Source organism: Rutidosis leptorrhynchoides, chromosome 11 (genome assembly GCF_046630445.1).
Source record: "Rutidosis leptorrhynchoides isolate AG116_Rl617_1_P2 chromosome 11, CSIRO_AGI_Rlap_v1, whole genome shotgun sequence".
Taxonomy (NCBI): domain Eukaryota; kingdom Viridiplantae; phylum Streptophyta; class Magnoliopsida; order Asterales; family Asteraceae; genus Rutidosis; species Rutidosis leptorrhynchoides.
The window spans coordinates 400316079-400388167 of record NC_092343.1 but is presented as its reverse complement, the minus strand read 5'-3'; positions in this window follow the sequence as shown (position 1 = coordinate 400388167).

Here is a 72089-nt window from a genome sequence, read left to right as displayed (position 1 = left end):
AACTGAAATGTTAGCTACACTTATGGCTAATGGATATGAACCAACAACAGAAGAAATTCAAATGCTAAAAGAAGAAGACAGATATCGATATAAATCATCGATAGAAGAACCACCGAAATTAGAGTTAAAACCACTTCCAAACCATTTGGAATATGCTTATTTACATGGTGAATCTGAATTACCTGTAATAATATCGTCTTCTTTTACTGAAAATGAAAAATCTCAACTCATTTATGTGCTAAAAGCTCATAAACCAGCTACTGCATGGAAGATTCATGATATTAAAGGAATAAGTCCTTCATATTGCACACATAAAATCCTTATGGAAGAAGGTCATAAAACGTATGTGCAACGCCAACGAAGACTAAATCCTAATATGCAAGATGTTGTTAAGAAAGAAATTATTAAACTGCTTGATGCAGGTTTAATTTATCTAATCTCTGATAGTCCATGGGTAAGCCCAGTTCAATACATACCTAAGAAGGGTGGCATGACTGTCATCACAAATGAGAAAAATGAGCTTATTCCTACTAGGACTGTAACAGGATGGCGTGTTTGTATTGATTATAGAAAATTAAATGACGCCACCAGAAAAGATCACTTTCCCTTACCTTTCATTGATCAAATGTTGAAAAGATTAGCCGAAAATAGTTACTATTGTTTTCTTAATGGTTTTTCCGGATATTTTCAAATCCTGATAGCATCCGAAGATCAAGAGAAAACCACGTTCACGTGCCCTTATGGTACTTTTGCTTACAAACTCATGCCATTTGGACTTTGCAACGCCCCTGCAACCTTTCAAAGGTGCATGATGGCAATTTTTCACGACATGATAGAAGAATGTATGGAAGTTTTCATGGATGACTTTTCAATCTTCGGTGATACATTTGAATCATGTCTAGTTAATCTTGAACGAATGCTTATTAGATGCAAATAATCAAATCTAGTACTTAATTGGGAGAAATGCCATTTCATGGTTAAAGAAGGCATCGTTCTTGGTCATAAAATTTCAAAGGAAGGAATTGAAGTGGATAGAGCTAAAGTAGATGTAATTGCTAAACTTCCACATCCTACCAATGTTAGAGGAGTTAGGAGTTTTCTAGGGCATGCCAGTTTTTACCAACGTTTCATAAAAGATTTTTCTAAAATTGCAACTCCTATGAATAAACTCCTAGAAAAGGATGCTCCATTCATCTTTTCAGATGAATGCATCAAATCTTTTAATATTCTTAAAGAAAAACTCACTAATGCGCTGATCATGATAACTCCAAATTGGAATCTACCGTTTGAACTAATGTGCGATGCAAGTGATTTTGCAATGGGAGCCGTTTTTGGACAAAGGATTGAAAAACGATTTCAACCTATTTATTATGCTAGTAAGACGTTACAAGGAGCACAAATGAGTTACACAACTACTGAAAAAGAACTCCTTGCTATTGTCTTTGCTTTTGACAAATTTCGTTCATATCTCGTTCTAGCTAAAACGGTGGTCTATACCGACCATTCTGCTCTAAGATACCTATTTTCGAAACAAGATGCCAAACCACGATTAATTCATTGGATCTTACTCTTACAAGAGTTCGATATTGAAATCCGAGACAAAAAGGGAGCAAAAAATCTCGCCGCTGATCATCTTTCTCGTCTTGAAAATCCCGAATTAGAAGTTCTAAATGAATCGGCCATACAAGATAACTTTCCTGATGAATATCTATTGAAGATAGATTATAATGAAATTCCATGGTTTGCAGACTTTGCAAACTACTTAGTATGTGGATTCCTTGAAAAAGGATTGTCGTACCAAAAACGAAAGAAATTCTTTAGTGATATAAAACACTATTTCTGGAAAGATCCACATTTGTTTAAAAGTTGTCCCGATGAAATAATACGCCGATGTGTATTCAGAGATGAAGCTAGTTAAATCTTAAACCATTGTCACATAGGACCAACAGGAGGGCATTATGGACCTCAACTCACAGCAAGAAAAGTTTACGATGCTGGATTCTATTGGCCTACAATTTTCAAAGACGCAGACCTTCTTTGCAAATCCTGTGATGCTTGTCAAAGGGCCAGAAAAATAAGTCAACGTGATGAAATGAAACAAAATGTCATTCAAGTATGTGAAGTATTTGACATTTGGGGTATTGACTTTATGGGTCCATTTCCAAAATCTCATAATAATCTCTACATTCTCGTTGCCATTGATTATGTATCTAAATGGGCGGAAGCACAAGCTCTCCCAACTAACGATGCACGAGTTGTAGTCAACTTTTTAAAACGTCTTTTTGCTAGGTTTGGAACACCGAAAGCTTTAATAAGTGATCGGGGTACTCATTTTTGTAATAATCAACTTAAGAAAGTTCTCAAAAGATATGGAGTAACTCATAAAATCTCAACCGCTTATTATCCACAAACAAGTGGACAAGTAAAAAATACCAACCGAGCTTTAAAATGTATTCTAGAAAAAACCGTAGGATCAAATCCGAAAGAATGGTCCATGAAATTGGAGGATGCACTCTGGGCTTTTAGAACAGCCTACAAAACTCCAATTGGAACCACACCTTTTAGACTCGTTTATGAAAAAGCATGTCATCTTCTAGTAGAAATTGAGCATAAAGTATTTTGGGCTTTGAAGACATGTATTCTTGATTTACATGAAGCCGGACATCTACGGTTAAGTCAATTAAATGTATTAGAAGAATTAAGACATGAAGCATATGAAAATTCGTTAATTTATAAAGAAAGAATGAAGAAATGGCATGATAAAAGAATCAGAAGTTCAAAAGAATTTAAAGAATGAGACAGAGTTCTTCTTTTCAATTCACGATTCAAGCTATTTTCTGGGAAATTGAAATCAAGATGGTCTGGACCATTCATAGTCAAAAGAGTTTTCCCATATGGAACAGTAGAGTTAATAAATTCAAATGGGATTGAATTTAAAGTTAATGGTCACAGAGTTAAACATTACATAGATAATCTAATGGAAGTTGAAGATGAAGTTAATCACAATTTCGACACCACAGCTAAGTAAGTGTGGGAAGGATCGAATCTTTTTAGGGTAATATATATTTCTGTTAGAGTTAGATATTCTGTTTTCGTGTAGTTTCCGAGAATGGAATCCGAATGGTCTTTCCCTAGCAGACCCTAAAGAACTAGTCTTCTCCCCCCATTCTGAATTTTTATTTTTTTTAGGTTTTACGAGATGAAGAATTCCTTTGATCTGAACCATGGTCTAATGCTACATGCTATGATTACTAAACGTAATAATGACACACTTCCGAGTGAACTGGTATCATTCATAAGAGGCAAAATGGACGGAGTAAGAAAAGAACTCAGAAAAGATCATCATAAGATACATTTTGGTAAAGGAAAATCAAAATCCACAACAAAAAGAAGAGCACGACACCTTGAAAGATGTTATAAATGCAGAAAATGGTCACACAAAGGTAAATGTTCAAATAATCAAACATATTCAAATACCGAATTTGTTACTCTATGCAGAGAAGGACCGTTTATATGTTTAGAAGAAAAGATATTGAAGATTCGAGGTTACGCTTACGTAGCTATGGAGAACCAAATCACACGACTCTCCTATGAGTCGGCTAAAGCAGGACTCTGAGAATTCTATCTCACAGGTAAGTATGTACAGTTTTTACTTTTTTATTGCCTTTAACCTTTTGATAATAAACGCTGAATTGTTCGCTATATAGTATTAAATTGATATTCAATAAAATTAGGTATGCGTAACCGAAATTATTGATATCATACAAAAATTTATTACATCACTGCGAAATTTACCGTTTATTCTTAAGGTATAAATATCTTTAATCAATCAACCCAAAATATTTCAGAAATTCATCAGGAGTAAAACTAGGTCGTTGAACTGAAATTACTTTACCGAAAAGAGGGGCGTATATTTTTGATAATATTTGATTGATTAAAGTGGGATAAAAGACCAAAAAGATTTTTTTTATTTTAATTTTTTACCTTGTTTTTAAAATTAATATATAAATATTAAATTAATATTGTAAACTTTTTAAAATCAATATATTTAAGTTTGTAAATATTTGAAAAATTAATATTTTTAATATAAGTTTGTATGTTTAAAAACAAAAATATAATATGAATTTTTAATTTTATGCATTTTAAATTAAAGTTTGGTGTGAATTTAAAAACAAAAATTTACTTTATTTCATTAAGTTAAAAATGTGATTTCTAAAAATTCGTCGTGAGTTGAAAACTAGGTCATTGAACCGAAATTGCTTTACCCGAGGGCGGGACGAGAACTTTTATTATCATTATTTTTACTCTTATTGAATTAAAGTATGTCAAAAACATTAAAAAATCCAAAAATCTTTACTTTTAAAACTGCGCTTAAAACGTAACAAATTTTAAAATTTTGTCGAGAGACGGACTAGGACAACGATCCGAAACGCCTCATCCTAAAAAATTAAAAAAAATAAAAAAACAAAATTTTAATTTTTAATTAATTATATGTTTTAAAAAGTGTAAGGTTTTTATAAATAAATAAAAAAAAAGACCCCATGCGATCGCATGGGATTCCTTCACAATATCCATGCGGTCGCATGGAAAGGAATATCAGCTCAGAAACAAAAAGGGCAGCGAGCTGCTGCTGCTCCTCACTTTCAACACACACATACACGAACCATCTCACAAAATCACCCCTAAAATCGTCATTTTTTCACCAAAATCAACCAAATTTCTTGCTATAATCCGCTCTAATCATGAATTTGATACGAAGTTTATCAAGAAGGGTAACAATTACACCCCTAAACCTCTTTAAATTTGATTTTTAGTGTTCTTGAGCTATATTTTACCTAATTTGATTTTGTTAATTTCTAGTGTAATTAGTGTTAAATTGTTAGTATATTATGCATGTATAACCTAAATTGATGCTATTTAACATGATTTGAAACCAAAAACTTCAAAAATTTTAGGAATCTAGGGTTTGTGTTCTTGAGCAATTTGGGGCTTTTTGATATAAACAGGTTATGGCCGATTTTTGTCATGAATTATTGCTAATTTAAGTAGTGTAACATATTTAGGTAGCTAAATGATCCAAACTATGATCCTAAACATGATTTTTGAGAATTAAATTGGACTTTTTAGGTATAAAATTCATGAACTTGATTAAATTGATGTAAATGCCATTTGAAACTTGTTTAATTGCTAGTAATGGTTATTTTAACATGTTATTTGAGTTGAATGCTTATGAACTTTGTAAACATTTTCATATATGCATATTTGAAAAAGTGTAGAATTGTTAAAATTGTGAAAATGTGTATAAGTTTAATTTTGATTAAACATGTTATTGTAATTGTTTCAAGTTGTTATTTTGCTAACACTAATTCATATTTGGATGCACAAAATTTGTGTTTACTGTGTTTTGCAGAGATTTACTAATACTGATAGTGCATCATCATCATCTAGACAACCTGCTCCAGAACCTGAACCAGAAATGCAATATGAACCTGAACAGGAGCAACAACAGGAACAACAACAACAACCTGATCAACACGTACCTTTTTATGATCCGCAACAAGAATATATTGATACCTACGTAGTATTTTCGATGCATCCGATAGTACAACACCCAACGATTCATGAAGAACAATTGCATCCCAATTTGAGATTTGATCGGAGTTGGAGAGATTACCCGACATATCAAAGTAACAAATTCAAATTGGTGACGAAAAATGTAGAAGTTCCAAGGGTAATCGATTGGGAGCCTTTGGAAAGGGTCCAACTAGTAAACTCAGTTAGACAGCATTTGATCCAAAGGTATGGCAGCTCTTCTTTTCCCGATTGGGAACGTTTATTCACCATTCGTAGGCCTGTATATAAGGAATGGTGCGTTGAGCTTATGAGTACTATTTCACTTAATGTGGATGTAGTTAGATTAGATGATAGAAGTTTTCTTAGATTTACACTTGGTCGTAGGATGTATAGGATGTCCATGCTGGACATGGCCAGGGCGTTACAGATATATACGCCCGCTGAATTACTACTACCCGATTGTATGAATTTGATTTATCATGGTGAAAGGGTAGATAGGAATTTTGATGCTAACACCGTCTGGAGGCGTATGTCAGATTATAATGTTTTTGGGCGGGCAGGAACACACTCCTACTTACATATTCACAGAGCCGTGCTTCGTATAATTCATAGATTTATGGCTAACTCGATTACACAGAGAGGTCACAACAAGGAGAAAATGAGCTTACATGATTTATTCTACCTTAAGTGTATTCGAGACCCAAGTGGCTTTGTTAATATCCCATACTGTGTTAGTTTTTATTTGTCTAAGATAGTGGAAGGAATACAGGAAGGGGGAATAATAGGAAGAGGTATTTTTGTTACTCTCATTGGAGAGTATTTGGGTGTAGATAGGGATCAAGGGGGTCCACTTATGGTATGTAGGGAACAGGATGATACCTTAGGATTAAAGGTCTATCAGGGTGCTAAGGTATTGAAAAGCAGACGCAATCAGGCAGTACCATATGTTGGTCGTCATCCACAGGTAGAGAGAGGTTCAGATGAGGAAATGGAGGAAGCGGATGACATTAGGGATGTCATTAGGGTGGCTATGACTGACGTCTACCAGCGTATAGATGAGGTAGAAATGAAAAACCAGGATAGACATAATCGATACGAGCAGTGGCAAGCCCGGAATGAGTACGAGCATTCTAGGCAACGACAGCAAGATAGATGGGACTATCATCAGCGTCAGATCATGAGTCGGTTATCACCTCAGGATCACTACGTACCGACCCGACCCGCTTACTATCCTCCACACCAGCCCGAGATGAGACCACCATTTACTCTCTATGACCCTAACCAGGCCTATCAGTTCACCTATCACCAACCATGGAACCCGACCGACGACATGAACTGGAACCCCTATCCAGATTGATATAGTTCCCGTTGGTGATTTCTTTGATTTTTATATTTTTATTATTTTTATTTATTTATGTTTAAAGATATTATATTGTGATACTTTTATATAAGTTTTAACATTTTTATTATGTTGTACTAATATTTCATATTTGATTTGAAAGTGGGATTTTAAGTCCCATTTCAAATTACCATGCATTTTATTATTTGTATGTATGTATATTGTCAATTGTATACAATAGGGTAAAACAGCGCATTTTCAAAGACTGACATTAAGTTCAGCAAAAGCTACTAATTTTGACGACAAAACGAAAAACAAATGTGATGTAACAACAAGACGGAATGAACAAATGATGTGCACCATTTATCATTCAGCAAACAAACTCCAATATGTTTGGAAACTTTGGTAAAATTTAATCATTTTTCTACTCTAATCACCCTCCATAATTTAAATTGTTACTGATTTCTTACAAATGAGGGCATTGCAAGATCTTAAGTGTGGGAAGGGGTTAAATTCTTTCGGATTTTTAAAAAAAAATTTAACTTATACACTTGGTTAACATTAAAAAAATACTAGTAACGCAGTAGTTGTATTAGAATCTAGTGCTCTCTGATAATAAAGAACAGCCCTAGTCTTATATACTGACTACCCAATTCTAGTAAAATTTTTCAAAATTTTCAAATAAATGAATTCAAAATCATGTTTATACATATTTATGAATGATAAAACTAGGTGTTAACACCGAAATTATTGTTACCTCGGAAAGGACATAAATTGAGAAACAACCCAAAACGTTAGAATTCATTTAAAATGGAATAGAGGACAATAAAAAGGCAAAGAAAGGAAAATAAAAGCCAAGTGTGGGAAAAATTTACCAAGTTATTTAAAACATATATCACATATTTTTGTACAAATAACTGAAGATACTTTTGTTTTGGACAATTTTATCAGTTTTACCCAATTTCTTATAATATATTTGAAAGAAAGATGGATCTACACGATGAATCAATTTCATCATTAAAAGGAAGTAAATTCTTCCAAAAAAGACACGCGCTTCTTGATTTAGGTCATGAAGTTGTCGTCCAGACCAGCTGTAGGTTGACGAAAAATCTAGAAAAGTCATCTCTAAAATCAGCAGGAAAGCCACGGACCTCAGCATCAAACAGGGTCGCCAAGTGGTCAGACTTATCCTAACCATGAGAGGATCTGTCTCGTAAAATGGGGAGGCCGCCGTGCAAATTAGCTTGATAAGACTAATGAATCAGATCCCCAGAAAGGATAATCTCCTTAAAGATCAAAAATCAGCTTTTAAGCCTGATATTACTCAATCCTTGAGATTGACCTTAAAGATTGAGAATAACAAACTCATGAAATTTGATGATATCTAAACTCGAGCTTGAACAAGAAAATATTTTGATCAAATTACAAACCGATTTGTTTTCTGAAAACCCATTTTCAATGCGTTCATTACCATTGAATGTAAAATCCTAGGAATTCACCTGGAATTCATTAGGTCACCTGAACCAAATCGGGTGTCAACCGTAAGAACGGTGGTTGCATAGCATGGTCAAAGACAGGACCTTGTGCCAGACCGAAAAACTATAGGGTGATCTTTATTATTGCTCCTACAAAGGATAGTAATTGCTTCTGACACGATATAGACCGTAATTAAAAGCATGTCACGGAACATTGCCTTAACGGTTGCTTGTTCAACGCTTTCCTTTACAACCGGACGGTAGTTTACCGAAAGGTAATATACGGAGCAAGTATACTGGACGTGTTGCTTTCCTAATACAAGGTTAGCAAGTGGGTGACACAAAACCATAAGTTTTGAGCTAAAATTTTCAAATCTGAAACCCACCAAACCCACAAAAACATTTTGCAAACACCGGTGAAGGGTTATTCCGGAAAACTTATCTAAGGTAAAAGGTACATTGAATTTACAAAAGATCAAATGTTTTCATAAAGATCCAATTTCCTTAAGGATCTAAATTTTCATAGTCATGTGGGACTGTAAACCACATCGTTACTACCATTGTTCATACCGCCGTATAGAAATCACTAATGTATAAAGTGTGAAGAATAAAGAAGTGATTCATGTATGTTTTTATTTCAAGACTATATTGCTTGAGGACAAGCAATGCTCAAGTGTGGGAATATTTGATAATGCTAAAAATGAACATATATTTCATAGCATTATCCCTCAAAAAAGACAAGCTTTTAGTTGCAATTGTTCTATTTACAAGTGATATTCGTTTAAATAATAAAAGGTGAAGACAAAAGATAGATTCGACAAATTGAAGACGCAAACGACCAAAAAGCTCAAAAGTACAAAGTACAATCAAAGTGATTCAAATTATTGATGAGAAACGTCTCATAATTACAAGAGTACAAGATGCAAAACACAAAATACAAGATATTAAATTGTACGAAAGGACGTTCGAAAATCCGGAACCGGGACCAGAGTCAACTCTCAACGCTCGACGCAACGGACCTAAAATTACAAGTCAACTATGCGCATAAATATAATATAATATATATATAATTACTTAAAATTATATATATATTATATATATATTAATAAAAGTGTCGGCAAACTATTGAACCTGTGAATGTTAGCTGAGAATTACGGTCATGCGATCGCATGGATTCGAAGAGGAAAACTCATGCGATCGCATGAGCTCCTGTAGCATGCCACACTTCTATAAATTGCAGTTTTCTGGCCGAACCTCAACACATCTTTTTCTTTCCTTTCTCTCAACGTGTGTATATATATATATATATATATATATATATATATATATATATATATATATATATATATATATATATATATATATATTATAATTTTAATTTTAATTTTAATTTTAATAATAATAAGGGTATGTTAGCGAATGTTGTAAGGGTGTAAGTCGAAATTATGTCCGTGTAACGCTACGCTATTATTAATCATTATAAGTTATGTTCAACCTTTTTAAATTAATGTCTCATAGCTAAGTTATTATTATGCTTATTTAAGCCGAAGTAATCGTGATGTTGGGCTAAATATTAAAATTGGGTAATTGGGCTTTGTACCATAATTGGGGTTTGGACAAAAGAACGACACTTGTTTAAATTAGACTATGGGCTATTAATGGGCTTTATATTTATTTTATTAAATGATAGTTTGTTAATTTAATATAAAGATTTACAATTGGACGTACCTATAAATAACCATATACACTCGATCGGATACGATGGGCGGGATATTTATAAGTACTAATAATCGTTCATTTAACCAGACACGGGTATGGATTAATAATCAATGGACTTATTAAAACAGGGGTGAATTATATACAAGGACACTTGATGTAATTATAGTTTAAGTCCCCAATTAGTTGGAATATTTGACTTCGGATATAAGGATAATTTGACGAGGACACTCACACTTTATATTTATGACTGATGGACTATTATGGATAAAAACCAGACGGACATATTGAATAATCCAGGACAAAGGACAATTAACCCATGGTAATAAACTAAAATCAACACGTCAAACATCATGATTACGAAAGTTTAAATAAGCATAATTCCTTTATTTCATATTTAATTGCACTTTTAATTATCGCACTTTTATTTACTGTCATTTTATTTAAATGCACTTTTAATTATCGTACTTTTTAATTATCGCAATTTTATTTATCATCATTTTATTTATCGCATTTTTATTTATCGCAATTTCATTATCGTTATTTACTTTACGCTTAAAATTAAGTTATATTTATTTTTAATATTTTACATTAGGTTTTAACTGCGACTTAAGTTTTAAAATCGACAAACCGGTCATTAAACGGTAAAAACCCCCTTTTATAATGATAATACTACTTTTATATATATTTATTTACGAATATAGTTTTAAAAATATAGCGTTAAACTTGGCTAGTTCCCTGTGGATGAACCGGACTTACTAAAAACTACACTACTGTATGATTAGGTACATTGCCTATAAGTATTATAGCAAGGTTTAGGTATATCCACTCTATAAATAAATAAATAACTTGTGTAAAATTGTATCGTATTTAATAGTATTTTGTAGTAAAAATATAACTATTTTTTATACACCTCGCAAAAACATCAAAGACCTTGTTGTACTGAGTGTTTGACATGTAGGAAGTAAGTTAATAAATGTGACTTACTGGTTTGCCCTACATATTGTAGAGTCGGCACACCAACAAAATTGTCTTTTATTTAAAGTTCAAGCATACCCAGCTTAGAGATGAGATGGTTAAAACGTTTCTCATCTAAGGGCTTTGTGAATAGATCTTCTAACTACTGGTCTGTTGAAATAAAATGTAGCTCCACATCTCCTTTTTGAACATGTTCCCTTATGAAATGATATCGAACGTCAATGTGCTTCATCCTTGAATGCATCACAGGATTGTTGGTGATAGCAATTGCACTTGTGTTGTCACAGTAGATAGGAGTCTTTGTAACATGAACACCATAGTCCTTCAGCTGGCTTTGCATCCATAGTACTTGAGTAGTACAACTACCAGCAGAAATGTATTATGCCTCAGCAGTAGATGTGGACACAGTATTTTGCTTTTTGCTCATCCAGCTGACTAGCCTACCACCCAGTAACTGGAAACCACCAGTAGTACTTTTCCTGTCTATTTTACACCCTGCAAAGTCAGCATCTGAATACCCAATTAACTCAAAATCCTGGTCTTTGGGATAACAAAGACCACGTTTAATAGTAGCTTTCAGATACCTAAATATCTTTTTAACTGCTAGCAAGTGTGACTCTTTAGGATCAACTTGATATCTGGCACAGAGACATGTGGCAAACATAATATCTGGTCTGCTGGCTGTTAGATAAAGTAGGGATCCAATCATACCTCTATATTCAGTGATATTGACTAGTTCACCATTGGGATCAGCATCTATTTTAATAGATGTTGCCATTGGGATCCCTATATCTTTTAAACAGGTCAGACCAAATTTCTTTAACATATCTTTGATATATTTATCCTGACTTATAAAAATTCCATCAAGTTGTTTAATTTGCAATCCCAAAAAGTATTGCAAATCTCTTTGTAAGCTCATTTCATATGTCTTTGACATAAGTTTTGAAAAATCTTGACAATGTTTCTCATTTTTAGATCCATAAATAATATCATCCTCATATATCTGTACCAGCAAGAGATCACCATCTGTCTCTTTTGAGAACAGTATGGTATCAATTGTTCCAACTTTAAAACCTATACCAGTGAGATACACATGAAGTGTCTCATACCATGCTCTTGGTGCCTGTTTGAGGCCATAAAGAGCTTTGTCTAGCTTGTAGACATGGTCTGGATATTTACTGCTTACAAAACCAGGAGGCTGTTTGACATAAACTTCTTCTTGCAGCTTCCCATTTAGAAATGCAGATTTAACATCCATCTGGAATACCCTAAAGTTCATCTTAGCAGCATATGCCAAGAATAATCTGATAGCTTCCATCCTAGCCACTGGAGCATATGTCTCTCCATAATCTAATCCTTCTTCCTATTTGAATCCTTTAGCTACCAATCTAGCTTTGTTTCTGATCACAATCTCATCTTCATCTATCTTGTTCTTGAAAACCCACTTGGTACCAATGATCTTCTTAGTTTCATCATCAGGTTTAGGTACCAATGTCCAAACCTTATTCCTATCAAACTGGGAGATCTCTTCTTGCATAGCTCCTGTCCAGCTTGGATCTTTGATTGCTTCATCAGGACATGTAGGTTCAATGGTAGACACAAAATTTACATGCATACAAAAATTGCTGGTTGCAAGTCTTCTTGTTTTAACACCACTAGCCAAATTACCAATAACTTGCTCAATTGGATGCTCTTTTGTCCATCTAGTGTTATGAACAGGTGAGCTTGTCATGGAACACATAGCATCTTGATCATCAGCTGGTTCAAAGGTATGAGCAGCAGTTGGAGACAGCTGTTCATTATTAATGTAACCAGTACCAGCTTGTGATCCTTCAGAATCAGTAGACCTATGCTCAAGTTGTATGTAACACCCCGTTTTTCTAAACATGACGCTCGGGGCGTCATTTGAAGTCCAAGAATGATTAATTAATAGTTTGGATGTAATGAGTTGACCACGTTGGACTTTGGGATGTTTTAAAAGTGAAATTGGAGTAAATCAGCTAATCTGTCGAGTTCGGAGGTGTTTTATCGCGTTCTGGTGCGTCGTGATCCGTGAAAAACATGCTTGAAACGCGATAACTTCTGATGCATGGTTTATGTCTTTTTGTCGCGTTTAAGTGTTGTGTGTCGCGTCCTGGTGTCGCGAAACGCGACAAAGTGTAGCGAAACGCGACAAATTTCGCTGTAATGACATTTTTAACCCATTTTAATGGAATCTTTTCGGGGTGTTTTGGTAATTTCACTTATGGCCGGTTCTAGAGCCTTAAGACTGATTCAAGGCTCATTTTATCTTCATCTTCACTCAAAAACACTCTCAACTTCAAACCCTAGAGAGAGAGAGGAGGGACTTAGAGAGAGAGAGCTCCAATTGGAGAAGAAGAAGGGTGTTTCGGGTTAAACCTCAAGTATTAAAGTTGTTCCACTCGTCAACGGCATCAGTTTGGCGGTATTGGTACTTTCCATTGGCGATTGCGGATTTTATTTTGGAATCCATCAAGACTTCAAGGTGAGTGTTAATATCCTATGTGTATATGTATGTGTAGGATGGGTGCGGGTCGGTGAAGTAATTCTCGGCTATAGAGCTCACTTCACATATAGGTGGATTTGATGGACTTGTGTATAGGTCCAAATGGCACGGTTGTGCATTTTGGTTGACTACCTTTGGCGAGGTGCACATTTTATGTGTACGATATCACATGGTATTGTGATGTGGATAATCCCGATGGCATGAGATTTGGTATTTGAGATGCGGTTGTGTAACCCCGACGACGTGGGTTTGATGTGGAAGTGAGTCACGTGTGGATGCGGATTCACGATGACGCGTGTAGTTCGGTCATCTTATTGAGGTAGTGATCTCGTGTGGTTGTGGATTACTAAGGCTCGTGTAGTTCGGCCAACCTCGATGTTGTTGTGTTAATGAAGATAGTAGTCTCGTGCGGATACGGATTTACTAAGGCTCGTGTAGTTCGGTCAATCTTCATGTTGGTAATTGGTGGTTAGTTTCGGTATTGGGTTAAGGGGTTAACCTTGGGCATTTATATATTGTATATGTATATTAATGTATTGTTGTGATGTAGCTAACCCTCCGGGTGTAGCTCATTGACGTTGTTCACGTCGTCGTTGGTGAACTTACTTTATTGTTGTTAGCTTGTTGCTTAGTGATTGTACGGTATGCTTAGCTTAGCTTGCCTTTATGCTTAGATGCTCCGGTATGCGTTATTTGATTATTTGTGTGGCGTGTCCATTTTATACATATATATGTATGTAGTATATTCTCACTCACTAAGCATTAGCTTACCCTCTCGTTGTTGATATTTTTATAGGTTCGCGTGATGGCGGCTCGGGTAAGCATGGGGATTAGAGATCTTGGCTAGGTTGCTTTAGAAGATCTTGCTTTTGTACTAGATTAGGATTTGGGTAGCGTAGTCCCAAATCACCATGATCGGTTTTGTGTAAACGTAACTAGTCAGGTCATAATGATTATAACCGGTTAATGATTTAACTAACGTATTATTGTATTAAGAAGTTTCAATTATTTTTGTACGTCTTTAAGTTCGTTGAACTTACCTTGATAAAAATACATTTTAAAAATTGTGTAATGGGACCTAAAGTATTATTTAACGCGTATTAAAAGGAAAAAATTTTATGGGCCGATTTTAATACGGGTTGGGTTGTTACAAGTGGTTTCAGAGCATGGTCTAAGGGATTTAGGTGACTTGAGATAGGAGCCTAGACTTAGACTTTTGTGTGTGCTTAATGGGTTGCGGGACTTGTAGGATTACGGGTCTGAATGGGTTATAGTTAGTGCCTTGCTTGTAGGTGGACTAACGTTTATATTAATATGTGGTTATTATTAATATGTGATTGCGTTGTGTTTTGTTCATGTTTGAGTGTGCATATATCATCGAGCGAGACGGTCGTTGTACTAACGAGCCGATACGGTGTGTATGCGTAATAAGGACTTGCAAACCTTATTACGGTTGCAAATCATGTCTAGCAAGTGATGTACAACGAGTGTTTAGCAAGATGGGGTGGTATTGTGTGTGTGCTTTATACGTTCATGATCTAATCGCTTTGCATTCCTTAGAATGGCGACGGGAAACGGGATCGAGACGAACGATTTGAAGTTTAACGCTAGAGTCGCGGCCGCCGTTGCGGAGCAAATGAGTGCGTTTCGTGAAGAAATAGATAGGAAGTATTCCGATTCTCGGAGTAGTGGTGAAATGGAGCGTTGTCTTAAGAGCTTCATGAGGACTAAACCCCCGATGTACGATGGGAAACCGGATCCTTTGGTTAGCACCACATGGATTTCGGATGTTGAAGGGTGTTTTCGCACTATTGATTGCCCTTCCGAGAAAAAGACAAGACTCGCTACTAGTTTGTTGTGGGGTAGGGCGAGGGATTGGTTGGATGGTAAGATTGATCTTGTCGGTGGCGAAACATTTATGGCTTTATCGTGGGATGAATTTAAGGAGGAATTCTTCGAGGAGCTCCGGACTTCCGCCGATTTGTGGGAATTTCGTAATGAGTTGCGAAATTTGCAACAGGGTTCTATGGATTTGAATACTCTCAAGACGACCTTTATGGCAAAGGCTCGTTTTTGCCTGGAGTATTTGAGGAATGATCGGTTATTGATGGGGGATTTCTATCGGACCTTGAATGATGACTTGAAGACTAAAATTAGCCGGGGTCAGGCAAAATCGTTTGCGGAATTATTCGACTTGGCTAGAGGTTTCGAGTCGTATTCACGATCCAAGAAAGGTGAGCCTTCAAGTGGGAGAAGGATTGTTTCGTATGGTGCTCCAAGTAAGAGGACTAAGGGTCCGAGTGTGAGCACGGGTGGTACACGAACGAGTATATCGGATTCTAGTGCGTCTAGATGTTAAAATTGTGGCGTGAGGGGTCACAAGTCATGGGAATGTTCGGTGCCAAAGGGTGAGGGCACGGTGTGTTTCATTTGCCAAGAGGAAGGACATCGTAAGTCAGAATGTCCCAAGTTAGCGGGGACGGGTGCGGCAAGGAGACGTTAAGGTACGTTTCGTTTTAATAGATATTTCCTTTGATTATTTATTATGTGCCATTTGATTTCGGGTTTGTTAAATGCATTGTGTTGTGCATGTTATTGTTAGGAGCGGCGTTCCTAATGGAAGTACCCTATGGTGACGTCTTGATTGTTGGGCGAAGGGCGTAAGACTTGGTGCAACCAAGCATTCCTTAGTATTTGGGAATTGTTTCTACCAAGCCATGTGTATGGGCTTTGGTGTTCGGATGTTACAGCGTGTTCGCTTTCGTGTTGAAGTTGATGAACCATGAGGTTCAACGGGTGGATTGGAACCCGAAAGAGATTGAGTGTTTGATCTCGATGTACGTTGGTAAAGGAGTCTACGTGACACGACATTAGGTGCCTCTTTTATACCTACCAGAGTGGTGTTCGACTCCGATTGTGTTGCGGTTACATTGTACTTAGGGTACCGAAGTGAAACCCTTAGGTACATGAGTGACTAGGTGGAAGTTGACAAACTATAGCAATTGGATGATTGCGAGAGTAAAGTTCGTGTAATTTGCGGTGCACTTTTTGTTCGAAGTGTTTAAGGATTGCTTAAAATCCTTCGTGTGCTCAAGGTCGGAGCAAGATGTGGTGATGGGTCGTGTGAACCCAATTGTTAGTAAAGTCTACCTTTGGTAGCATTGTACGGGTTCACAAGACGCGGTTATGGAACGTAGTTCCAAGTGGGGGAGTTGCACTCCCGCACGAGGAGGTTTTAGTGTGAGATTTCGGATGATGCTTTTGATAGATCCGAAATTAGTGTCGGGACCTAGTTTTGGTCGATTTGTGGTGGAGTACAATTTTGGTTAAATTGTACTTATGATTTGGATTTGAAATTATCACCGAGGTGGTAATGTGGTAAATCTCGTTGAGAGATAATGGACGTGTGTGGCGAGCAAGGTGAAATCCCTCGCTAAGGGATGTGCGTATCGGATTCTCTTCTAGAGAATTATTGTTTTGTGCCTATGTTTGATGTAGGTGGTTCTTGCTCGATTGTGTGGACGGTTAGTGGTATTCGTTAGGGTTCACTATAGTGTAGCAGAGCGCGATGTTGCACTACTCGTTGTTCGAGGACAAAAGTGCGTATGTGATTGGTGAAGCATGACCTTCGGGGTCCGCTGACTTCATCATGGGAGTAGAACTATATTGGTGAAGCATGACCTTCGGGGTCCGCTGACTTCATCATGAGGTAGTGTTATATTGGTGAAGCATGACCTTCGAGGTCCGCTGACTTCATCATGGGATTGGTGTTATATCGGTGAAGCATGACCGTTGACGGGGTCCGCTGACTTCATCCGGTGTTGAGATTTGAAAGTGGATCGCGTGTGTTTACGGATTCACGATGACGCGTGTAGTTTCGGTCATCTTATTGTGGAAGTGAGTCGCGTGTAGTTCGGATTCACAAATGACTCGTGTGGTTTCGGTCATTGTATTGAGGAGTGAGTCGCGTGTGGTTCGGATTCACAAGTGACGCATGTGGTTGCGGTCATTCTTTTGGGATAGTGACTCTCGTGTAGTTCGGATTCACTAGGGCGCGTGTAGTTCGGCCAATTCCGATTGTTGTTGAGGTGAAGGTAGTGAGTCGCGTGTGCTTATGGATTCACTAAGGTGCGTGTAGTTTTCGGCCAGCCTTCATGTTGTGTGATCTATCGGTTGTTTTATACACCGATGGTGGGGTCGTAAGGACCGTGTTGTGTGATCTATTGGTTGTTTTATACACCAATGGTGGGGTCGTAAGGACCATGTTGTGGGAACTATCGGTTGTTTTATACGCCGATGGTGGGGTCGTGAGGACCATGTTGTGGGATTAGTGATGCGATAGCCGTGTTTCGCTCACATGTTGTTACGGGTGTGACAATAGTTGATTTTGTATACCTTGGGTTTTGCGTTACCATAGTCGTTTGGGACGCTATCGGTTTTAGCCGATGCTTATGATTTTATGATAGTTGCGTATTGGTCGAATTGCGCACTACAAGGGATGTTAAGTGGTAAGTGTTATCCGTAAGGATTCACTTCTTTTCGGTCTTCGTCGGTTTAGATGGTTGACTATATTTTGATGTGCGGATGTTACTAGCGTTGTACTTGGTATGGTATGCTAGGGGTTGATATCTTGGTTCGAGATTGGTTGAGTCTTTCCCCGATGTGAGGGATTGAGCATGGTTTTAGTGCTCGGATTGGTGGACTTGATAAATCGCGGGTGATGATTTAGTTGTTAAGGGTAACTCTTTGAGAAGAATTGCCTAGAGGAGTTGGAAGAATACGTGGTGATTTCGCGTATTCTAAGTGATTGTTATAGACTTCGGTTGTTGCGTGTATTGCACGGCTCGGAATGCGTGCAAGTGTGTATCCTAGTTAATGGTTTGGTCCTTGGGTTAATGAGTGATGTAATGGAAGTCGGATTGACACGTTGTTTGAGAACCATAATGTGTAGGTTCGGATTGGTTAAGTGACTAGGATCACGAGGACGTGATCGAATTTAAGTGGGGGAGAGTTGTAACACCCCGTTTTTCTAAACATGACGCTCGGGGCATAATTTGAAGTCCAATAATGATTAATTAATAGTTTGGATGTAATGAGTTGACCACGTTGGACTTTGGGATGTTTTAAAAGTGAAATTGGAGTAAATTAGCTAATCTGTCGAGTTCGGAGGTGTTTTATCGCGTTCTGGTGCGTCGTGATCCGTGACAAACATGCTTGAAACGCGACAACTTCTGATGCATGGTTTCTGTCTTTTTGTCGCGATTAAGTGTTGTTTGTCTTGTCCTGGTGTCGCGAAACGCGACAAAGTGTCGCGAAACGCGACAAAGTGTCGCGAAATGCGACAAATGTCGCTGTAATGACATTTTTAACCCATTTTAATGGAATCTTTTGGGGGTGTTTTGGTAATTTCACTTATGGCCGGTTCTAGAGCCTTAAGACTGATTCAAGGCTCATTTTATCTTCATCTTCACTCAAAAACACTCTCAACTTCAAACCCTAGAGAGAGAGGAGGGACTTAGAGAGAGAGAGAGCTCCAATTGGAGAAGAATAAGGGTGTTTCGGGTCAAACCTCAACTATTAAAGTTGTTCCACTCGTCAACGGCATCATTTTGGCGGTATTGGTACTTTCCATTGGCGATTGCGGATTTTATTTTGGAATTCATCAAGACTTCAAGGTGAGTGTTTATATCATATGTGCATATGTATGTGTAGGATGGGTGCGGGTCGGTGAAGTGATTCTCGGCTATAGAGCTCACTTCACATATAGGTGGATTTGATGGACTTGTGTATAGGTTCAAATGGCACGGTTGTGCGTTTTGGTTGACTACCTTTGGCGAGGTGCACATTTTATGTGTACGATATCACATGGTATTGTGATGTGGATAATCCCGATGGCATGGGATTTGGTATTTGAGATGCGGTTGTGTAACCCCGACGACGTGGGTTTGATGTGGAAGTGAGTCACGTGTGGATGCGGATTCACGATGACGCGTGTAGTTCGGTCATCTTATTGAGGTAGTGATCTCGTGTGGTTGTGGATTACTAAGGCTCGTGTAGTTCGGCCAACCTCGATGTTGTTGTGTTAATGAAGATAGTAGTCTCGTGCGGATACAGATTTACTAAGGCTCGTGTAGTTCGGTCAATCTTCATGTTGGTAATTGGTGGTTAGTTTCGGTATTGGGTTAAGGGGTTAACCTTGGGCGTTTATATATTGTATATGTATATTAATGTATTGTTGTGATGTAGCTAACCCTCCGGGTGTAGCTCATTGACGTTGTTCACGTCGTCGTTGGTGAACTTACTTTATTGTTGTTAGCTTGTTGCTTAGTGATTGTACGGTATGCTTAGCTTAGCTTGCCTTTATGCTTGGATGCTCCGGTATGCGTTATTTGATTATTTGTGTGGCGTGTCCATTTTATACATATATATGTATGTAGTATATTCTCACTCACTAATCATTAGCTTACCCTCTCGTTGTTGATATTTTTATAGGTTCGCGTGATGGCGGCTCGGGTAAGCATGGGGAATAGAGATCTTGGCTAGGTTGCTTTAGAAGATCTTGCTTTTGTACTCGATTAGGATTTGGGTAGCGTAGTCCCAAATCACCATGATCGGTTTTGTGTAAACGTAACTAGTAGGGTCATAATGATTATAACCGGTTAATGATTTAACTAACGTATTATTGTATTAAGAAGTTTCAATTATTTTTGTACGTTTTTAAGTTCATTGAACTTACCTTGATAAAAATACGTTTTAGAAATTGTGTAATGGGACCTAAAGTATTATTTAACGCGTATTAAAAGGAAAAAATTTTATGGGATGATTTTAATACGGGTTGGGTTGTTACATTGTAGGACTTTAGTAGAGCCAGTGGGTCTACTTAGTTTAGATACAGATGGAACAGAGTGTTCTATCTCATCATCAGAGAACCCAGCAACATGGATTGGTGAAGGATTTGCAGCTGGTTCTTCTTCATCATCAAGAGCTTGCTGAGTAGGCTCTTCAAACAATAACTCTTCATCTTCTTGACTGGGAGATGAAGCTGAGGCAGTTTCATCAAATGTAACATTAATTGATTCTTCAAAACAATCCCTTCTTTTATTGAAAACCCTATATGCCTTTGACATGTTGGAATATCCCAAGAATATACCTTCATCAGCCTTAGCATCAAACTTACCTAGCTGATCCCTATTGTTTAGAATGAAACAGGGAGTGCCAAATACATGAAGAAATGAAATTGAGGGTCTTCTTCCTTTGAGAACTTCATAAGCAGTTTTCAGATGTCTTTTCACTATTAAAGATCTATTCTGGGTAAAACATGCAGTGTTCACAGCTTCTGCCCAATATGAATTTTTTAGCCCAGACTCAGCTAACATAGATCTTGCTGCTTCAATAAGAGTTCTGTTTCTTCTTTCTGCAACACCATTCTGTTGAGGTGTTCTTACATCAGAAAAGTTCTGTGAAATACCTTTGTCAACACAAAATTCTTCTAATGTAGGATTTCTGAATTCTGTACCATGATCACTTCTTAGCTGTTTCACCAGTTGCCCATTTAAAAGCTCCATTCTTTTGATAAAATTGATAATTTCATCAGCAGCTTCACTCTTTTGCTTCAAAAAGAATACCCAGGTGTATCTGGAATATTCATCAACAATAACCAGTGTATACTTCTTCCTACTACAGCTGGCCACATTAATAGGACCAAATAGATCCATATGAAGTAAATGAAATGGTTTCTCAACAGATGAGATTTGCTTTGATTTGAATGAGGCATGGTGATGTTTTCCCTTTTCACAGCCAGGACACAATTTGTCCTTTACATAAGACATAGGGGGTAGCCCAGACACCAAACTTCTATTGGATAATTTGTGAATGTCTTTGAAGTTGAGATGTGAGAGTCTCTTGTGCCATAACCACTTCAGGTTGTCTGCTACCTTTGAATAGAAACAAGTATCAGTTGTTGTGACTGCTGTGTTCATATCAATTTGATACATGTTTTCATGACGTTTTGCAGTCAGCAGTGGCTTCCCTGTCTTATAAAAAATAGTGCCAATTTTCCTTCTGAATTGGACTATCTTATTCTTACTTGTCAGTTGGCTTATGCTGAGTAAATTATGTTTAAGCCCAACGACATATGCAACATTTGAGAACGTGACATTCCCATTTGTCAAAGTACCAAAACCTTTTATGTAACCCAACGAATTATCTCCATACGAAACAACTGGACCATCCTTTTCTTGATAGTCCATCAGCAGGGACTTACATCCGGTCATATGTCTCGAACAACCACTATCGAGATACCAGATTTGCTTGTTTTGAATGCCCTGCACAGTAGCTAAGAGATTAGTTCTTTTTGGGAACCCATCCGGAAGGGTCATCTTTGATGATCTCTTCCTGTCTGCTAGTTTGCTTGAGGAGGTAGCAGTAGATGGGGTTAGGGTTAGAGTACACCGATTGGCTAAGTGAAACTTGCTGCCACATTTGTAGCATTTTTTCACATTTGGTATCGGTGACTGGTCATACACTGAGTAAATGGGTGCAGTAAGATCGGGTCGAATTTTGGTTACTGCCTCAATTAGCTGGTCAAGCTTGACTGTCATAATCTCAGTGATAGACAGCTCATCATTCGAGTCCACTTTTGCTTTTCCCTTAAGGGCAACTTTCCTCTTAGAACCAGTACCATAGTCATGGCGTATTGCTTTGCCTTTATCACTTGACGAGCCAGCGTGGGACGTTACTGGCTTGTCTACTGAAGCTGATGAGCTAGAAGAAGTTTTACCTGCTGCCTTGGACTTGCCAGTATTACATTTGACTGGCTTGTCTACAGCTACTGGTTGACCAGTAAGCTTGTCATCAGCTGGCTCAGCATAATTGGAACTCGAACACGAAGGGGAATCAGTTGGTTTAATTTTTCTTAGATTGTTTTTCAGTGATTTCCCTTTTAATGCGTCTTTCTTTTGGAGTCATGTAGTAGATGCTTGAGGGGTCAGTAGTCTCATTAATTAAGGTACTGGATTCTCTTGCTCTAACTTCATCCTCCAAAATCTCTTTCATGGCAAGTGGTGGGGACACAGCAGGTCTAACAAACTTATTTGTCAAGACCTTTTTACCCTTAACTATCTTGGCAAAGGTATTTGGCAAGACAGCTTCAGGATCAGTTTCAAGAATTGAGTCCATGAAAGTAACTTCTGCAATAGCAGCAGCAGCATAGTCACCAGCAAAGAAAGCTTCAACTTGGGCAGGCACCTGCTCGTTGACACACTTTGCTGTGCGTTGAGCAGATGTACACCACGAACCGACAACCTTTTTAAGATTATCCAGCTGGTTCTTGACTTCTGCTGCCTCAACGTGAAGAGACTTTAAAGCAAAGTTTTGTTTTTCAAGTTTGGAAATATCATCTTTCAAGATTTTAATTTCATCATTTTTGCTTTTAAGTTTCTCATTTAAAGATTTGTTGTCAGTTTTTAAAACTTCTTCACGTTTGCTGCCTCTACATAAGTCAACTCTTGGGTAGTCAAACATTTCGGCTTTTTCATCATCAGTATAAGTTCGAAAATTATCAACCTTATACATCAATTCAGTTTTCCATTGAGGTGAATCTCTTTTCTGATCAGCTTCCCTCATATCAGCCAAAAACTTACTACCACTATCATCCTCATCAGACTCCTTGACCTCCTTGGCCATTAAACACAACTTTTTATCAGAAGCATAACCAGCACCATCATCATCAGTATCACTATCAGAGGATGACGACGAGCTGGTTTCATCCCAATCATGATGCTCAGCAACTATAACCTTTTCTGGCTTTTTACCCTTCTTATCAGTCTTAGCACTTTCCTTCATCTGAGCTTTCATAGCTTTATACTTGTTCTTGTACTTGTCATCTTTTGAGAAAGAGTTAGCATGTGAAGTTGAAGGCTTCCTGGACATGCATTCAGCAGCAAAATGTCCAACCTTCCCACAATTATAACACTCAGATTTAGGACCCTTGACTGACTTGCTGCTATACCTAGTACTCGGTTTCTTACTCCCTTTGTATGACTTGCTGGTTCTATTACGATTGAACCTTTTGAACTGCCTAGCCAGCAAAGCCATACCTTCAGCAAACCCTTCTACATCACTTTCATCATCACTACTTTCTTCAGACCCAGTACCACTATCCACATCACTCTCAGCTGTCTCTTCTTCTGCCAACAACTTTTGAACCAGTAAAGCCTTTTGAGCTTTTTTTTTGCAGCAGTAATAAGAGCAGTATCATCTGTCTTAGAAGATTTTGAAGTGGTGGGGGCAGACCTAAAGTTTTCTTTCAAGTTAAGTTCAAATTTAGCCTCTGCTTTCTCATCGTTCCAAAGTGAACTGTAGAGAGAAGACATGTTAAAGTTCTTTAAGGTCTGAGTGGTTCTTAAAAGGTCAGTAACAGATTTCCATTTAGTAGAAAATGAATCAATGAATTTGTTTACTTGTTCAAATTCAGTATAGGGGACATTCAAAGTGATCAGGTCTGTAATCAAGGAGTTAAACCTAATAAAGGTTTGCTTAAGGGTTTCATTCTTGTAGGCAAAGAACATTTCTTATTCTCTTTTCCAAGCAATTATTCTGTTCTGCCTTACTTCTCCCATACCCTCATAGGTGACATCTAGATAGTCCAACATAAGCTTGGCATTTGATTTTCCCTTAATCAGTTTGAACAGTGGGTTAGGCAAAGTTATAGCTAACAGGGTTCTGATTTTAGGGTCAAGTCCAACACGACGTTTATCCTCAGCATCCCATCTAGAAGGAGTGAGAATAACCTCTCTACCAGGAACAGCAGGAGAGTCAGCTATAGCTGGAGCACTACCAATAGTCTCAGTGGGAATAAATGGACCATCTGTGGCAATACCAGGCATGAGTGGGTCAATAGACTCAAGGTGAAGCATGAATCTTGCCTTCCAAGTTTCATACTCATCTTCATCAAATTTGGGTGGTCTATTGGATGAGCCATTTTCAAGGTAAGCTGTATTTGAATATGCAGCCATGAGAGAATTCAGATCCAAGATATTAATTATCAAGATTGAAGCTCGGATAACAGTTGTTGGTCCCTTGATAACAACAGGAGTATTGTAGAGGGGGGGGGGGGGGGTGAATACAATTTCTTTTAATTAACTTAACAGTTAAACACGATTAGTATTCAAACATGTAAATTAAATAGAGTCACAGGTAATTTTCAACGGTTATTCTTTATTGATTGAATTAGAAAGAATCACAACTATCCTTGGCAGAATGATAGTTGGTTGATACAGATTACCTAGAATATAGCTAAGAGGTAAACTAAAAGCTATTACACATTTTTTACTGTAAATAAATAAACCCACACCACTAGTTGTTACAATAGTGAATACAACAGTTTATAGTAGTCCTATTAACCGTGTAATAGTTCTATTGTCCACTGGTACATAGGATGTCTGTACTTATGGGGACAACTGCATCAGAGAGCATGTTCTCCTCTTTCCTCTTTGGTAGCTATTTGCAGGAACACCCCAATTTGGTTTGGCACCACTATTTGATTAAACAAATAGAATGTTGTGTTCCCTAGGTGTTGACAAAGTATAACCCATGTCTGCACATGCGTCAAACTTCTGCATTCCCACGTGGTCTTGTAAGGTCACTTGTTAGCCGCCGACGCGTGTCCTTTTCTGTTCAACTTTGTCTTTGACTTCTGTTGAATAGTACAATTGATGTAGACCACTCGGGAAACTAATATGCTTATAATGGAGCATAGATGTCTTGTGTAGTAAGCTGCATTCCAGCAGTGCTGGTTCTTCGTTGCTGAGATACTTGATATTCTTGAACTGCTGAGTACACATCATGTGCTGATTGAAGAACACTGTCTACCTTGTGCTGGTAGACTGAGCAGCAAACTAAACACTCGACACAGCAATATCTGCTGTTTATACATAAACAAACTTGTGCTGGCTGCACATAATATTTTAGTGCAAATAAATTACAGTTTTATCATAATTAAATCCTTAATTATTTTGGGAACTCAACTGGATGTTTGACATTGAGCGTAGGAGAATTCTAGCTAGTAATCATCGCATTCTAGTGGAACGGAAGGTCATTGCGACTCGACTGACCTATGCTCCTTGGGAACAAATTGAGTGTCAGGCATTCCTAGATATTGGAGATTACTTTTGTCCAGTATTGGTGCGTGAATTCTATGCCAATGTGGCATTAGAAGATGGTAAGAGGAAGTTTATTCATTCCACACTGTTTGAGCAACAGTACAAATGGACCTTGGAGGAATTTTCAACTTTGTTGAATGTTCCTCACACTGGTGTCAAGATACTGTATCCTAGCAAGAACATGAGAAATATTCCCAACAAGTTCAACCTGTCTGAGCTAATTGCAAAGATTTGTAAGCCCGGGAAAGAAGTTAGTTCTGGTAGGATTGAGATTAGTGATGACGAGGTGTTACCTCAACTTGAAATTCACCTAAGGATAATCAAGCAAAATGTCACTTTTAGGAATTATGAAGACAATCTGTTGAGCTGTACTGAAGCACTGCTATTGTATTGCTTACTAGAGGTTATTCAGGTGAATATGGGTCACTTTCTTATTAATGTGATGAAATATTTTCTTGAGATGGAAGAACCATTTCCCTATGCAGCCTTATTACATAACTTTTTTGACAAACTTGGCGTGGTGCAATATGTCACAAGGCTGGTGCTAGAGAATCCCATTGTGGGATAAGTGATTATGAGTTTCAGTTTTTATGCTTAGCTTGGTATATTGTGTAATTTGATAAGGCTAGTCTGTTAGCCTTGGAACTATGGCTTGTAATAAATGATAACTTCTGAACGATGTATTTGTGCGTTTCTTAGTTAATGTGCTTATTATGTTTGTTTATCAACGGTTTCATGAAATTAACTTGATACCCCATGATTCATGGTGGTAAACGCTTAATATTCGTATTGTTTTGAGTTTCGTACAGATTATTTAAGATGTCTCAAGAGCAACAACATATGGAAGAGGAAGTAGAAGAACAACAGATCCCACTGTCATCTGAACTTCCTGGTCTAATTGGACGAGAAGATACTAATGTGCTTGCTTGTGTTGATGACACCGGAACAGAAGCTCAAAGAGGAGGTTTTGGTCCAATTATCGCATTTCTGAAGCGATCTAGAATTTTTAAGGCTATCACGGCTGAGTGCACTCCATATTACTCACATCAGAGAAAGTTTTGGGAACTTGCTAGCATTGTTATTGAGAACAATCGGCAGGTGATTCTAAGCTCAGTCAACAATACCATTGTTCGGATCTCTGCTCAAACTATCAGGGAAGATTTGGGGTTCCCGGATAATGATGATATGCCAACTTCTTTACCAGTTCTGAAGGTAAGAAGGTGTTTAAAGAGATGTGGTTATGTTGGTGATATAACCAAGGCAGTGAAACGTACTAAGCTCCTAAGACAGTACAGATACTTTACATTCTTCTGAGGTGTTTGAGCCCGATGCAGGGTGGTTTTGATGAGATGACTGCAAAATATAGTTCTATGTTTGTTGCGTTGGTCTTGAATGCTGATTTTAACTTTTCTCAAGTTATATTTGATGGAATGGTTCTGAATGTTAAATGGAAGGTACATCTGGTGTTTCCGAGGTTTCTTCAGATTATGCTAGAGAAGCAAGTTCAAGGGTTAGTGAAAATTCCTCAGGATGAACTGAAGCAGAATCATTTGAATGATCAGTCCTTCAATAGGATTTTGCAGAACAGGGTTGAGGTTCCGGAGAAGAGGTTGATCAGTCATCTGGCTGATGAAAAGTACGTGTGTCCAGAAGGTTTAAGCTGCCGACATGAAAATAGTACTTCTGGAGATGAGACCGATATTACTATCGAAGGTGAGGAAGAGGTAAATCAGCCTCCACCGAAGCACACTGATCCTCGATTAGTTGATGAAGAGGATGTGATTGCGCTTGATGACAGTCAAGTTGATTTAGTTAAAAGAAAGTTAGCTGAAGCTCCTAAGGTGTCAACCAGACAGAGACAGAAGCGTTTGAAGATCTTGGTAAAGGACGAAAGTTCATCTTCTACAACAAAATCACAACCGAAGGTTGCTTCGACTGTTCAAGCTACTGGTGATGCTGGTGGTTCTACTAAAGTGCCACCCATTCAACAACAACAAACTCCATCGACTCAACAAGTCCAAACTACTCAGCGTCCTGAAGGAGTTACAGGTGATCTGACAGGAATAGTTAATCGGAGATTGATTCTGTTGACTGTTGATTTTGCTAAATTTCAAAAGGCTGCCGATGAAGTTAAGCAAAGAAGGGAAACTGAAATGTCGGCGTTGAGGGAGTTAGTTGATCGACAACAGTTGAAAATTGAGGAACTTGAGAAAAATGTTGGAAGTCAGGCTGGAGAAATTTTGACTCTTCAGACTCAAAATCAAGAATTGACTGAGAGGTTAAATGAATGGGAGAAGAAAATAGTGATTGAAGAAGAGGAGGAGGGTCCAGATCCTTTTGGTACCCTATGTAATAAGGAGGACATGGCAGTTGAGATTGCTAAAGGTTACACTAAGGATCACCCACTGTACGTAACTCCACTTCAAGTAATAACAGTTTCTGAATTTTTAGTTATGAAGGATCGTCTTAATCACACTACTGTTTACACTGATTTAGAAGAAGGGGAGATCCCTCCGGATCTCACCGAGACTGAACAAGAATTGATGGAGCGTCTAGAGCGACAAGCTAAGGAATCTGCTGAAGCTGCATCAAAGGCCTCGACTGAAGCTTCGACTTCAGGGGCTCATAATTTTGATGATGAGTTGAGTGATACAGAAGTTGTTGATGAAAGTGATAATAGTTTCGATGAGGTGATTATTGAGGATGAGCCGACAGAGCCGTATCCACATTATGAAGGTTTTGCTGATAATGATCTTCCAACTTTTGCTGATTACTTTCAAATGAATGATGAACTTTTGGATATAAAGTGCAAGGAAAAAGGACAGAAAGAACAAGAAAGTGTGTTGCCGGAAGTGTTTTTGCCGGTGAAAATCAACAAAGAAAATGTTGAAGTTTTGGAAGAAGAATGGAAGTTTTTGATGCGAATTAGGCAGTATGTTATGAAGCCTAAGGTGGAGCGGCAGTTTTTAAAGTTTATCGAGCACTGTGAAAGTTTACGTGCTAAGGGAAAAATAATAGCCTGGGCTTACATAAAAGAGTTTGATATATATGCAATCAAGAAAGAACACGGAGTGGATTATATCAAGTATGCATACGAGTTCAAATCGTTACCATATTTTGAGTTTATACAGGTGGCCAGGCTTAAGATGTTGTATCAGGATTATTGTGGAATTCCTGATATTTTGGTTCGTAAGATAAGAAGATCATTTCGATCACCTAATTTTCTAGGCTTTTGACCATAATTTCCAAAGATCTCTTACAGGACGAACAGGAAAACAGGGGTAAGGAGGAAGATAGTAAAATATCAACCTGTGAAGTATATGCGAAAGGTTCCTTTGCGAAAGATGCCGCAGCACTTCAGTCCTCGTTTTCGTTGGTGGTATTATGATGAACGCTCGGAGGAAGCGGTTATTGTGTTAGACAAAGATGGAGGAGATGAAAATGATATTATAAGGGTTTTGGATCCAGTTTGGTTGAGGAACTACTGTGAGAAAGATATGTTCACCTTATACTACAACCGAATGCTGTATCGTCCAGAAAATCGTGTGCAAGCTGAACAGTACTGTAGAGTTGTGAAACTCTGCTATCTGAAGAACTGGGTGACAGATCTATTTACTGATTGATAACTGAATTTTTATGTTCTACGGCTAGGTCTTAGGGGGAGTTTGTTAGTGCATGAATCCCCAGCCGTAGATTGATTCATAGTTTGATACATTCGGTTATGTAATAATGTTTACTTGTGACTATTGATTAAGTTTGTGATTGTGCGTGCTTAATTTGTTAAACAATCAATTAGTTAAACTGCACACACAGTCGACCGAGTGTGTCCACACAGTCGACCGACTGTGTTACACAGTCGACCGACTGAGAGACACACTCGACCGAGTATGTCTGATATGCAGTATATATACGGGTTGAGACTTCTTTGTTGAGGTTACTCATCCCATTCACCCTAATCGACAGGTTTTCGTCTCTGCCGAACCCTAACACCAAATACCACTGAAATACTTCGTTTAGGCGTTGATCTAATCTAGTAATTGTCCTAGGTTTGATCTATTCGATCCCGATACGACCCATATCTCGGTATAACCCAATTCTAGTGTATTCCGCCTCTAGGATTGTTAGCAAGCGACCTAAGATCCTTAAATCTTCGTCTACAGAATCCATGAGAAAGAGGGAATATGTAAGGGCAAAGGAAGAAAATAAAGATGAGAGGACAAGTTAGGTGAAGCTTGGCGGAATATGATGTTTGGTTGGTGGCGGAATTGAAAGGTTGTGGATGGTGATTTTGAAAATTCCGGTCAAAAAGGTTTGCACATGTTTCAAGTCAGAGCAGGTTTACGTTTGAAAAATGAGGGGTACTGTTAAAAAAACCAACGTAGTAAATTGTCACAAACTTCAGTACCTGATATTAGGCTTCGTCATTTTATGATATAGACCTCATCATAGTTTACTGACACATGGACACGAATATCCATTCTACTTTTTCACTTCAAATAATTTGTTTTAAACTTAGACAAAAAAATCGTAATTGTCTATATAAAATTTATTTTTAATATACAAATACTAAAATTAGTTCATCTTAAAATTACTCAACTTTGGTATGTCATGTAGGGGTGTTCATCGGTTCAGTTTTCGATTTTTCGGTTTATTCGGTTCGATTTTTTTCGGTTTTGAAATTCTAAAAATTAAAACCAAAAACCAAACCGAAATCAAATTCAAATATCAAAACCAAAACAAAAACCGAACCGAAAACCAAATTTGAATTCGGTTCGATTTCGGTTAAAAACAAATTAACTTTCACATCGATTTTTTTTTTTACTTTTTTCTCACGATGTAAATAAACATTATATTATTAACTTTGTAAGTATCATACTAAAATAATATATAATCGAACATATATACGTATTTTAGAAAATAAAATAAGCTTATATAATATCATAATACAATACATTTTATACCAAAAAATAAACAAAACCAATACCAATAACAAAACTAGAACTTTCTCGGTTTTAGTCATAGTGTATACTTTCTAATAATAAACTGTTGTAAAGCAGTGTATATAAATTTGATTGATTCAGCATGCACACACACAAAAATTGAACTGAATAGCAAAATCCACTTAAAATGATTACAGTTTCAAAAATGTGGAGTTAAAAGGAAAATTATGAAATTAAAGATTAAAATGGGATTTCAATCCAAGTAAATCGAATTTGACTTGAAGAGTTAAAATATCTATTCAAAATCGTTTCTCGTACATGTATACAATAATATAAATAACTTAAAATATTTATTTAATATTGTATAAATTGAATTCGGTTTTATATTCGGTTTTCGGTTAACCAAATTAAAAATTTTCAAAACCGAAAACCAAACCGAAAAACCGAATTAAAATTCGATTTCGGTTTTTCTCGATCCAAAAACTATTTTTCAAATTCGGTTTGGTTTTTTCCGATTTGGTTTCGATTCGATATTCGGTTTAAATGGTTTCAAACCAAATGGTGCACACCCTTAATGTCATGTGCTTGCAACGTGAGTTTTGAACTTTTATTTTTATTATTATTATTTTTTTTTTTTGGTTTCAAACGTGAATTTATGTTTTGCTTTTATTAATTTTTCTAACGTGACTTTTTATTTTTATATTTTTTTCCTGAAAGACAAAGACAAGTATATTACTCAGTATTACATAAACTAAAAAATCTGGCAAGAAGCTAGCAAATACAACACGAAACTCACGTTCTCCGACCGCCACAGAAACTCTTGAAGACATGTTTGGCTATTTTAGTTTTTAACTAGATATGTTTGGTAAAATAAACTGGTAGTTAGAGTTTATAATATAATGATAATGATAATAGTTATTATACATGATAAAAGTGTTATAAAAGCTAAAGAAAAATTATAATTATAATTACATAATAATGATAGATAATAATATAATATAAAAATATTATATAGATTATTTTAATATTTATAGAGTAATTATATTTTATAATAATAAAGTATATATAATAATAATAAAAAGATGAAAGACATAATTATTAATTAATCATTGTACTACTTAGTCAAAAAGTTGGTCTTTTAATCCTTTTATTCATCCACACCCAAAATGAGTACACCCCAATGTAAACACACATACACACATACAATTAATCTTCTGACAAGTTGATCATTAAAAAAATAATAAAATTAGTCAAACCAACAACTTTATCAATATTAAGAATTAAATATTAAGAATTATATTTTATTTTATTTAATTTCTGTTTTTTGCCAAAAAAAAAAAAAAAAAAAAAAATCAATATTAAGAATTATACGAACCAAAAGAATCATTTAAATCGAAAACTATTACGCATTTATTGACTTCTCAATGGTGAGGTAGTAGGTGCCAATATGCATTAGCGTATTAATCCCTCCTACTTTTATGAAACAAATATTTTAAACTACTTACAAAATTTCTAAATCACCAAGTCGGTAGTAATTAATTGAATTTACTGTGGTCTCCACGTCTTGTTTTGTTTCTTCAATCTGCTTATTCTTGTTTTGTTTTCACATATTGATTTTGATTTGACAATGATTTGCTCAAACTAGGGTTAGGGAGAAATGAATTTACAGTTAGGGTTTAATGATGAAGTTAATATGATAATTAAATTGAAATATGGATTTTGATGACAATAAAATGCTAATTCGATGAAAAAACATTGAAATTTTGGTGGTAGTGTAATAAATTCGTGAGAAAATAACGAATTATTTCTACCGTCTGAAAATAAGGCTTAGTAGTGGACTGGTGGTGGGTTTTAGTCATTTGGCTGTTAGATAATGGGAAACTGTTACACTTTTGAATAACATGAAACTTTATATAGATTTTGAATTTGAATTATGAAGAAACTATTAGAATTCTTTTTTTAAATCTTTAACTCACGGATTCAGGCTCAGAACTAAGAGTTCAAATTTGTAACTTTGCATATACGTTTTATTCGAGATGAATTCTAACTGATCTGCAGTTTCACTTTTCGCCATACTTGAATTTGAGAGATGTATCTACCACATACATATAAAATAAAAATATGTAAACAGCATCAGTTCAGTCTATAGAGACTGAACTCAGTCTGTACAGACTGAACTCAGTCTATCTATAGAATGATGAACATGAGTTTAGTCAGTGTACAGACTGAACTCAGTCTGCAAACTGCGACATACTGAGTTTAATCGGCTTTAGACTGAGTTCAATTTGCGACGGACTTAGTTCAATCTGCGACAGACTGAGTTGAGTCTGTCTACAAACTGAACTAAACCAGCCAGCGTTGGGTTCTCTCCTCTCCTCTCCTCCCATCAGGCGTTCTCGATGGATTCTCTCTCTCTCTCTCTCTCTCTCTCTCTCTATATATATATATATATATATATATATATATATATATATATATATATATATATATATATATATATATATATATATATATATATAGAGTAAGGATTAAATGATAACTTTTTTGGAGTGAGAACTATGACAACCCTGAAGTCGACCAAAAATGGGCACGATCAAGCATTTTAGGGGTATATCGAGCATTTTTTTGTTCTATATGTTTTTGTAGAAAAGAACTGTACAAGTTGTAGAACAAGCTGTTCAACAGTTGTTCTACATGAATTTTCTTCAAATTAGCTTCGGGGTTAAAATTTAGGGTTTTGTTCTAGAGTTTAAGGTTTAGATTTTAGGGTTTTAAGTTTAAATTTAGGGTTTAGATTAAGTTTATAACACGAACGGTATAGAGTTTAGGATTTAGGGTTTTGGGTTTAGGGACCTAAACCTAAAATACTAAACCTTAAACCATAAACTTTAAATCGGGCTAATTAACTTAAAAAAAAAAAAAAAGTTGAATTCTAACAAAAAGTAGCCAGATTCGAACAAAAAATGGTCGTAGAAGAGACATATTCAAACAAAACTTGTTTCTATAACAAGAATGTAGAACAAAAATTGATTTTAATGCATCTAAAATTTTTTGCTCGAATTTGGCTCAAAATGCTCGCCCATGTGTTATTTTTTCTCGACTTCAAAGTTCCGATAGTTCTCACCTAAAAAATGTCTCACAGGATCCTCACCCTATGTGTGTGTGTGTATATATATATATATATATATATATATATATATATATATATATATATATATATATATATATATATATATATATATATAACAATTATACGGTAATAAATCAAATAAAAAAGATCTTTTTAACAATATTGAACATTTTTAACAATATTGAACACTTATCGATTTTTGTCAAAATGATAGCATCTAGCAACTTAACCAGCACTACCGTAACATCACCATCAAACCGCCATTGAATACCATTTTTAATTCCTAGTTTTATCAATCGTGAGATGATTTGAGGTCCCAATGGTCGAGAGGAAGGGCGAGAATGTTTTCTCCATGTTGAAGTCGAATGGATATTCGGGTAACAAGTGTTGTGTGATAATCGCCTATCGTCGTTTTTGATTTTCAACTTTCCGGATACGTGGTCTCGAATCGATCTTTGGAGAGTTTTTAAGAGCTACGGGACTCTTAAGGACGTGTACCTTGCTCGTAAGAAACTGTCGAGTGGCCAGCGCTTTGGTTTTATAAGATTCGAGGGCATTGACGATGATGAGTGCTTTACAAAGGTACTTAACACCATTCAAATAAACGGAAGGTGGATTCGAGCTTTCAAAGCTATGGAGAGAAAAATGGAGGCTGCTAGTCACCCAAAATATGATGGTATAGGCATGTCGAATAATACTGAAAGAGTGGACTTACGAGCTCCTACTTGCAACCAAGTTTCATCTAAATCATTAAAATGGGAAGGGAGATCATTTGTAGACACACTTACAGGTAATAATCAAAACACCAAGGATCTCCGGTTCCCGATTAATAATCGTATCGAAATAAAAGTCGACGGTAAGTGTTTCGAGTTTAACCTCCCTAAGTCTGTAAGTAATCACAACTTGGTGTTTAGCTATAAAAACGAGCGGTTCTCCTGGTCTTTGGTTGAGGTGAACAACAAAACGTTTGATGTCGTTGATAGAGACGGTATGAAAAATGTTGTTGAGGATAGTGGCTCGATGGGAAAAGAATCGTACATTTTGGTCGGAAAAAAGGATCATCTGATGACGGGAATAATAAAAAGTCGCATGCTAGCTCAACGGTTTGTTCTTCGGCAACGGATATCGAAGAAGGTGAGGTATCTCCGGCTAAGTCTCATGGAGTCAGTGCTACGGTAAGGTCTCTTTCGAGATCCAATGAAGATCAAAGTCTTCCAGAGGTTAGTATCGAGTCTGATGTAGAATATAAGAGCAAAGATCATTGTTCTGTTCCAATTGTTGTACCTCCGGCCATGGATTCTGCTCCGGCTATGTTTCCCGGTGCAGTCCCGAAGATGGAAGAAGCTCAAAGGTTGAGTGACATTAACCTTGGAATTAAATTCGCGAATCACAAAGATGAAGTTTTGCTTCCCGAAGAAGAAGGCGGCACGCGTGACAATCTATTTGAATATTCCAAGGAGTCAAGTGACACTGTAGGGTCAGTGCCTAATTTAATAAATCAAAATATTTGCAATCTTTCACGGGATATAAATATAAATGGTTTTAATAACAATAACAATAACAATAATGACAATAATAATTCAATGGGACCCTTTGAAGAAAGTAATGTTCCAGCAACCTCTTTATATTCTTTTGATAATGGTCTTGTAAATGAGAAGCAGTCCAATTTATTTGAGCCTAGTGACAATATTACGGAGGCGGGCTTTTTTAATTCGAGGCTTATTAATGTTGATAATGTGTCTCGTGAGTTGAATGTTCCGAATGGTGTTCCTCGAGATGGGCCTAGCTCAGTGTATCGTTTTCGATGTAAGAAAAAGATATTCAAGCCTCTGATTAAACAACATTTTATTAATTTCGTTCTAGAAAGAAAACAATTGAAACGTAAAAAATATCGTGAGAAACTTACGTGGCTTGACAGAGTTATTCTCGATAATTTAATGAAGAACTCGAATGTGGACGAGGAAGATCTTGATGACTGCTCATGCTCATGCTCATGCTCATACTCAGACTCGGACTCGGGCACATAAGAGGCTTTGTTTTGGACTTCGAATCATGCAGTAGTTGTTGTCGATTTGGAATTCTTCGTTATTTTGGTTAAAATGTAGTGGTTGTCGAGATAGTTTGGCTTCTTGGTCGTGATTTATTCTAAATTTGTCGCGGGGTTAGTTTGATCGTTTTTGCTTTAGAGGTGTGTTTTGCTCGTGGTTTCGGTGTATTTTGCTAGCTTCTTGCTAGTTTGTATTTCGTTCCGTTTCGTAATAAAATTCTTGCCTTTCAAAAAAAAAAAAAAAGATCTTTTTATTGAAAACTTATTATATTTTCAGTAGTCTACAGTAAACTGGAATTTAGAAACCAAAAAAGTTGAAGTTTAAATTACATTATGAAGTAGAAAACAACAAAAGCTGAAGTTCAAATTTTAGATTCAATTGGCGCATGATTTAAGTTCAATAATAATTGTTCTGATCATCTTTCTCGACATAGTATGCAGTTAGATTGCCCTCCTTGAATTTTCTTCCAATCAAACTAATACTCTGATAATTATCTGCTCGATTATTATCTTTGTAACCGGATACTTCACTAGATTGAATAACATCGGAATTATTTCGATGACCAACGTCCGTGATCGTAGGTGCTGACTTTTCAGCATTAGTTTTGGCCTCAACATCACCTGTTTCTGAACCCTTATGTGGACCTATGCGTGATAATCCAGGCGTTGACCTTGAAGAATTCCAGTTGTTGACGTCATCAATTGTACTATCTGGAACCGACACTATCCGGTCCCCTGTTCGGTAGTCTCGAACATTATTTATGTTCGGTGCGTCAGCAGCTGGAACCGACACTATGCGGTCACCATCAGCTGTATTATCTGAAATTTTATGGATATGTGATGCTGACGGAGGGTTAATGTAAAATTCACCTTGATTCGTATCGCAATCACTGTCATCCTCAATCAATGACTGAAACTGATGCATTTCAGTACCGGACAAAGTGGGAGCGGAAGAGGTAGTGTAACTCATATTTAGCAGGAAAAGAATAAGAATTGGTATCAAGTATATGTATATGTATATATATATATATAACGTAGCCAGCCTGCCATTAGGTTCTTCTGGTGGAGGGCCATATCAAATATTATATATATAATATATATATATACCAGTGAAATGACCCGTGGAACCACGTGTTTGTTTAAATAAAACAGTTTAATGATATATTTTAGGTATCAAGTGAGTTTAAACGCTAATCGCATACATATATAACATAATTAATCTCGTAAAGAGAACTCATATTTGAATTTGAATAATAATATAAAAATAATTAATAATTAATAAGAGTGAATTTTTTTTCCCGAAAAACGGGAAATAAAAAAATAAGTATATTTAAATTAATGACATCACTTTAAGAGCTTAGATTTTTTTCTTCAAATAAAAAAAAAACATTCAATTTTAGAATCCAATACATAAATAATCATCTTGAATATGCAAACATACCCGTGTCTTGTGTCTGGTTTCAGTAGCAACACAAAAGGATCAACTTTCCTCATTACTATCTGTATTTGGATTAATCCAAACCTTTCTTGTTACGATAAAGTAAACTATAAAATCGTATATCGTGTTACCGTAAGAGACCTTCCATCAGAAGCATGATGGCCAAAGAACAAACTCGTGATTTATAACAACCATTACATGCTCTTTTCCAGGGGACCTATAATCATGTCAAATCATGGCAATTGAAAAGTTCACCTATAATATCGATTACATGCAATATGTAAGAAAAAAGACACAATTTCATCAATTGTAAAAATACCACATGATGCTCAGCGAGATGTCATACAAAATATAATTCTATCCCTTGTCAAAAGCAAGTAACAACAATTAGTTAATTACGAGATACCTACAATGTGCCAACTGATAAGGGGTACAATTATTGAAATATCAATTTACGACCGATTAGTCACAAGAAACAACTTACACAACGTCTTCCAAAAGAAACGGTGGTGCATCCGCATCAGCAAAATCGTAATAAACGTAGACGACGATCTGAAACACCTAGATAAAGCCGCGTATCTCTGCATTTCTTGTTTAGGGTTTAGCGCCCACAAATCAGTCGATGTATTTCTTGTTTATATATACAGAAGATTATATTAATATATTAATTATTAATTATAATATATTTATTTTAATTCAAAATTATTTAGATTAATGACATCACCCACCATTCTTAGATTTTTTTCTTTTATTTTTTGATTTATTTTTAACAAAAAAATTAGCCTAATAATGAAATCATCATTATAGGATTTTAATAGAAACTATATATATGTATATATATATATATATATATATATATATATATATATATATATATATATATATATATATATATATATATATATATAGGGGCAGGATCAATGGGGAAGTAACCAATCGGAGGGAAGCGGGGGGAAGCAAAAAAAAATTTGTTTTCGTTTTTTTTGAAATTTTTTTTTTTCGGCATCAAGATCACACGAAAATATGAACATTTAGAAGAGACACTTCGTGATGAATGTTATTATTTAGGCGGGAAAACGATCGACAAAAATAACATTCAAGATAATATTGTTCGTGAAGAATATGAACGTTTTTTTTTCATGTTTTGTGAAGTAAAATTTAGCCCGATTTAGAGTTTAGGGTTTAGGGTTTGGTGTTTTGGGTACCAAACCCTAAACCCTAAACCCTAAACTCTAAACCGTTCGTGTTAAAAACTCAATCTAAATCCTAAATCTAAACCCTAAATCTAAACCCTAAACCCTAAATTTCTAAACCCTAATATCTAAACCCTATAAACCCTAATATCTAAACCCCAATAGCTAAAATCTCAAAATACGCTCGAAAAACACGATAATTGTTATATATTACTTCTTCGAGCGTTTTCCCGCTAAAATAAAAACATTTATCACAAAGTGTCTCTACTAAATGTTCATATTTTCATCTCATCTATAATGTTCGTGAACAAAGTTTTTTCAAAAAACGAAAAAAAAAAAAGTTTTTGCTTCCCCCCGCTTCCTCCCGAATGGTTACTTCCCTCTTGATCCTGCTACTATATATATATATATATATATATATATATATATATATATATATATATATATATATATATATATATATATATATATATATATATATATGTAACACCCTAGGCAAATCCCACATCGCCCACATACATGAGTGATCATGGAATTATAAGGTAATACCCACGCTTAAATGGCACAACGCGTTTTGGGATCACAGGCTGAGTAAAAGTGCGAGTACGTTATGGTTAAGCGTGCTCGGGCGAGAACGCTACCAGGATGGGTGACCTCCTGGGAAAGTGCTTATCGTGTGTGGTCGCCAAGAAAAAGCCGTGCGCCTGCGGGCAAAGCGGACAATATTGTGGTCATGTTAAGCTGGGGTGTTACAGAATGGTATCAGAGCCACTCATGTGCCGTTGGGGGTGGTGGGGCAAACCTCATCGAGGACGATGAGTCCCTGAGGGGGGTGAATGTAACACCCTAGGCAAATCCCACATCGCCCACATACATGAGTGATCATGGAATTATAAGGTAATACCCACGCTTAAATGACACAACGCGTTTTGGGATCACAGGCTGAGTAAAAGTGCGAGTACGTTATGGTTAAGCGTGCTCGGGCGAGAGCGCTACCAGGATGGGTGACCTCCTGGGAAAGTGCTTATCGTGTGTGGTCGCCAAGAAAAAGCCGTGCGCCTGCGGGCATAGCGGACAATATTGTGGTCATGTTAAGCTGGGGTGTTACAATATATATATAGGATCAAGGGGGAAGTAACCAATTGGGGGAAGCAACATTTATTTTTCGTTTTTTGAAAAAACTTTGTTCACGAACATTATAGATTGGATGAAAATATGAACATTTAATAAAGACACTTTGTGATAAATGTTTTTATTTTGGCGAGAAAACGCTCGAAGAAGTAATGTGTAACAATTATCGTGTTTTTCGAGCGTATGTTGAGGTTTTAGATATTAGGGTTTAGATGTTAGGGTTTATAGGGTTTAGATATTAGGGTTTAGAAATTTAAGGTTTAGAGTTTAGATTTAGGCACTACTAGAAAAATGATTTTTCCGGACAGACCTTTTCCGGACGACATAAGTCGTCCGCGAAAAGCCACTAATGGACAAAAGAATCTCCTTTTTCTGTTCGCTTTTTTCTGAAATGTTTGACCGAATTTTCCTAGACGACCCACTGTCATCCGGAAAGATAATAATCAATTATTGACTGGTGAAAATTGGCTCTAAAAAATGGAAAGTTTCGCTCGTTTTTTCCCCGGACGATTTGTCGTCTAGAAAGGCTTTATGGACGATTTGTCGTCTGGAAAGGCTTTAGGGACGACTAATCGATCTGCCTACTTATACTCCATCATCAACACATATCTAACACATATCTAACACCATATATCCACTTAAACTACATTATCATACTTCCAAACTCAAAATGGTGACCCTTTCGCCGATGATTGTCTCAATCGAAGTGTATTACGGAAGTGAATTCCGTAATGAAATGAAAGTTTACGATTATACGCGTGGTTCAAAAGCTACATTAAAAAACATTGACGTTCGCGACGTTGGTTTAGAGGAGCTTTTAACCTTTTTGAAAGAAAATGTTCCGTTCGAACACACGGACGTCTTGTTTTATGAAGATGACTGCGTTCCGAAATTGTCCGCCACATATCTCCGTACCGACGATCAGTGGAACAGTATAAAAGAAACCCTGAGTTGGTGTTCTGGTCGCATTTCTCTTTATTTAGTTTTGGAAGATGAAAAAACTTTTTTAACTTTTTGTTAAGTTAGTTAGTTAACTTGGGTATTATTTGTATCGTTTGTATTTGTGTATCGTTTGTATTTATATCGCTTGTATTTGTATCGTTTTTATTGGGTATTATTTGTATCGTTTTTATTTGTGTATTATTAATTTGTATCGTTTTTATTAGTTATGTTGAATGAAATTGTTATGTTATTGTCATTTTTTTGAATGAAAACGGATTTTAAGTAGATAAATCGATTATTATATATAAAGAGAAATATTTAAGTAGACAAACGGATTTTTTTGAATTAAACACAACAAACGACAAACATTAAATTACTATAATACAAAGTTACCGAATTAAACACACTTCAACGATAGGTAAAGTACTTATCAGACGTCGTCCTACATATCCTTCAAGCACACGACTAAAATTAAACACACTTACTAAAATTAAACACACTTACTGAATTAAACACACTTCAAGCACACGACTACAAAGTTACTGGTATTGAAACACACTAATAACGACGACGAGGATGACTACGAGCATCCGATTTAGTGGACGAACTTTCAGAACATGAGCGCGATGTGCCGATGTTTCAGAAACAAAGGACCGATCGATAGGTAACGTGGTTATCGGACGTCGTCCCACCAGACCTTCAACCACACCAATACTAGCAAATACACGGTTCAGAAATGCTCCGTACGGAAGATGAGGTCTTGTTTATGCATAACGAGGTTGATTCATTCTGGAACGACCAAAATGAGCAATATTTACTTGGATGTTGTGAGTTATGCTCCAGTGAAGACATGCTTCAGTCATTGACAATCGAGTGATATTTGATTCACGGTGGTACATGTTACTCCTAATAATTGCATTTCTTGTAGCAATATTTCTCTGACGAAGATATTCGTCAAGGATGCCTGAACGTTCTACGGTCCTGTATGGAACCGCAGTACGACACACAAGTATGGTCATGTCATATTTTGGAATGTCCTGAGGAAGAGCTTCGAGGTCTTCACTGGAAAAATAGATATTTTTACTTTCAAATGGTACGCCCAATAGCATACCAAATTGTTCAAGAGTATACTCGTGTTGCCAGTCATAGATTTGAAACCTCACTACTTATATTAGTGAATTCAAAGTTGGAATAGAATTGATGCACGAGTGCAGGAAAAAAGAACTTATGAAGCATAAGGAAAGGAAGCCAACCCATTCTTCTGAATTCATGGTCAATATCTGGAAAATCTTGTAGAGTGACTTCTCGACCTTCACTAATAGGTCTATTATTTTTTGGTTGATTCATAATGTGATTGTAGAGATAGAGATAGAGATACTTGAATGGGTAGATACGGATGAAAAGAGTGTGTATGGGTACTCTTTAAGTAGACACAAACTGCCACCAAGAATTCCTGCATAAATGTTTCCCACCCAAATATTTCCCGCCCTAATGTAACGGTGTTTATGTGTCGGTGTACGTAACGGTGTTTATGTGTCGGTGTACGTAACGGTGTTATGTAACGTTGTTATGTAAATGTGTAATGTAATGTTGTTATGTAACAGTGTTATGTGTCGATGTATTGAAACGGTGTTATGTGTCGGTGTATTGTAATGGTGTATTGTTATTATTAAATTTATTAATATTATTATTATTATTATTATTATTATTATTATTATTATTACTAATTATAAAAGATTATTTTTTTAACATCACTTTTATTAAAACACCAAACACGGTTACATTTTTATTGAAACTAAACACAAGCATGGCTAAACACAAACATGGCTAAACACAAACATGACTAACACAATCACAACGAGAATACAACTTAAACATCTAGAAATCATCAGAATCATACGAAGGGAACTTGTCATACGAATCATCCGAAAAGAACTTGCCATCCGTGTCGTATTGTGGCCTGGAAGGTACATAGTCCTCTTCATCAGAATATACAACGTATTCGTTGTCGTCCCGAAATTCGATGTACACCTTAATTGTTTCATTACGGGTCACTGCTCTACCAACAAGCTCATTCCAGTCTTCTTCCTCTTCAAGAAGAGTGGCCGGCTTGTCGAACTCTTTGAAAAACCATACTTGTGTGTGGTCAACAGGTATATCTACTTTGAGAAATGCTAGCAGATCGGACAATTGATAATTTCAGATGTTTAAACAATACCCCCGTTGCTCACCACCAGAGTAATTCTTGACCTCTCGGTCGAATTCACCACCGTAGTTAACTTGTAGCATAACAGACATTTGACTCATTTTGAACTTGAATGTGGGAAGTTTAGTAAACTAAGAAATAGGTGTATGAGGTGTGATTTGTTGAGAATTGAGGGGTTGTATTTATAGAGGAAGAATACAGGTGTTGAAAACAGCTTTACTTAAAGAATCTCTATTGAATACAGCTTTAAATAAAGCATCTCTCTTTCACAGCTTTAATCAATAAAGAATCTCTGTTGAATACAGCTTTAAATAAAGCATCTCTGTTTCACAGCTTTAATAAGTAAAGAATCTATGTTCAATACATCTTTAAATAAAGCATCTCTGTTTCACAACTTTGATCAATAAAGAATCTATGTTGAATACAGCTTTAAACAAAGCATCTCTGTTTCACAGCTTTGATCAATAAAGAATCTATGTTGAATACAGCTTTAAATAAAGCATCTCTGTTTCACAGCTTTGATCAATAAAGAATCTCCGTTGAATACAACTTTAAATAAAGCATCTCTCTTTCACATCTTTAATCAATAAAGAATCTCTGTGCATTAACATCGTTAACGTCGTTATCGGATGTTAGTGTAGTAGATGAATGTGAATTAGGGTTAAATTATGGGTTAATTAGGGTTTAGGGTATAGAGTATAATTAATAGGGTTTAAATAGTGTTTAGTGTTTATGGCATATAATATAACACATAATTGTTAACTATAAACTATTGGACCTTAACAATTCTGGTATCACTTTAAGCGACATTATTTCAAAGTTGGTCATGAATGTTTCTATCTAGTATTTCTTGATCTCTTACATCACGACTTGTAGATCGTATTTCATTAACATCATTAATGTTTTGAGGTTTCTAAGTGAGTTCACATTGTCTACAGCCTCTTAATTAGGGTTGAAGCTTGAATTAGAAACTGAATCACATATATTAATTAGAAACTGAAACACATATATTAATTAGATATTTCTACCATTAAATGGAACTTCCAAACTACAACACAATGCTTCAAAAAGAAATTACATCAGTTACTTGAAAATGAAACACAACACAAATGCTACAAAACTAGAAATTAACATCAGTTTCAACATTTTTGATTGACGCTTTGCGGTTTTGAGTAAACGTTCTAGAGCTCTTTTGGACCTTAACAATTCTGGTATCACTTCGAGCGCCCTATCAGACCAGAGCGGATCAATCCAAATTTGTCGCCTTCTACAACGCTCATGCATCAAGCACCCGGGCCTACCATCACAACCATAATATCGTCGACCGTACTTGTAATCATCCGTCAAGCAAGTTTTGACCACCATCTTTGAACCACAAGTTCGACAAAATTTCATAACAAAAGTTTCTTCTGGACCAAACTGGTAATCTTGATTCATATTGTTGCAGTCACATAGTGTTGTGATTAGTGGGGTTATTATATAGAAGAATTTTCCCGCCCAAAAGCCACCATACGTTTTCCCGCCCAAGATATCCCACCTAAAGTTTCCCGCCAGACTGGATCGTTTAGAGTTTAATTAGGATTTAATTAGCTAGGGTTTAATTAGGGTTTAGGGGTTTATTTAAGATTTAATTAGGGTTTATGTATGGTTATATTAGGATTTAATTAGGGTTTAATTAGGATTTAATTTATATAATTTATAAGTAATTAAAAAAATATTTAAGTGATTAAAAGTAATTTTTAATTAATTATATAAGTAATTAAAAGTAATTTTAAAAGTAAGTAATAGTAATTTTTTAAGTTATTAAAAATAATTTTATAATTTAAAAGTAATTAATAATAATATTTAAGAATTTAAAAATTATTTCTAAGTAATTTTTAATTAATTACTTAAGTAATTATATAGATTTTATTAATAAATAAACATAAATTAAAAATCATGAAATAATTCACGAAAAACTGGCGCCGTATTTTTTCGCTTCCCTCCACCACTTTCCCAGACGACAAGTCGTCCGGGATGAGTCGTCCGGAAAAATAATTTAACAAAAAACTGTGCAGCAGCAGTCGGCTCTTCTTCACTTTATCAATAAAAAAATAACTCCCAAATCTAAAAGAGGTCCGGCGATTTTGAGCTTTTTCGACCCAAATGCAACCAAATTCAACCTAATCCAACCTAATCTTACTCCTAAAACACTAACAAAGGTATGTTCTTCGTTTATTTTTAAAAAATAAAGTTTGGTGCTTTGAGTTATTTCTATTAAATTCGAATTTTTGGGCTTATGTTTTGAAGATTGTTGTGTGTGATTATATTTAGGCTCATGAATTTCATGCTTAGTTTGTTAATTTGCTTATGTATGTCGAAATTACGGGGTTAATTTGCTTATGTATGATGATTATGTTTAGTTATGTATGTTGAAAATTAATAATTTTTAATTAATATAAACTGAAAATTAAGTTATGTTTAGTTATGTATTTTGATTATGTTTAGTTATGTATTTTTTTAATTAGAAAATTAAGTATATATTTAGATAGTAAATTAGAAAATTATTGTTTTATAAACATTGTATAAGTATAAATGTTATTGTTTATGTTTATGTTTATGTTTATGCTTATTGATTTATGAACATTGTTAGGTTTAGTGGTTAATTTTGAAATAGTTATACCTTAGGTTCGAAATTAATCAATCCTATAGAATACCCGTCCAAGGTTAATTTATTAGAAATTAACTTTGGAAGGTCCCCTTTTTGGGACTGCTTTCTGTGTGTTTTGTCTCTTTTAGGATGTGGATGCGTATAACGCATTTTCTAGTTACGAAAATTTTGGTACACATTTTCCCTTTACTCCTACAAATATGCGTTTAATACGACATATTTGGGGAGTTTAGGGGAAATGCTGCCGAATTTTTTCTAACTAGTAAATTAGTTGTACGCATCCATAGTTGAGACAAAACATTCAGAGTGTGGGTTAGGTTACCTTCCATAGTTGGACCACCCGGCTTTGATTATACATATATCAAGTGTTTTTAATTTTAAAGTTTTTGTTGTTTTAAACTTGATTTAATTAAGGAATATCTATGACGATTGATAAGAGTTGGACTACTATACGACATTCATTTAATCCTGACTTTATCATTGGTCTTAATGAATTTATTGGGAGGTGTAAAAACAATTTGGATTCGCACGGTAAGTGTAGTTGCCCATGTAAACATTTTGGTATTACGGTTTTTCTTAAACCTAAACATATAGAAGACCATATAATTAAAAATGGGTTTGAACCCTCTTATACTATGTGGCGGCATCACGGTGAACTACCACAACCACCCGAAGTACACAACACAACGGACCCTCTAAGAAATTTCTTGCACGATATTCAGTTGGAGGAAGTTCCTAATTTTGCGGAAGAAGGTCCGAATGACAATGAGACTATGAATGACACGACCGCAACTGGTCTTGAGGATTTAATTGACTCCACCCAAACTGAGCTATATCCTGGTAGCAAGTTGTCCTCATTAGAGTTTTTAGCCAAGTTAACACACATTAAGGTCTTGAACAAATGGACGAATACTTCATTCGACCAATTGTTAGAATTACTCATACAATCACATCCCCCAAATAACATAATTCCGAAATCATTTTCGAAACTAGGAAGTGGATGAGAAAGATCGGTTTAGGGTATGAAGCGATACATGCTTGTAAGAATGATTGTTGTTTATTTTATAAAGAATACCGAGATTGGGAAAACTGTCCAATATGTAACGAGAGTAGATGGAAAGATGAACGCACAACGGGGAAGAAAGTTCCTAATAAAGTTTTGCATTATTTCCAAGACTAAAACGTTTGTATAGTTCCAGATACACTGCAAAGGATATGACTTGGCATGCTACTAGGCGGTGCAATGAAGAGGGTAAGATGCGTCATCCAGTAAATGGTCGATCTTGGAAAGAATTTGACAATAGATATCCGAATTTTGCACGTGAACACAGAAACATTCGACTAGGGTTGGATGCTGATGGTTTCAATCCATTCGGCAACATAAATAATCCTTACAGCATGTAGCCATTAATATTGATAACGTACAATACGTCGCCGTGGATATGTATGAAAGAAAGTTCTCTCATGTTGACTCTGTTAATTCCTAGTCCTAAATCACTTGGAAAAGATATTGATGTTTACTTGAGGCCTTTAGTTGATGAACTGAAGATTTTATGGTCCGAAGGAGTTGTTACACATGACTCAGTTACAAACATGTATTTTTAAATGAAAGCAACGCTTGTTTTTGTCAGTCACAGACCGAACCTTGAATCGAATCACCCATACAGAGAAAGCTTAGAATTCAATGGTAAGGTTGATCATACCTCTAAACCTAGAAAGTTCAAAGTAGCTGATATCGAAAACTAACTTATAGATTTGTTGCCAGTTGGTAATCCCGGAAAAAATCATACAAATGTTGATGAAAAAGAAAACGTCCCCCTAAGTGTCGTCACAACTGGACTAAATTTTTTTTTTTACGGGAACTTGAGTATTGGAAATATCTTCCACTGCAACACAACTTGGATGTCATGCATATTGAAAAGAATGTGTTGAAGGCTATTTTAGGTACCTTATTAATGAATGACAAGTACAAAGACACTCACAATGCATGAGTTGACTTGGAAAAATTAGGAATTCGAAAAGATTTGTGGCTCAAACCTAAAACCAAAGGTAAAAAATATGGGCAATTCTTCAAACCTCTTCCCAAATACTCTTTAAAACCCGAAGACAGGGTAAGTTTTTGTAAATTCATTAAAGAAGTAAAACTTCCAGATGGGTTTGGATCAAACTTCAGGCATAAAGTGAACAAGGATAATACCAACATTACGAACATGAAATCTCATGATTGCCATATCATGATGCAACGATTATTACCGGTCGGAGTTAACGCATTTTTGGACGAAACTATCTCTACACCAATAATGCGGCTATGCGCATTCTTTAAGCAAATTTGTGCTCGAGAGTTAATGGTGGCAGGCATGTTGAAAGCTCAAAAACAATTGATTAAACTGTTATGTACTCTCTAGTTAATTTATCCTCCCGCTTTTTTTATATAATGATTCATTTAGTGATGCATTTACCGGAAGAGGCTATATATGGAGGGCTTGTTTACATGAGGTGGATGTATCCAACTGAGAGATACATGAAAAAACTAAAAAAATTATGTTAGAAATAAAGCTAAGCCTGAAGGTTGTATAGCTGAGGGGTACGTTGCCGATGAAGCATTAACTGCATGTTCAATGTCTCTTGAAAGTATACAGACGAGATTTAATCGTCCTGACAGATATGCAGATTGGGCAATTAGGTCATGTGAGATTCGTGTGTTCAAATCGTTATGTAAATTTATCAGTAAAGGTGTGTTCAAATCTCTGGCCCGGGATATTCAGGATAAACTTCACTGGTATGTACTCGACAATTGTTCAGACATCGACGAATACAAAAAGTAAGTCATGTTACTAAAATATGAATTTATAATGACTTAACTGTGTAAACGTTGATCATACTAACAATTCTTTTTGAACATTTACAGTCAGTTTAAAGCAGAGAACCCCAATATGGACATGAAAACAAATTTTTCTAGTTGGTTTACCAACCAGGTAAACTCATTATATATATATATATATATATATATATATATATATATATATATATATATATATATAAAATTTACATTTGATAACTATTTTTATTCAAACTTTATATATATATTTTTTATTTTTTAATAGATACGTGAACTACGGTCAGTTGACGGATCAAAGTATAGCGATGAATTGATCTGTCTAGCTGAAGGACCGGTGGGTACCTCAAGCCATTATAGTGCCTGCAATGTGAATGGTGTCAAGTTTGTGGTTAGCAATCACGATGATCGACGCACAACACAAAATAATGGAATTGCAACACTCGCAGATGTCGGTGCTCCTGTCGCTAAGTATTAAAGTCGGTTGGAAGATATTGTTGAGTTGCATTATGGTGGTGCATTTAGTGTTGTGTTATTCAGATGCCGGTGGTTCAAGACTGAGAACACCCGAAACTGTAAACGTACAGTTAAAGTGAATAACATAACTAGTATTGACACGAAAGATGAGTGGTACCAAGATGATCAACACATTTTTGCAACATAAGCTTAACAAGTCTTTTACGTCGACGATCCTTCCAAAACCTCTAGCAGCTGGAAGGTCGTTCATGAGGTACATCATTGAAAACTCCGGGATAGAAACATTATCGAAGACACCATACGGGATGTTGTACACGAAACCAATTCATCCAATCTTATCCTTGATGCTAATTTAGATAATATGACTTATACAAGTATGAGTGTACCCGGAGAATCAATACCAATTCAGTTTAATCCACCAACACATGACGTTAATGATGATGATGATGATGATGATGATGATGATGATGATGACATTTGTGATTTAGACCCTTTTTCCCTTCCTCATGACATATGTGATGATGATGATGATGATGATGTGGTGGCTGACGATGAGCTAAATCCCCAAATTTCGAAGCTTACTCTAGTGCTGATGATGATTATTGATGTGTAATTCTTGTCATTTATCAAAAAACGCTTGTTGTTGTAATCAAATGTTTGATATTTTTATGAATGTTATTTCTATGAATGTCTTTTTAAATTTTCCGCATGAAATATATGTATATGTATACACACACACACACACATACATATATATAATGTATATATATAGATGTATACATCTCTCTCTCTACACACACACACACACACACACACACACATATATATATATATATATATATATATATATATATATATATATATATATATATATATATCATATATGCATAAATATATACATTAAACTATAGTTTTTTTAACGACTATATATATGGTCGTTATAAAAAACTATAGTTTAATGTATATATATATATATATATATACATTATATTTATGTATGTATATATATGTATATGTATAAACGTATATGTATATATCATTGTTCTATTCACTTTATTTATATTTATGCAGATGAATTTCTTTGCTCTCATTTTCCTAATGATCGGTGTGGGGGCCGATGGCCAATATAACGGACCCAACCTAATACACGGGGTAAACGGGGAAAATCAAAAAACATAGGTTTACGAAAAATGTACGATGCTCAAGGACGACTAGATATTGACTTTGATTTTAAGTGGAATACCATTAATTCGATAGTCCCCAATAGTTCAATGTTTGTTAGTTTGATATCTAGTGTTGTTAGGTCCCCGAAGTTCCCGAAACATTACGAGTGTTGGGCGGATGTGCCAAGACCTTCAAAAGAATTAGTTTGGATTGATATCCGCGAAAGTTTAATTAATTAGTACTTATACATATACATATACATACATATATACTTTATATATATAATGCATATATATATATATATATATATATATATATATATATATATATATATATATATATATATATATATATATACATATATATATATATACATATATATACATATATATATATATATATATATATATATATATATATATATATATATATATATATATATATATATATATATATATATATATATGCGTTTCTTATATATAATCTTCTAATATATCTATTACTTTATATCGTAGAATTTCTTTAAAATTGAACCTTGGCTAGAATCGGATAAAGAACATCTAGTCCGAGCTGTTGTTAACAAGATAGCGGGGGATAGATGGAAAAACATAAAAAGTGAACAACAAGGTTATTTCAAAAACATCTGAAGTCAATTGCCTAATGATATTGACTTTGTTCATTCCCACCCACCACCGGACGTTGAAGCCGAACTCTGGAATACTTTTGTTGACTTGATGCTTAACGAAGAATACCAAAAGCGTTGTGAGCAAAATGCAAAAAACCGGTCTAAAGTCCAATACCACAGTTTGCATGGTAGCAAATCGATAGTTAAACATTTGGTAAATTACTTAAACCTCCTTGTTTTCAATGTTTTACATAAATGATAAAATGTTAGAAAATATGTTATTTGATTTATATACATTTAAGTTATCTTTGTGTGTGTTTGTAGAACGAGAATAAGATAAAGATCGGTCCGGAAATCGGTCCTATAAAAAATTACAAGCTCTTGAACAAACCCAAGGACGGAACCGGGTAGACTAAGGATTTCAAACCAAAACAGAACTACGTAAGTAATATATTTTCATAGATTTTTGTGTACTGCTTATAAATATAAATATAAGTATAAGTCAAATGGTGTATATATATAAGTCCCGAAATATATATATATATATATATATATATATATATATATATACATATATATATATATATATATTAGTATATATGTATATATATAAGTATATATGTGTATATATAAGTCCCGAATATATATATATATATATATATATATATATATATATATATATATATATATATATATATATATATATATATATATATATATATATATATATATATATATATATATATATATACAAAAATGAAGGAATTGCTAAAGGAACAACTGGGAAGAGACGAGACCGATATCATGGAAGAAATTTTGAGTGATCGAACCAGACACCGACACGGAGTGGGGCCGAATTTACCAAAGTCGGCATCTAATTTCGCATCTTCATTGTCTACCGGTCGGAGTAGACAACTACCAATGGAACCATACTACACGGCAAATCAAATTGAACGAATCTTTGCTTTTAATAATTTTGTAGTCCCTCCCGATATTCTACCAAATTTTGAGTATACTACCGGTACTTCCAATTCCAATACTCCGCGCCCGAGCCATAACAATGATGAAGGTTTGTATGATGATGGATTTGGCGATTTGTAATTTGTTGGCTGTGTTTGAAGACAATTATGCTTTTGTTGGGTGTGTTTAATGTTAAGTTATATTTTGTAAATGATATTAGTTGATTTGGTAGTTTTCCGGATTTTAAAATATTTGGATAATTATTGTAATAGGCGTCTGGATACATTTATTTAATGTTATTGTGGTATTTTGTGAAACTATAATCGTATTTATGCAGAAGGTTTTGATATGCGAAATGTGTTGTTTCGTACGGCTGGAAAACTGCAGGTCCGAATATGGCTGCAGAAGCATCAGACCCCTTTCCGGAAGACTAGTCGTCCGGGATTATTTTCTATTTTCTGTTATCATTAAATACTTATTAATAAAAATATAATATTATTTTAATATTAAACCTTTCGGGACGACAAGTCGTCTCCAAGTGTCGTCTGGAAATATCGTCCAGAAAGGCAAGCGTTGAAAGTCAACGTGGGCCCCATCTTTCGTCCGGGGAAAAAAACTTGTCGTCCGGAAAAAATTTCTGGGACGAACTTTCCTGGACGACTCTTCAGGGACGATATGTCGTCCGGGAAGAGTTTCTGGGACGATTTACCGTCTGGATTTATCGTCCGGATAAATCATTTTTCCAGTAGTGAGGGTTTAGAATTAGGATTTAGATTGAGTTTTTAACACGAACGGTTTAGAGTTTAGGGTTTAGGGTTTAGGGTTTGAGGTTTTGGGTTTGGGGACTAAACCCAAAACACCAAACCCTAAACCCTAAACACTAAATCGGGCTAAATTTTACTTCACAAAACATGAAAAAAAAAACGTTAACATTTTTCACGATCAATATTATCTTGAATGTTATTTTTGTCAATTGTTTTCCCGCCTAAATAATAACATTCATCACGAAGTGTCTTTTTTAAATGTTCATATTTTCGTGTTATCTTGATGCCTGAAAAAAAATTCCAAAAAAAAAAAAACAGAATTTTTTTTTTCTTCCCCCGCTTCCCCCGATTGCTTACTTCACCAATGATCCTGCCCATATATATATATATATATATATATATATATATATATCATGCATATAATACCCGAAATGAATATAAAGTACTACCTCCGTCCCAATTAGATAGTCCTGTTTTTCCATTTTGGGATGTCCCAAATTAATAGTCAACTTCCATAAATAGAAAGGAAAGAGGATATTTGATTGGTGGATCTGGAGAGAGAAAATATTTCATTGGTGGATAAATGAAGTTAGTGGGATTTCCTAAAAGGGAGTTGATTCGTACACCACCTTATTTTTGCCATACACCACCAAAACAATTATTTAGACAGTTTTACCCTTCCTTTGAGAAGTTAAGGGGAGTTGGTGGTGAACAAAAAGAAGAGTAAAAATGTCCAAAAAATTTATTTAGTGGTGTATGGCAAAATAGATGTGGTGTACGAATCATCTCCCTTCCTAAAACTGTGTGCCCTTTTGTTTGTAGACTATTAAATTGGGACGGAGGGAGTAATAACTAAATGAATTATCATACAAATAATTTAGAAATAACATGTTCATACCTAAACCATTGGGACAGGGATAAGAAACTTATTGCAGATGATCCATAAATTACTTTGTTAATCAAACTATTTAATTACGCTAACAACTACTTGGTGATTTAAAAATGATGCAAGTAGCATTAAAACGCTAAGACAGATTGAGACGCTAATGCCGATTGATACCTACTAGCACACAATTCAGAAGTCAATGAATAACAGTTTTCGATGTAAATGATATTTTTTAGTTCTAATATTTAATATTTAATGATCAAGTAGTACTTGGTTCAACAAATATTACTCCCTCCGTCCCATATTTATTGTCCATCTTTTTCTTTTTGAATGTTTCAAATTAATTGTCCACTTCCATAAATGAAAAAGAATAATGTGATAAATTTTTTTTCTGTCCCTACTTTATACATGTAAGACAAAAAAATGGGTAAAAATTAAGGGGTAAAACTGAAAAGTTAACAGAAAAATACATGTGTCAGGTACTTTTTCTTAAACTATGTGTTTTTTGTCTGGTGACAATAAATTTAGAACGGAGGGAGTATTATTTTTTCTAATATAAATTACAACTAGTGAAAAACACTTTTCGATGTATATATCTGACAATAAACCTGTCTTTCTTTCCCAAGCTCCAATTCATTTCATTGTATTGTAAAACAAAAATAAGATGTCTACTCCCCTAAATATCCCACTTAAAGATATTGAATTGTTGGTGTAATCGGTTTATAACTCATGTGACAAGTTTGGTTTAATAAGTTTGTTAGCGATAGTGTATCTCCCCGTCAAGATAATAAACGAAGATAAGCTAATGGAGATATCACGCCTAATGAGGGTAGATGACATAAGTTTGGATCACAAGAACACATATGTCAAATACAAACTATGAGCGGGATATCCTCAAACTCAAATAATGGCGCCCAAATGATAAAAGAAGAATGCTCCCAAAATATAATCCTAATATTCAGAATTGGTAAGAAACCACATTCGTTATAGAAGCAACGGTAACGAAGAAACGTGGTGACGAAGGGATCACGGTTACCAATGGACAAAGACTTATCCTAAAGTCACAAGATTGCCTAGGCTGAAGGAGAGAAATAAGCGGGTTGACCAAACTCGCTTCCGCTAGCATCCAAATGACAAAAGAGGAATGTCGCATGATATCTTTCTTGAACCAGCATGAATTGCAGTCGGCCGAAGGGAAAGTCCCCTTTGTCTCATCAAAGATCGCATTGGAGACTGATCCCACCTAGAAAGCTGGTGATAGAGCTATTGCCTAACCCTATAAAAGGAGAACATGATCTCTGGAGTCGGCATTCGCTTTAAGTCACAATTACTCACACATAATACTCTCCATGAGTTACCTTCGTATCTTGGTGGCGTAAAGTACGATACCTTCGTACTACCTTCGGGGCATCGCCAACAAGCATACATTCATTATCATACCCTGTAATATCATCCGCTTAGTGATCAGATCTCAATATCCTTGTTCCCTTAACAAGGGTTGCTAAGAATTGTACAAACAATTGGCGCCATCCGTGGGACACCACATCAATATTCACTTTGTTTGAGAAAAACACAAGATCATGGCAGATCCTGATCACCCACCACCCGGTTTCTCTTTACCATCTGAGGTAGACCAACGTGAAACAGGAAACGAATGCCTATCACTCTCGCTATGCCAATAACCACAGATCGGAGTGATTCTGAACCACCACCACAGATCGGAGTGATTCTGAACCACCACCGTTAATCGACAAAACTTTCATACTCAACAACTATGATAACATATGCGTCGTCATCAAAAAGTTACGAGAAGAGGGGCATTTGCACAGTCGACGAATCCTCACGTACGACAGCGAGGATGTCGGCGAAGAAATGGAAATGGAGGCGAGGCCAGCGAGAAGTCTCCCTCTTACCAGTCAGCCCCCAAACTCACAACCAGCAATCCCTTCAAACATCATTCCTCAGCCGGTGCTCTCTCAGCCAGCTCATTCAATGATTACTACCAGCATCCCGTTGAGCAACTCCGGAGGACCGATTACACAGCAGTATACCTTCGGGAGCCCCTTCCCCATTGTTTCGCAGAACATGCCCAACACCAGCGCTATCTTACCAGCCACAGGAATAGTTCCTGTGATAAATCATCAAAACGCTTCGTTGTCGGAGGGGTCTCAAGTATGGAACGAAGGGAATCAGTGGGTTAGCTTACCCTATTAAAATGTGTATGTCGGAGGTATCCCTGCAGTAAACAACCTTCACCACGAAGCTAATGAAAAAGCTAGCAGATGCGCGAACCAGTCCTGGAAGAGCCAGAAGACTCCCTTCATATCTTTGATACAAAACCACCCGCTACCCATCGGAATGAAGATACCTTCCCACCTGGGATATTATGAGGCAAAGGACGACCCTGAAGATTTTATAAATATCTTCGAAGGTGCAGCTCGAATGTCGAGATGGGACATGGCCGTAGCTTGCCATGCATTCTCATATGTGCTTAAAAGCGATGCAAGGATCTAGTTCGACTCTTTGGCGAATGATTCCATCTCAAGTTTCGAGGACCTTAAACGTCTTTTTAGGTCAAAATTCAGTCAGCAAAAGAAACACAAGAAGAATCACGTTGCTGCCCACATTATCAAGCAAAAAGATAACGATGCTTCGAGAGCTTTTTTTGGTCGGTATACGGACGAGACTCAACAGATCCCAGGACTCCCGGAGTCACAAAGAATCTCGGGACTCCTATACGGCTGTAGGACCCGAGCGTTGGTGGAGCATCTTAGTCGAGATCTACCCGACACTTATGAAGCTTTGCAAGACAAGGCATATGTTTAGTTAGACGCTAAAGACACTGCCAATAGCTTCGTATATGAAGAATCTCAGAGTTTTAAACGAAAAGAGAAAGCGAGTCACCGCGAAGATAAGTCCAGAAGAAAGAACGAGCGGAACAGATTCTCCCCTACAGAAGAGAAAACACCTCCGGTATCCTCGGGACTTTGATAAAGTCACCTAAGGAAATTCTCGCTACCTAAAGGACTACCTAAGCCTTTAAAGCTCCACCAAAGCTGAACAACAAAGCAAAGCTGAGGGATACAAGCAAATTTTGTGACTTCCACAATGATTTCGGGCATGAGACAAACGACTGCATACAGCTGAGGCAGGCCATAGAGGAGGCAGTCAGATCTGGGAAATTGTCACACCTAGTAAAAGGCATACGCAACCCGAAGGTACCCAAGCAAGAGGCCAAGCCCGAAGAAAAAAGGCCGATCACAGACAATGCTATATTAATGGTCATAGAATGCTTCGCCGTCGAGAAGCTAAGAACCTACAAAAGGGAGAGAAAGATTGGGGTGATAGATTGGGAAGAGATCTCCTTCCCAGCACTCAATACCATCACTCCCTCCGACAAGCCTATCACAGTCAATGGCCGAATCTTCGAGAGAGAAGTGCACCGAGTTTACTTAGATAGTGGTAGCGCATGCGACATCATGTATGAACATTGCTTCGATCAACTCATCCCTTCCATCAAAGATCGCCTAAGTCCACCAAGGGTACCTCTATTCGGATTCTCCGGAGAAAGATGTTGGCCTATCGGAGAGATAGACCTTGATTTCACCATCATAGAGCCACCGTTATCTAGGACCGAAACACTTGACTTCGTAGTAGTCTGGTCCACCTCGCAGCATAACATTTTGCTAGGAAGAGTGGCCATGATGAAAATGGGAATAATTGTACCTACTGTACACCAATTGGTGAAGTTTTACACACCCGAAGGGATCGGTACCCTAGCTTCAACTTATGATCTGGAGAAGGTGATCATGGCTATCAGGGAAATGGAGGAAAGGCCAGGGGAATGTATCCTCGAGACTAGAGAGGAAGATCCGAGTGAAGAGAAAATCTCCATCAACCCTCTGTTCCCCGAGCAACAAGTAACTATCGGAGGTTCCCTACCTATGGAAATGAAGAGGAGGCTTCGTAAGTTGCTACATGCCAACATCGATATCTTCGCTTGGGAATACGGAGATATGATCGGCATCCCTCGAACGCTCATCAATGGAACAATGTTCTACACAGAGCATAAGCTTAATGAATATAAGCACCTAGAGCCGATATATTAGAAGAAAAGAAACCTCGCTAATGAAAGGGATGAGGCTGCTTGTAAAGAGGTAGAGGAATTACTCCAAGCTGGTATAATTCGAGAAGAAAAATATCCTACTTGGGTTGCGAATCCTGTCATGGTAAAAAATTCAGGCGGAGGCTGGAGAATGTGTATTGATTTTACGAATATCAATAAAGGTTGTCCGAAGGATTGCTACCCTCTGCCAGAAATTGATTGGAAGGTGGAATCCCTAACAGGATACAAATATAAGTGTTTTCTTGATGCTTACAAAGGTTACCATCAGATTCAAATAGCCGAAGAGGACGAAGAAAAGACATCATTCTTCACAAGCAAGAGGATCTATTGCTATAAGAAGATGCCCTTCGGACTAAAGAACACCGGAACTACATACCAAAGGCTGGTATACAAAGTCTTCCGTAAGCAGCTAGGAAGAAACCTAGAAGCTTATGTTGACGATATGGTAATCAAAAGCGTCAAGGAAGGCACTTTATTGAGAGTTATTCAAGAAACCTTCGACACCTTAGGACAATCAACATGAAGCTCAATCCCAAGAAGTGCTCGTTCGGGGCAGAAGAAGGAAGATTCCTGGGGTACTACATCACTAAGAAAGGAATCTTAGCAAACCCAGAGAAAGTGGACAAGCTACAACAACTCAAAACTCCAACCACGGTCAAAGAAATGCAGAGCTTAAATGGGAAGCTAGCGTCATTAAGCCGTTTTCTGTCCAGGGGTGCTGAGAAATAGTTAGCTTTCCTTAAAATTTTAAAAGGATGTTTGGGAGCGAAAAAGATAGTATGGACAGAAGAAGCGGAACAAGCTTTTGTAGATATGAAGGCACACATAGCTAATCTGCCAACCCTCACGTCTCCAAAGCTAGGGGAAACACTCTATCTCTACCTAGAAACCTCCAAGGAATGCATCAGCGCGGTACTTGTAGCAGAACGAGAAACGGTATAGGTCCCCATATACTTCGTAAGTCGGGTTCTACAAGGTGCAGATGGTAACTACCCGGAGCTCGAAAAGCTCACACTCGCCTTAGTTCACACCACCAGGAAACTACGAAGGTACTTTCAAGCTCATCCTGTCATTTTGTTAACTAACAAGCAAATCAGGCATGTACTTATGAAGCCAGAAAAGTCAGGTCGAATGGCCAAATGGGCCATAGAACTCGGGGAACATGACATCGATTTCCAAGCTCGTCACTCAATCAAGGCCCAAGTGCTAGCAGACTTCATGGCCGAAACGATAAACACAAACGAAGAGTGTGACTCCATCTTCGCACAAATTATCACTCCGTCTGTCGAAACAGAGGAATGGAAATTGTTCACCGACAGAGCTTCTAGCTCTGATGGCTCAGGGGCAGGGCTTATGTTAATTAACCCAGAGGGACAGGAGTTCACATACGCGCTACGCTTCGATTTCAACACGACCAACAACGAGGCAGAATATGAAGCTCTGCTCGCGGGGCTTAGGATAGCCAAAGAAATAAAAATTGAGCATTTGCAAGCCTTTGTGGATTCCCAACTTGTTGCCAACTAGGTTCTGTGACGACCCGGAAATTTTCGACCAAATATAAACTTAATCTTAATATGGTTTCGACACGATATGCGAAGTCTATTTAATTAAATCTCAAAATGTTTGAACTATTTTTCATGAATGCATTAGACCTCGACTATTCCCGAAGATTCACGAACAATTGTTTGTAAACAACAATATATATATATATATATATATATATATATACATAAATATATATATATAATTATAAATGTAAGTGTTAGAAATTATAAAATGTTATTAACTCATTAAAAATTAAAAATGCAAAAGATTATACAAAATAAGTTGTTACTAAAATGAATCTATGTATAAATGATTTCTATAATAATTATTATCTTGTTGTATGAATGTGCTTTGTGATGATGGCCATGAAAAATATCTGTTTATGTGATTTGGGTACTATTGGGACCACCTAATGTGAGCATCGTATTTTAGATAAAGAAAAACCTAATATAATAATTTATGTCACTATAATTGAGGTGGCTACCTAAATCAATCACCCGTGACTTTATATCTCAATTTTTTTTTTATCTTTTCTTATTTTATCAATCAAACAATATCTTCCTTTAAATATTTTTGTAGTGTGCCATGATCCTTTAAATGACTCAAATGAAATAAATACACCAAGTCTATCTAACGATTATGTCTACACTTTACATCTTTTCCTCAATTTATAAAAAAAATAATAATTAATTATTGGAGCATACCCTACCTTGCTTCTATATTTGTTTTTACGTATACTTGGAAATGAAGAAGTCGATTATTATGACAAAACAAAATCATTCAAGATCATATGGCCAACAATTCCAACCATTCTTTCATTTCCTATCTTTCATCTTTATAGTATTATATATATATATATATATATATATATATATATATATATATATATATATATATATATATATATATATATATATATATATATATATATATATATATATATATATATATATCACTACTCAATTTAAATTACCACCAAAGTCAGTGTGTTCATGAATCTAATCTTTTTCAATCAACCTCACTTTCTAATTATTTCTAATTAATTGTTATTTTGCATTCCATAACTAGACAAAATATACACTACCATACCCACTCATATTTTTATTTTATTTTACCGTTCAACTATAATATATTAGTGTATATAAAAACAACTTCTCAACTTCAATTCCATAACAACTATACTACCCGTTTATATATTTTCCACTCTATAGTTTACTTAATGAAATTATTCTTCTCCTCTTTCTCTCCACTTCACGGCTGCACACTCTCCCCCATCATCATCTTTATTTTTATTTTTTTCCTTCTTCATCTCCTAGCAAGAATCAAATCAAATCCGGGTGTTAGATCGCGTTTAATCACGTCATGTTCCTACCTTTTACGTGCCTTTCTTCCAAATGTAAGGTATATCATCAACTCAAATTTTTTATTATTTATTTCATTTATAATCATGTCATATTATGATTAAAATTCGTATTAGTGCTCTTGATTTGTGGATTACATACTTGATTGGTTAAATCAATAAAATTTTGTACTAAATTTTTTATTTATTTATTTTTTTTAACTGGATTGAAATGATAATCGATTTTATTAGTAAGATATTATTGCATACTCAAATTCTACTCGAAAATTAATAATTTTAGACTCCGGATTCATTATTTTTTTTCGAGTTGTTTTGATTTACTTATGAATTTTTTTTGCTACGTTGATTGAACACTTGTATCACGTGTCTTGTAAAATTTACTGAAAAATGTAGGAGACGAATTAATTTATGAAAATTTTATATGTTACTAACTATTTAAAATTATAAATTTTCAAGTGGTCAACTATTTTAGAATACGATTATGTAGTTATGATTTTGTTTTTTCGTGTTCTATTTATGGAGATCATTAAGGAAGATTTTTATTGATTAAATTATATATTATATATATAAAATATCTAGAAATCTTTAAAGGTCAAATGAAATCTTAAAGTAAAACGTTGTAGTGTTGAGAACCCCTGTAAAAATAATTGGAATTTTTGAAAATAATTTAAGATCGTTAATATAATTTTATTTGTTGAAAGGTCAATTGGAAGTCAACCATTAAACAAACGTACGAAGCTAACTTTGTGAATTTTTTTTATAATTAATGGCAAGAGATTTTGTTCCAACAAAATGTGTTAGTCAAAGTTTTAGGTCTTAAGAATGTTTAAAAAAAAAAATAGATATCGTTTTTATCTTCACACTTATTTAAAAAAAAAACACGAAAGTAGTATTTTATTACTTAAACTTGTAAAATGCATTCTTGAAGTTCTGAAATGAACTAATAGGATGAGATTGTATTATTTTTTTTAATTTTTTTAGGGTCTTTTAATAAACTATACTCCTGAATTGGTGTAAATAGTTAAGGACATTTGGTCTAATGTCTACCATTTTGTGAAACATTATATGCTTGGAATTCCGGGACATGAACATTATTTTTGAACATTTCCAAACTCATTAAATTTGAGCACTAGGATTGTAATTATGATGTGACATGCCGACTTAGCTTTTTAGGAATAGTTATTGACAAGGCGTATCTCTAGGTTAAAATCTAGGGTTACTTGCATTCCGAGTTTTGGTCATATCTCAGTGATTTATTGCTGAAGCTTCCAGGTGAGTTCATTTGCTCCCTTTTACTCTTTACATTTTTGGGACTGAGAATACATGCGCTGTTTTTACAACTGCTTTATTAAATGCTTTTTGAAATATATGTTGAACTGCTAATGCATGAAATGTTTTTATAAATGTTTGACGAGATAGACACAAGCAAAACATTCCTCGAATGAATTATGTGGACGTGATAATTGCCACCATTGAATTATGTGGACGTGATAATTGCCACAATTGATATGAATATTTTTCCCCTGATTATTCTTGCTTGGTAACCTAAGAATTAGGGAACATCACTAATTTTGAGAATTAGTGCACGCCTAATTAACGCGAATCCTAAAGGTAGCTACTGGGTTTAACACCCCCACCCAGAATGTTCACTAGACTGAAGGGCTAGTGAGCGTGGTGTTTAGTACTTCGAAGTTTATATGATTATTATACAGACAAGATGTTCTGTTTTGGGGATATTATTATGCGCATTATATGTTAAGGTCGGTTACCAAGCCAAGCTATGAAAGAAATGAAAAGTGAATGTTATGTATTGAGAGAATGATTTTATACACAGGTTATGTGTATGTTATTTTTGTGCACGAGATATGTGTACGGTTACTAATATTTATGAAAGATGATTTCGTACACGAGAAAGGTGTACTGTATTTAAAAGATATCGTATGTACATTACAGGTGGTTATAGAATTCGGGTCCATTTGTACCATGCAGCATTTAAATCTTGTGGTCTATCAAAATGATGAATTTTATTATTTTATGATAAACCTATGAACTCACCAACCTTTTGGTTGACACTTGAAAGCATGTTCATTCTCAGGTATGAAAGAAATCTTCCGCTATGCATTAGCTCACATTAGAGATATTACTTGGAGTCATTCATGACATATTTCAAAAGACGTTGCATTCGAGTCGTCGAGTTCATCAAGATTATTATTAAGTCAATTATAGATGGATATATTATGAAAGGGTATGCATGCCGTCAACTATTGATGTAAATGAAAGTTTTTCTTTTAAAAACGAATGCAATGTTTGTAAAATGTATCATATAGAGGTCAAGTAGCTCGTGATGTAACCAAATGTAATGTATTCGTCCAGATGGATTAGGACGGGTCATGAAAGTTGGTATCAGAGCGGTGGTCTTAGCGAACCAGGTCTTGCATTAGTGTGTCTAACTGATAGTTGTTTAGGTGCATTAGTGGGTCTGAACTTCGACCGTGTCTGCATGTCAAAAGTTTTGCTTATCATTTAGTGTCGAAAATTATTTGCTTATCATCCTTAAAGTCTAGACACGTCTTACTGCCTCTATAGCATAGACAATGTATAGATAAATTCATATCTTAGCGTATCTTTTATTGTTACCTTTGCATGACAACTTCCGTAGATTCCTCCGTAACTTATGGGATTTTAGTATGATATATGCATATGTAAATTATGTATTGCAGGGTACTAATCTACATCCTATAATCTATTTCTTATCAAAAATCTTTCATCTGATCATACGAGATGAATCCCTCAACCAGTTCGAGTCCCTCAGATTTCGATAGCTATTCCGATATTTATTCCGACAGCTATTCCGACATGAATATTCACCTAAGCTCCGAAAGCGGTGTCACCATAATGAATCAATCGATCAACCATCCCCAATTCATCTGATGGGTTCGTAGTCGACTTAATGAATGGAGATGCGAAGAAGGCGATCCTTTTCATCAACCGAATTTACCTCTTGGCGATGAACCTGAAGCACTTACCGGCGAACCAGTCCGAAACACCATATTTACCCTCATTTCTAGGATATCTCGCAAATGATTATATGATATCCAAAATACCCAACCTTATTCATCCGCTTGTTCCAACCGACAATCATCCCGGTGTAATAGAAGAAGTCAACGAGCTTCGCGCTTGAGTAATCAATCTAGAAGATATGGTGCAAAAAGTACCAGCTTCAGCAACATCACCGGCATCAACAGTACCATCAACATCAATACCAGTATCACCAACAACCCAAGTTTCAACATCACACTCCTCAACATCTCATTATGTACCTCGAGTATAATCAACGTTCTATATATCGTTCTACATCATTTATCTTCGTTCTAACTGGCAATTATGTAATCTCTAATGTTTTTGAGATTATGTATTCTAGTTCTAATGATAAATCAGATGATATTAATATCATATAAATTCATCAAATCCAAGATTACATCTGAAGAAAATATATATGTATATATATTTTCATAAAGATTGTAATTAAAAATTCTTTTGTACAAACTGTTAAATGGTGAAAATATTTTAATGGGTAGGTAATACCCAAGGAATATTTAGATTTCATATTAATAAGTTACACTGTACATTCTTCGAATCTGATTCAACGGTCATTTACTATCCTACTTACACCCACAGATATACGTATCCGTTCACCGCAGAATAACCATTTTCATACAATTTCATATTTAGATTTTGACCTATCAGAATCCAACAAGTGGCATAATGAAGAAAACACTGGACAAAAATAAAATTTGTTAGAAACAAACAATTTAACTATGAGAAATCTTGTTAAGAATCCACGCTAACTGTTCCTAGCTAACTGTTAATTCCGTATTACCTTTTATTTATCAAAATTTATTTATCGCATTTTATTTATCGCAATTTTAATTCTCGCAATTTTATTTATCGTCATTTAATTTCTGTTATTTATTTTACGTACTTTAAATATCGGGACACGTATACAAGGTTTTGACATATCATATAGACGCATCTATATATATTATTTGGAATAACCATAGATACTCTATATGCAGTAATGCTGAAGTTAGCTATACAGGGTTGAGGTTGATTCTACAATAATATATATAGTTTGAGTTGTGATCGAGTCTGAGACATGTACACGGGTCACGATACGTATTAATTAATTTGAATATTATAAATTAAACTATATATGAATTATTGGACTGTTAACTGTGGACTATCGACTATGGACTATCAAGATTGGACAATTAAAAATGAATTAAAATATTGATTATAACATATGAAACTAAACAATTCTTCAAGTTTGCCACTTGATTTCATCTTAAACCTCAATTGTATCTTGACGATTACAATCTGCGTACAAACCTTTCATGATTCTTGAAAACACTTCAATCGAGAGGATGAACCACCACACTTCATCTACGAAGAAAAGATTTATGCATATAGTTATGCACCTAAAAAACTCTTGGAACCTGAGCAAACGTTTAACACATGTCTGTGCTAGCTCCTTTGGCATTGTCATTACCGAAAATAACTTTGCAATCCCTTTTCAAAATAGCAAGACAACTTCGACTTTTCAGTCGGACTAGCCTTATTATAACCTTGATATATAAGTTTCCCTTCATCATCATTACCGGGAAACCTTTTATATTCCACCATATTAGCAGTAAACTTACCAGCAACTTCATTACTCATTGGCTTAAGTCTCTTCGAAAAACCATTATATTTGTTCATTAAAACCCAATCATATACTCACCCGCATCTTGTAACGAGAACTGCCATACCAATTACCAGGAATCAGCAATCAGTATTTTGAATCTCGCAGCGTTTCTACATCAACAGTTATATGTATAACCTTTAGCTTTTAGAATTATGACCTTTCATTCTGAAATTTTGAAAAGCACTCAGCCTACGAATCAATACATTGAACTTTGAAAAAGCTGAATGAAGCAACAGAAAACTGTAGGCAATCGTAAACAACCTTAATCGTCGGAAGTTTGATGATAAAGAATAGTATGTTGGAAAATCTCAGAAAAGTTGGAACTGAAAAACGGATTGAGCTAACCACGAAGGAGACCAAGGACAAATACAAGGACCAAACCCTATATTTAAAGAATCCAGGTAATTCTGGATCCGATGAAATCTTTAGAGAATATCTTGCTCCGAAGTCATGTTAAAATCTTGCGGAAAAATCTTTCTTCATCAACCATCGAACTTAGAAATTCCAAAATATCATCATAAATATCTTCGATATTTCTGAAGATATTTTCATAGATATTCTCGTCCGAAATTATATATCTCTTCGTGCTATCTATATTACATCATAAAGGAAACTACTTTAGTTTCTAAATTTCTTTAAAATTCGAGTTTGAATTATGAATGATTTTGAAGTAGTGTTGGAAACTGAAGCATGGGTTAGTATAATATAATGACACTTGATCAACGTGATTATATTACAGTAAGTCATGCTGAGTTTCTAATAGAACGTGATGATTCACAGACTATAACGTCATCATGTGCCCTGTTACACGACTCTTACATTCTATCTAATCTATAAACATATCAAGAACATATTTTCTTGATTGTTCTATCTTATCTCTAGAAATTCCGATAATTTAACCAATCAAGATCGTGCTATTACAATTTCTATCTTAGAACATTAACTCTGTTCATTTTGAAATGCATATCTACAAATTTTGCATCATTTTTGCTTGACTTAAAGACGGAAATAGAAAACAAAAGGATGGAACTCCAAAATATAAAGGGAATGAAGAGAATGGATTTATAGTGAGATATCCGACAAAGCAATTGAAACAGATCTTCGTATTTAATTATAGAGATCTTAATTTCCTTACCAGCCGAAGAATCAAATCTTTTAGATTTCGAAGATTTTCTTTAAATCCCTTGAATTCCGGAATTTAACCATGACTACGTCAAAAGTAAAGACGAATATCTATTACCTTATCTCAATCTTTTGTGATAGCTTCACTCGTACGTTTTGAGTAATTGAATCATTTTATCCAAATTATTCAATGGTGATAAAACTATATTTATCAACTCATAGTTGTCATGAAAACATTTTTATTGTTAGCCATGACCATTCCACTCAAATTTCGGGACGAAATTTCTTTAACGGGTAGGTACTGTGACGACCCGGAAATTTTCGACCAAATTTAAACTTAATCTTAATATGGTTTCGACACGATATGCGAAGTCTATTTAATTGAATCTCAAAATGTTTGAACTATTTTTCATGAATGCATTTGACCTCGACTATTCCCGAAGATTCACGAACAATTATTTGTAAACAACTATATATATATATATATATATATATATAGATACATAAATATATATATAATTATAAATGTAAGTGTTAGAAATTATAAAATGTTATTAACTCATTAAAAATTAAAATGCAAAAGATTATACAAAATAAGTTGTTACTAAAATGAATCTATGTATAAATGATTTCTATAATAATTATTTTCTTGTTGTATGAATGTGCTTTGTGATGATGGCCATGGAAAATATCTGTTTATGTGATTTGGGTACTAATGGGACCACCTAATGTGAGCATCGTATTTTAGATAAAGAAAAACCTAATATAATAATTTATGTCACTATAATTGAGGTGGCTACCTAAATCAATCACCCGTGACTTTATATCTCAATTTTTTTTTTATCTTTTCTTATTTTATCAATCAAACAATATCTTCCTTTAAATATTTTTGTAGTGTGCCATGATCCTTTAAATGACTCAAATGAAATAAATACACCAAGTCTATCTAATGATTATGTCTACACTTTACAGCTTTTCCTCAAATTATAAAAAAATAATAATTAATTATTGGAGCATACCCTACCTTGCTTCTATATTTGTTTTTACGTATACTTGGAAAATGAAGAAGTCGATTATTATGACAAAACAAAATCATTCAAGATCATATGGCCAACAATTCCAACCATTCTTTCATTTCCTATCTTTCATCTTTATAGTATTATATATATATATATATATATATATATATATATATATATATATATATATATATATATATATATATATATATATATATATATATATATATATATATATATATCACTACTCAATTTAAATTACCACCAAAGTCAGTGTGTTCATGAATCTAATCTTTTTCAATCAACCTCACTTTCTAATTATTTCTAATTAATTGTTATTTTGCATTCCATAACTAGACAAAATATACACTACCATACCCACTCATATTTTTATTTTACTTTACCATTCAACTATAATATATTAGTGTATATAAAAACAACTTCTCAACTTCAATTCCATAACAACTATACTACCCGTTTATATATTTTCCACTCTATAGTTTACTTAATGAAATTATTCTTCTCCTCTTTCTCTCCACTTCACGGCTGCACACTCTCCCCCATCATCATCTTTATTTTTATTTTTTTTCCTTCTTCATCTCCTAACAAGAATCAAATCAAATCCGGGTGTTAGATCGCGTTTAATCATGTCATATTCCTACCTTTTACGTGCCTTTCTTCCAAATGTAAGGTATATCATCAACTCAAATTTTTATTATTGATTTCATTTATAATCATGTCATATTATGATTAAAATTCGTATTAGTGCTCTTGATTTGTGGATTACATACTTGATTGGTTAAATCAATAAAATTTTGTACGAATTTTTTTTTATAACTGGATTGAAATGATAATCGATTTTATTAGTAAGATATTATTACATACTCAAATTCTACTCGAAAATTAATAATTTTAGACTCCGGATTCATTATTTTTTTTTCGAGTTGTTTTGATTTACTTATGATTTTTTTTTGCTACGTTGATTGAACACTTGTATCACGTGTCTTGTAAAATTTACTGAAAAATGTAGGAGACAAATTAATTTATGATAATTTTATATGTTACTAACTATTTAAATTTATAAATTTTCAAGTGGTCAACTATTTTAGAATACGATTATGTAGTTATGATTTTTTTTTTCGTGTTCTATTTATGGAGATAATTAAGGATGATTTTTATTGATTAAATTATATATTATATATATATATAAAATATCTAGAAATCTTTAAAGGTGAAATGGAATCTTAAAGTAAAACGTTGTAGTGTTGAGAACCCCTGTAAAAATAATTGGAATTTTTGGAAATAATTTATGATCGTTAATATAATTTTATTTGTTGAAAGGTCAATTGGAAGTCAACCATTAAACAAACGTACGAAGCTAACTTTGTGAATATTTTTTTATAATTAATGGCAAGAGATTTTGTTCCAACAAAACGTGTTAGTCAAAGTTTTAGGTCTTAAGAATGTTTAAAAAAAAATAGATATCATTTTTATCTTCACACTTATTTAAAAAAAAAAAAATGAAAGTACTATTTTATTGCTTAAACTTGTAAAATGCATTCTTGAAGTTCTGAAATGAACTAATAGGATGAGATTGTATTATTTTTTTTTAATTTTTTTAGGGTCTTTTAATAAACTATACTCCTGAATTGGTGTAAATAGTTAAGGACATTTGGTCTAATGTCTACCATTTTGTGAAACATTATATGCTTGGAATTCCGGGACATGAACATTATTTTTGAACATTTCCAAACTCATTAAATTTGAGCACTAGGATTGTAATTATGATGTGGCATGCCGACTTAGCTTTTTAGGAATAGTTATTGACCAGGCGTATCTCTAGGTTAAGATCTAGGTTTACTCGCATTCCGAGTTTTGATCTTATCACAGTGATTTATTGCTGAAGCTTCTAGGTGAGTTCATTTGCTCCCTTTTAGTCTTTACATTTTTGGAACTGAGAATACATGCGCTGTTTTTACAACTGCTTTATTAAATGCTTTTTGAAATATATGTTGAACTGCGAATGCATGAAATGTTTTTATAAATGTTTGACGAGATAGACACAAGCAAAACATTCCTCGAATGAATTATGTGGACGTGATAATTGCCACCATTGAATTATGTGGACGTGATAATTGCCACAATTAATATGAATATTTTTCCCCTGATTATTATTGCTTAGTAACCTAAGAATTAGGGAACATCACTAATTTTGAGAATTAGTGCACCCCTAATTGACGCGAATCCTAAAGGTAGCTACCGGGTTTAACACCCCCACCCAGAATGTTCACTAGACTGAAGGGCTAGTGAGCGTGGTGTTTAGTACTTCGAAGTTTATATGATTATTATATAGACGAGATGTTCTGTTTTGGGGATATTATTATGCGCATTATATGTTAAGGTCGGTTACCAAGCCAAGCTATGAAAGAAACGAAAAGTGAATGTTATGTATCCAGAGAATGATTTTATACACAGGTTATGTGTATGTTATTTTTGTGCACGAGATATGTGTACGGTTACTAATATTTATTAAAGATGATTTCGTACACGAGAAAGGTGTACTGTATTTAAAAGATATCGCATGTACATTACAGGTGGTTATAGGATTCGGGCCCATTTGTAACATGCAGCATTTAAATCTTGTGGTCTATCAAAATGATGAATTTTATTATTTTTATAATAAACCTATAAACTCACCAACCTTTTGGTTGACACTTGAAAGCATGTTTATTCTCAGGTATGAAAGAAATCTTCCGCTGTGCATTAGCTCACATTAGAGATATTACTTGGAGTCATTCATGATATATTTCAAAAGACGTTGCATTCGAGTCATCAAGTTCATCAAGATTATTATTAAGTCAATTATAGATGGATATATTATGAAAGGGTATACATGCCGTCAACTATTGATGTAAATGAAAGTTTGCCTTTTAAAAACGAATGCAATGTTTGTAAAATGTATCATATAGAGGTCAAGTAGCTCGTGATATAACCAAATGTAATGTATTCGTCTAGATGGAATAGGACGGGTCATGAAAGGTTCTAGGTGTCTTCGAAGCAAGATAACCAACCATACAACTCTACTTGTCAAAGGTCAGGGAACTAGTGAAAAGCATCAGAAGCTTCACCATCGAACATGTGAGAAGAAGTCAGAACAAGAAAGCGGATGCTTTGAGCAAGCTTGCCTCCATCACCTTTGCACACTTAGCAAAAGAAGTATTGGTTGAAGTGTTAGAAAAAAGGTCTATTGAATTACAAGAGGTTTATGACTTAATCACAGAAGAAGAAAACACATGGATGAAGCTACTGAAGGAATACTTGGAACTCAGAATCCTGCTCGAAGACAAGAAGGAAGCACGAAAGATCCGGATCAAAGCACCGTCATACAAAATAATGAACGGAGCCCTGTATAAAAAATCTTTCCTTACCCCTTGGCTCCAATGTGTCGGACCAAATCAAGCTTCGATGATCATCAGAGAAATGCATGAAGGTATTTGTGGGCTTTATTCCGGACCAAGGTCAATCGTGGAAAAAATACTAAGGATGGGATACTATTGGACAACCATGCACGAAGATACGGTCACACTTTTAAGAACCTGTGAGCCATGTTAGATCCTTGATAAAGTTCAAAAGCAGCCAAAGCAAGAGTTGATATCGGTGCTTTCAGCATGGCCTTTCTCAAAATGGGGAATAGATATAGTAGGTCAGCTCACCTTGTAACAACCCAACCCGTTAACCTTCCGAAAATGTGCCACACAAAAAAAAATTTCTGGAACAGTTGATCTGGACGGCGTCCAAAAGCTTGGACGGCATCCAGAACTTAAGACTGGGACGGCGTCCAGCCATCTGGGACGGCGTCCAGATGTACTAAAACATTCTGATCAGTTTTTCGAACACACGCGGGCGAAAACCCGCTTCCCGACACTTTTAAACCAAAACACTTTCACAATAGATTACAATAGTTTAAACTAGGAGTTTTCCACAATAAAAACTGAGTTTTACGACACCGGGCCCACATCGACCCAAAATACCACAAGTGACTATTTCGACCCATTAGTTTATACAAAAACATAGACCGAGCATGGGATTGGGGACACGCTACCCAATCCTAATCAAATCCAAAAGCAAGTCTTCTAAAGCAACTACGCAAGTCCACTAGTCCTCACGCTTACCCAAGCCACCGCATCCGTGCAATCTATAAAAATGTAAACAACGAGAGGGTAAGCTAACGCTTATTGAATGATAATATACTACATACATATATATGCATAAAATGGACACGCCTCACAAAGTCAAATACCGTATACCGGAGCATCCATGCATAAAGGCAAGCTAGTCTAAGCATACCGTAAGATCACTAAGCAACGAGCTAAAGATACATCAACAAAATATAAGTTCACTAACAACGATGTGAACAATGCCAATAAGCTACACCCGGAGAGTTAGCTACATCACGACAATACAACATTATATGTATACAATATATATATATATATATATATATATATATATATATATATATATATATATATATATATATATATATATATATATATATATATATATATATAATTTGCTTACGCTTACAACACAATAACCATGTTTAACCAAATCTTCGCAAGGGAATGACTTCGCGAAACAAGTCATCGATGTTCATAACATCCGTTAGGGTACTTAACACCTCGTATCACTAACCCCTAGGGTGGCACCTTAACACCTCGGCACTTCACCCCGAGTGGCATCTTAACACCTCGATGCTTCACTCATTATTTTACGGAGTGGTGTCTTAACACCTCGACACTACACCCCTAGGTGGCATCTTAACACCTCGATGCTTCACCCCGAGTGGCATCTTAACACCTCGATGCTACACTCTTCACGTGAAACGTGGTGTCTTAACACCTCGACACTACACATTTCACGCTACAACAAATAGATACATTATATACCTACGCATATAATTATTCCACTCACTATATTAACCCTTCGTCATTGGGGTTATATAAGTCCACAT